General features: G+C 48.0%; 2 protein-coding genes and 1 pseudogene across 7 annotated transcripts; 2 read left to right on the plus strand and 1 right to left on the minus strand.

Moving 5' to 3' along the window:
- Nucleotides 1-13,054: 13,054 nt before the first annotated feature.
- On the minus strand, nt 13,055-39,189 carry SETD4 (SET domain containing 4). Of its 5 annotated transcripts, none has more exons than XM_055416096.2 (11): nt 38,735-39,189; nt 35,390-35,559; nt 33,148-33,243; nt 27,859-27,896; nt 25,093-25,181; nt 23,136-23,565; nt 22,134-22,308; nt 18,255-18,336; nt 17,312-17,455; nt 14,214-14,337; nt 13,055-13,313 (listed from the first exon to the last, which is right to left on the minus strand). In XM_055416096.2, exons 2-11 carry the CDS (start codon nt 35,460-35,462, stop codon nt 13,194-13,196), a joined length of 1,371 nt encoding a protein of 456 aa, XP_055272071.2. In that variant the 5' UTR covers nt 35,463-35,559; nt 38,735-39,189; the 3' UTR covers nt 13,055-13,193. The 5 variants fall into 5 exon arrangements, with proteins under 5 accessions (XP_055272071.2, XP_055272045.2, XP_055272078.2 ...); XM_055416070.2 differs by having other exon boundaries at nt 13,055-13,328; nt 38,735-39,187; XM_055416103.2 differs by having other exon boundaries at nt 13,055-13,328; nt 17,312-17,392; nt 38,735-39,186.
- Nucleotides 39,190-48,721: 9,532 nt separating this feature from the next.
- On the plus strand, nt 48,722-53,552 carry LOC129549057 (carbonyl reductase [NADPH] 1). The gene is made up of 3 exons (XM_055416119.2): nt 48,722-49,126; nt 49,661-49,768; nt 52,887-53,552. The coding sequence occupies exons 1-3, from the start codon at nt 48,838-48,840 to the stop codon at nt 53,321-53,323; spliced, it is 834 nt and encodes a 277-aa protein (XP_055272094.2). The 5' UTR covers nt 48,722-48,837; the 3' UTR covers nt 53,324-53,552.
- A 903-nt stretch (nt 53,553-54,455) lies between these two features.
- On the plus strand, nt 54,456-60,625 carry LOC129552383 (carbonyl reductase [NADPH] 1-like; annotated as a pseudogene). Its single transcript, XR_016035984.1, has 3 exons — nt 54,456-54,831; nt 55,365-55,472; nt 59,993-60,625. The product of XR_016035984.1 is annotated as a carbonyl reductase [NADPH] 1-like (transcript).
- The last annotated feature ends 323 nt before the right edge of the window (nt 60,626-60,948 follow it).

Raw genomic sequence — 60,948 nt, forward strand, 5'->3', positions numbered from 1 at the left:
CCATGACGATCGGAGCTCCCCTGGTCTGCAAGCTGGATTCGTCTTGATGGAAGGACAGGTCACGGGTGCCCTGGGAAAGTCCAGCAAACCAAAGAGCTCATTTCAAATGAGACATCCCCTCCCCCGCCGCACTCCACCCCCACCGCGCAGTCACTGGGCGACGCTGTGGTGGGTCACGTCCCCGTGCCTGGCCTTGCGGGGTCTGGAACCTGTCGGCCACCTGCAGACTCAGCGGTTCAAGGGCACCCTGGTGTTGTTTTCATTCCACTTTGAGCCTCTGTCCTCAGATCAAACGTGGGCCTGTAACAGCAGACGGGCAGCCCTCCCCTGCTCTGGGAGAAATGGCTCCTTTCCAGCTCTCCACCGAAGGGACCGCTTTCTAATTCGAGAAGCATCTGGCAGAAGAGGAGACACAGGAGTCACCCCCCCTTCCTTTGTGTGGGTGGTCAGTTCAAACTCCTTCAAAGGACCCTTGCTCTGATTGCCTGCATGTCAGGACCTGTCTACCAGCCACCAATGATGATGGAAATTAAAACCTGTGACCTGGTGCATGAAAGATTCTTTCCTTCTCAAAACAAGTCCCAAATATCGACCTCTGTTTATAGCTTGTCTGTTGGCAGAGACCAGGCAGTTCCTGCCTCTGATCACAGGCCCCGCCTCTCACCCCCGCCTCGGAGGGCACCACACCTGGCCAGGTCCCTTCTCTACCAGCCCTCACCTTGAACTAAAGTTTATCTGCCTGTGTTTCTCACCCAAGGAGATCCATGGGCCCACAAGAGAACATGAAGTCTGACTTTATCCCAGTAGCAGCGCACAGGGCATTTTTTTGCCTTGTCTGGATCCTGCTAACATCTGAGAAAAAAAACACACAAAAACAAACCCTGTTGCCTGATTTCCTTGGTAGCCTCCGTGACCTGAGTCAGCATTCTCAGTTGGGTGGGCCTCGTGTGCCATCTAGTGTTCAAAAGTAGAAGTGTCTCAAGGTCATCTCAAAGTCCCCTAGAATCAGAGATCCGGTTCATATTTTTCAGCCACCAACCACAACACTTGGGACCCACAGCTTGTTTTTAAAGGAGACGCGTGAAAAGAACTAAAGTGTACTGAGCACCTGTTCTGATCTGACCACCCTATTTAACCCTACTGACTGAACTGCACACTAAAACGTTTGGCTTTGGATCCATCTGTGCTCCACGTAGACTGGTCCTATATTTAAAAAATACTTAGGCAGCATAAACTTGTACAGCAATTGGCGCTCTCTGTCCTGCCTTCCCAGACTACTGCAATTATAGGTTTGAAAATCCAGAATGTTTCAGCTGGGAGAAGTTAAAAGAGTTTGGTCCTGTAGCCAGGAGACTCCGAGAAGGAAGTTTGCTGAATGTCAAAGTCACCTGGGAGCTGTAGGACCCCGAGGATCTCGGCACACTCCAGGCCAATTCAGTCAGACCCTCTGGAGTGGGACCCCAGCCTCCGCAGTACTGAAAGCTCAACACGTGAGAAGGCGGTGACATCAGCAAGAGGGAGGGCTGGGAGGCCCCAGTGTTTATCTCCTCGGGAAAACAATAAACAACTGCAAACCGACTAGCTCAGGAAAGCTCTGGAGTCCAATGACAAAGCAGCCAAAAGCCTGCAGGGCTCAAAAACTGAGGACAGTCACATGGACAAGAACAGGAAGTGTTTCATCTGTGTCACCCCATGCTCAAGTCAAGAGCTCGAGTGCTCACCACACACGGGACAGGAGCCACGGCGGCCCGGAGCCTGCTCTCAGCCTCGGCACAGCCTTGTGTCACCACGTGCAGGTCAGCCTCTGGGTCCCAGGTCACATCTGACCATTCCCAGCCCCACCCTGGGCCCCACGCCAGGGGCCCCAGTCGCTACTCTGAGCCATCACTGCCGAAACACACTGTCCAGACTCCCAGCCCTGCCCCTGGGGCCCAGGTCAAAGCTCTGAACTGTCCTTGCCAGAGGCCAACTGTCATCGCCCTGAGCTCTGCTCCCCGGATCCTGCCACAAGGTTTTAACAGGCCACCACCAGGTAGGTGGCCCTACAAAGCATGGTTTAGCAGAGACATTACTTTGCCAACAAAGGTCCATCTAGTCAAGGCTATGGTTTTTCCAGTAGTCACGTATGGATGTGAGAGTTGAACTGTAAAGAAAGCTGAGTGCAGAAGAATTGATGCTTTTGAACTGTGATGTTGGAGAAGATTCTTGAGAGTCCCTTGGACTGCAAGGAGGTCCAACCAGTCTATCCTAAAGGAGATCAGGCCTGGGTGTTCATTGGAAGGACTGATGTTGAAGCTGAAACTTCAATACTTTGGCCACCTCATGCGAAGAGCTGACTCATTTGAAAAGACCCTGATGCTGGGAAAGATTGAGGGTGAGAGGAGAAGGGGACGACAGAGGATGAGATGGTTGGATGGCATCATGGACATGAGTTTGGGTAAACTCCGGGAGTTGGTGATGGAGTGGGAGGCCTGGTGTGCTGAAGTCCACAGAGTCACAAAGAGTCAGACATGAGTCAGACACGACTGAGCAACTAAACTGAACTGAACTGAACCAGGTAGGTGCTATCACCATCCTATGACTGCCCCCCAACTGGAGCCAAAGTCGGGCTCATCATCTGGAGGCTGGGTGGCGACTGCACCCTGCACCCTGACGACTGTTGCACCTTGTCACTTAGGACCTGAGCCTTTTCTGCACCACCATTACCACCACCCCCCGCTAGAGTCACTGTGGTGAGACCCCAGAGACCCGGACTTGGGTCCACAGGTGGTCTGCACACACGCCCACACCTTAGACACCAGCGCCTCTGCCTCAGCAAAGGGCCCCATGGCTCCAGGTCCACTCCAGGTCTGCCAGCACACCAGATCACAGCCAAGAGGGACCCTATTGGCTAGAAGTTCCTCCCAAGGGGAAAACAGAAGTCCCCAGCAACCTTCACCTCTAAGGTACCCAAAAGCCTTCGTTGCCAATGCTACCCGGAGGAGGACTTTTGCACAGAGGACTCCAGCCATCTGCACCTCTCTGACCTCGGCTGACAGATGCACAGGGACTACACTGCTGGGCCTTCCAAAAGGACAGACGCTGCGGCCACCAGGCTGGCGCCCTTGAAGCCACCTCTCAGTGAAAGTCTCCTCCCACTCAAGGCAGTCCAAAAGCTGATGCATGCGCGCTAAGTGACTTCCGTCGTGTCTGACTCTGTGCGACCCCATGGACTGTAGCCTGCCAGGCTCCTCTGAAGGGTGAACGCGCCCTCCACAGGCAGCAATGCAAAGCCATCAGAAACATGAAAAAGCGAGGAAACAAGGAACAAAGGGACATGGTTTCCCAGTAACCACTCCAGTGTTCTTGCCTGGAGAATCCCAGGGACGGAGGAGCCTGGTGGGCTGCCGTCTATGGGGTCGCAGAGAGTCGGACATTACTGAGGCGGCTTAGCAGCAGCAGCAGTCCCAAAGAAATAGAGATCTAAGAGCGACCTAAAAAAGAATTCAAAATAATTATGTTAGGGAGCTCAGCAAGATTTAGGAGAACATTATTTAATGAATTCAGGAAAACAATACATGAACAAAATAAAAGTTCACCAAACAGAGATCATTTTTAAAAAGAAGTGTGTGTTAGCTCAGTCGTGTCCGACTCTTTGCAACCCCATGGACTGTAGCCCACCAGGCTTCTCTGTCTGTGGAATTCTCCAGGCAAGAATACTGGAGTGGGTTGCCATTTCCTTTTCCAGGGTATCTTCCTGACCCAGGGATCGAACCCAAGTCACCTGCACTGCAGGCAGATTCTTTACCATCTGAGTCACCAGGGAAGCCTTTTTTAAAAAAGAACCAAACAGAAACTCTGGAGCCGAAGACCACAAGTGAAATGAAAAAATGTAACAGAGACCTTCAACAGGAGGCTCAATCAGGCAGAAGAAAAATATCCACGTAGACAGAGGAGAGAAAAATTCGATTGAAAAAGAGTGAAGAAAACTTATGTCAATCATGGGATGTTGTTTTGTTTAGTTGCTAAGTCACGTCCGACTCTTTGAGACCCCAAGGACTGTAGCCCACCAGGCTCCTCTGTCCATGGGATTTTCCAGCCCAGAATACTGGAGTGGGTTGCCGTTTCCTTCTCCAGGGGATTTTCCTGGACCAGGGATTGAACCCACATCTCCTGCATTGGCAGGCAGATTCTTTATCACCGAGCCACCCGGGAAACCCTCTACAAGGTGTAGGTATCTCAAGTCATCATGCTGTATACTTTAAATATATACAATTTATTTATTGATTATTCCTCAATAAAGTTTAAAACACACACACACACACACGGGATTCCCATGAATGATTGAGGCTTTGAACTGCTGGTCCCACCTTCACTGAGGCTGGGAGGTGGGTCACCCATGACACTGGGTCGCAGAGATGACCTGAGGATCAAAGGTGTGCTGCCCGCCTCCAACACACCCTGTACTTGACCTGCTTCCTCGGGGAATCCTGAATCCCCCTTTCCTCTTAATCAGTTTTGAGTCTCTGTTTGTGAAAATGGCAAAGTTAGAACTACAATTATTTACTGTCCTAATAACTGCTAAGTAGATGCTTTGCCTTCCTGGGTTTCGACCTACCTTCCGATTCAGCTAGTAAAGAATCCACCTGCAAAGCAGGAGACCTGGGTTCAATCCATGTGATGAGATCCCCTGGAGAAGGGAAAGGCTCCCCACTCAAGTACTCTGGCCTGGAGAATCTCACGGACTGTATAGTCCAAGAGGTCGCAAACAGTCGGACACAACTGAGCGACTTTCACTTTCCGACTCAGAAGGCTTCCGGGAGTTGGTGGCCAGAGCTGCAGAGCTGGACAAGGACCCTTAAGATCAACAGGGACACCCCCAGCTCCCCACCCCAGGACAAATTCCTCCAGGACGGGATAAGCCCGCCTGGCGGGACTCCCCTCCCCTCCTGCTCCTCTGATCACACCCACTGCCCTCTGTGGAAGGTGGTTTTCACAGTGCCTGGGAGGGGCTGAAAGACTGAAACTCCACCATAAAAAGTGAGACTGCGGGGAAAGGGCTTGGCCCGGAGAACCTTCCAGTCAGGCCTTCTCTCTCCTCAAAGCTCGGCGCTGCCTGTTTCCTCGTGGCCAGTGAAGTCACCCACTAGAACCCAAAAGCGAGACAAAACAGAACCAACTGCTCTGAGGTGGCCCATCCCCACCCTGTCCCCAGGCTGCCCATCTTTGGAGGTAGAAACGTGACACTGACAAGTGATGGCCTTGAACTCAGTCGCTCCTGGGGTCAAACCCCGACCAAGCCCCCTGGCCCCGCTACACCAGTGTCTTCATGTCTCATCAAGACGCAATATGTGCGTCCAGGTGGTGCTAGTGGTGAGGACGAAACCTGCCCCTGCAGGAGACGTAGGAGATGCAGGTTCGATCCCCGAGTCGGGAAGGTCCCCTGGAGAGGGAAATGCCAGCCCACTCCAGTGCTCTGCCTGGAGCATCCCACGGACAGAGGAGCCTGGCAGGCTACAGTCCATGGGGTCCCAAAGAGTCAGACACGCCTGAACGGACTTAGCACATAAGCAAGTTCATCCAAGAGCAGAGGAGGGGCTGGGAGGACAGAGGCCTCGGAGAGTCCCCGGACCCTTCACAGCTGGCGCTGCCACTCCCCTTTCTCCTCCAATACCTGGCTCCCGCTTTCTGGCTCTTTCTAGAAGAATACAGTTCAGGGAGTCCCTCTGGGACTGTGTCTGATCTTATACCCTGGAGGGAGGAGGCAGGAAAGGGGAGAGCCCACTAGAAATAACAAGAAAATGTGACTGCTGATGCTAAGTCCACGGCCCAGAGCAAGCTCCTCACTGCTTGGGGGCTCCACCCACAAAATAAGGGATCAGAGTGGATCACTCCGAGGATGTCTCCCACCCCAATCCTCTGATGCAACACCTATTCAGAGGCTCAGTGTTGGAGACACCCAATTTAGGGTCAGGTCTGCCCAACACAGGGCTTCCATGGTGGCTCAGATGATAAAGAGTCTGCCTGCAATGTGGGAAACCAGGGTTCATTCCCTGGATCAGAAACATTCCCCTGGAGAAGGAAATGGCAATCCACTCCATACTCTTGCCTGGAAAATCCCATGGATGGAGGAGCCTGGTGGGCTGCAGTCCATGGGGTCGCAAAAAGTCAGACATGACTGAGCAACTTCACCGCCCAACACTTCACATCAAGAGTCCATAGAATGATAACTGCAGGAAGCCCTGGGAAGACCAGGGCTCAGGGTGAGGGCACAGGCCTCCTCTGGTGTCTCAAGGTTAGGACTTTGCAGCCAACACCCCCTGAAATTCCCCGGGGGCTCAGCAAATACACATTCCTGGAACCCCACCCCCTGGTCCCCTCGAGACTGACTCAGTGGTTTGAGCTGGGCTCCTGCCCCATGACTGTTCCTGACGTCAGAGGCAGGGGACCTGTCCTGACAAACATGAGTCTCATAAAGGCCCCACCTGCCTGTGGAGGAGGGCACATCACCCCACGCTAACCTGTCCTTTGTCATGATCCTACTCTCCGCAGAGCCTGTTCCCTTTTCCATAGCCGAAGCCGTGCCATGTTCAGTCGTGTCCAACTCTTTGCTATTCCCATGGACCATAACCTGCCAGGCTCTTCTGTCCATGGAATTCTCCAGAATTCTGGAGTGGGGTTGCCATTTCCTCCTCCTCCAGGGGATCTTCCTGACCCAGGGATCAAACCTGCATCTCCTCCGTTTCCTGCATTGGCAGGCAGATTCTTTTCCACTGAGCCACCTGGGAACCCCAGGTTTTCTAGAGAATGTGGCTCGTAACACACCCTCTTGGGGTCAGTGTGAAATCAGGGACTCTGGTCTGAGCTTTCTTGTATGGAGGGCTCTCTGTCAAGGGGAGGTGGTAGTCCAAGCCAGGAGGGAAGGTGCTCAACAGCAAAACCACAGAACCCAGCCCTCCCAGTGTTCATCCCAGGGAGACCATTCCAGCTGCACTTGGCTTGCAGGAGGCTCTGATCGGGCGAGGGGAGGTGCCCATGGAAGCTGGCCCGTGTCTCACAAACAGTTGTGTAGCAGGAACCTTAGGAGAGTCGGGGTGGAGGAACTCCTAGCTGTGTGACCCCAGCTGTGACCTCTCTGAACTTCCACTTCCAGATTTACAAAACCAGCAAGGTATTACCTCACAGATGGTTTTAAGTGAAGTGAAAGTTGCTCAGTCGTGTCCGACTCTTTGCAACCCCATAGACTATACAGTCCATGGAATTCTCCAGGGCCAGAATACTGGAGTGGGTAGCCTTTCCCTTCTCCAGGGGATCTTCCCAACCCAGGGATCGAACCCAGGTCTCCCGCATTGCAAGCGGACTCTTTACCAGCTTAGCCACCAGGGAAGCCCCCTTTTAAGGATTAAAGAGGGTGACAAATGTCACGCATGGGGCACAGGGCCTAACACTGCCAGGGGGTTACCATCATCCTCAGATTGACAGACTCTAGGCCTGGCTTCCCAGGTGGCTCTAGTGGTAAAGAACCCGCCTATCAATGCAGATGTGAGAGATGGGTCAGGAAGATCCCCTGGAGAAGGAAATGGCAACCCACTCCAGTATTCTTGCCTGGAAAATTCTATGGACAGAGGAGCCTGGCGGGCTACAGTCCATGGGGCCCCAGAGTCAGATACAACTGAAGCAACTTAGCACGCACTCAGTCCTGCCTGTGAAAAAGTGTTAGCTGGACGTGAAAAGACAGACAGACTTCCAGTAAGCACTAACCCTGTATCTTCTGACTCAACTTAGCACGCACTCAGTCCTGCCTGTGAAAAAGTGTTAGCTGGACGTGAAAAGACAGACAGACTTCCAGTAAGCACTAACCCTGTATCTTCTGACTCAACTTAGCACGCACTCAGTCCTGCCTGTGAAAAAGTGTTAGCTGGACGTGAAAAGACAGACAGACTTCCAGTAAGCACTAACCCTGTATCTTCTGACTCAACTTAGCACGCACTCAGTCCTGCCTGTGAAAAAGTGTTAACTGGACGTGAAAAGACGGACACAATTCCATAAGCACTAACCCTGTATCTTCTGACTGTGCGGGGTCTTCACTGCTGCCCTCGGGCTGCCCACGGCTCTAGGTGCGGGGTGTGGGCTTCTTGACTGCAGAGCGGGCCTCAGTCACTGTGGTGAGCGGGCTTAGTCGTCCCCTGGCATGTGGGATCTTCCCAGGCCAAGGATCCAGAGTGTGCCCCCTGCATTGGCAGGCGGATGCTTAACCAGTGGACCACCAGGGAAGTCCCTAACCCTGCATTTTAAAAAGCAGCTTTATTGAAATATGGCTTACATGCCATACAATTCACCCATTTAAAGCTCATAATTCAAGGGGTTTTAGTATATTTGGAGTTGTGCAACGATCAGCCCAATCAACTTTAGAATCTTTTCATCACCCCAAACAGGAAGCCCGCACTCCTGAGCTGCCACCCTCACATCCCTCCGCCTCTGCCCCGCCTTCAATCACTGGTCTACTTTCCACCTCCAGTGGTGGTTTAGTCACTAAGTTGTGTCGAACGCTTGTGACCCCGTGGACCGTAGCCCTCCAGGCTCCTCTGTCCTTGGATTCTCTGGGCAAGAACACTGGTGTGGGTTGCCATTCCCTTCTCCAGGGGATCTTCCCAACCCAGGGATCGAACCCGGGTCTTCTGCATGGAAGGCAGATTCTTTCCAGACTGAGCCACCAGGGAGCTGCCCTCCACCTCTGGAGATCTGAGTGGGTTCTGCTATTCAGCGTGCTGTTAAGGTCCGCCCACGCGGCAGGAGTGTCAGCACTTCACTCCTTCTATGGTGAGGAACATTCCACTTGACGGGTAGACCGCATTTGTTTCTCCATTCATCCACCGACAGACATCTGGGTTGGGGGCTGCTACGAATATTCGTGCTCGGGCTTTGACGTAGACATATATTTCCAATTCTCTTGGGTATGTACCTAAACGGGGAAGTGTTGGGTCATAAAATAACGTATATGCTTATTAGCTTTCTGAGCCACTGCCAAATTGCTCTCCAAAGCGGCTGCATCACTTTCCTTTCCGCCAGCAGCTCGCGAGGCCCTGGCTCCTCCACAGCCTCCACTCCTGTTGCTATCCACCCTTGAGATGGCTGTGCTCATGGGGGTGAAGGGGCACACTTACGCGTTTATTCAACCATACTCTATTTTGTGAGCAATTTTTAATTCAGTCATAGCCTAGTGTTAAAACTACAGGGAACAGAAAGAAATTAAACAAGAAACCAACTCCTCAAGGAAAGGTTACAACAGAAAGATAAAAGACGGAAACGTCCTCTGCAAGGTGGGAGGGAACAGTCCTGGTGAGAGCAGACGGCACTGCTGTACAGGGAACGCTGCGTTGTTGCCTGGGTACTACGACACTGGCGTGCGTGGCACACTGCATTGCTGTGCGTGGTATGCCATTGTTGTCTGTGGTACAATCACACTGGTGTGTGTGGTACACTGCACTGTTGTCTGTGATATGACATTGTGGTATGACACTGTGATACAATGACACTGGCGTGTGTGGTACACTGCACTGTTGTGCGTGGTATGCCACTGTTGTCTGTGGTACAATCACACTGGTGTGTGTGTGGTACACTGCACTGTTGTCTGTGATATGACATTGTGGTATGACACTGTGATACAATGACACTGGCGTGCGTGGCACACTGCTTTGCTGTGCGTGGTATGCCATTGTTGTCTGTGGTACAATCACACTGGTGTGTGTGTGCATGTGTGATACACTGATTGTTGTATGTGGAACGACACTATTGCAGGTGACACAGTGACACTGGTGTGTGACACACTGCTTTGCTGCCTGTGGGACAGTGTCACTGGTGTGCGTGGTACACTGCATTGTATGCAGTGTGACACTGTTGCCTGTGGTATGACGACACTGGTGTGCATGGCACACTGGCAGGGATGTAGAAAAGTTACGTCAGGCCTTCCTTGAACTCACACGTGACCTCCTGGATCTGCAAAACAAAGCTCTTTTCCAGTAAGCCCACACGGCGGCATTCCTGACAAAGCTCCACATTCACACGTCAGCTGATAAACCAGGATAGGTTTTGTTATACTTCCTCCTCGGGACAAAACTTACTGCCCCACACTAATCTATCACAGAATGTAGCTGCTGTTTACCAACTGAGGGGCTAAAATAAATCCCTCACTTCTGTGCCAACAGCCCCTTCGAGGGGGTGTCCAGGTGCTTCAGTGAAAGCCGTCTTCACGGAATCACAGCCCTGCTTTCCTGAAAGGTCATTCCCAGTCTCCACCTTCAGGCAGCAGCACTTAAAGGGCCCTAGTCTGAGGTGAGCCTCCTCTATGTCTAGCTTGAAAGATTCGAGGAATGCCTCGAACCATCCTTAACCTCTTGGGGTCTGTCCCCTCGGGCCAGTCAGCAGCCAGAGGTTTACCACCCACAAACTCTGGAACCAGACACCAACAAGGGCGGGCATGTCAGGAACCTCAGGCCGGCCCAAGGTCTGGGAAAGAGACAACAAAAAAGGGAGAAGGGGGAAAATGGCGACGGGAGAGGGGTGGTGAGTGAGCGAAGGGCGCAGGTGACACTGCTGGGAGGAGACAGTGCAGGCTGCCCCACGGGGGCAGACCCGCTGGGGCCCTCAGAGACCAGCACGGATGAGCCCAGGGAGGCGGTGCGTGGCCCGCCTGCGATCCACCCCGTGAGCCACACTGTCCACCAGGAGCCATGCGAGTCTTGGGAGGAGTCAGAATCCATTTACACAGCAAGCATCATCTGCAAACTGAGAGTCTCACATTGCTGGGGGGTTTTTCAATTAATTTTTATTAGAGTACAGTTTGCTTACAATGTCGTGCTGGTTCCTGCTGTACAGCAAAGCGAACCAGTGATACGCGTACATGCATACATATACACATTCTTTAGGATTCTTTTCCCATAATAGTCAGCACAGAGGATTGAGGAGAGGTCCCTGTGTCCCCCAGAGGTTCTTATTGGACTACTGTTTTCTTTTCGAGCAAGGGCAGGCCTGTTGCAGACGACGGAAGGGTTCTCATCTGCGAATGTCGGAGTGTTTGCTGCTTGTCACTCACTGTCCATTGTTTCTAATCGTGGACAACGAAAGCACAGTTACCACATGGGTCTATGAAGCTTTTCTGGTCAAGGGGAGGCTTCAGTTTTGAAACGTGTAAAACATCCACAAGCAGGAATTAACATGTGTGCGCTCACTCACTCAGTCGGGTCCCACTCTTTGCAACCCCAGGGACTGCAGTGCAGCAGGCTCTTCCGTCCACGGGGTTTGCCAGGCAAGAATACTGGCGTGGGTTGCCATTCCCGTCTCCGGGGGGATCTTCCCAACTCAGGGATCAAACCCACATCTCTTATGTCTCCTGCATTGGCAGGCAAGTTCTTTACCCACTCGGGAAGCCCAAGAATTAATATATTTAGGTCCTAAGTGTCCGCAAAGATAGAACAGGAAAATAAATGATGGTGCAGTGCAGGGTCAGTGCACCGTGGCCCATGGCCCGAGTGGTGATCAGTCTTCACTAGGACACACCATGCATTTACATCTGCACACCGTGTATGACTGCTGTGTCCTACTGCTGGGACAAATGCCCCGAAAGCTTAATTATTTACTATTTTACAGAAATATTTAGAACTTTACAGAAAAAGTTGGCAAATGCATGGCAGAGCGTATCCTGAAACACGCTGCAGCTATTAAAAAACAAACTCAACACCAACTACACCTATGAACAGGGAAAGGGGTTCACGAAACAGTGACGATGTTTTATTTCTAACTCGACTCCCGAGGTGCCCAGCACAGTGGTGGCAGGGGTGGGTAGCGTCCCTTCCCAACCTCAGGGCCCCAGCTTCTCTGCAAGGCCCCCTTCCTCTGACTTATCCAGGGCTCCCTGAGACCAAAGACTACCGAGGCCTGAGGAGGGGACACGTCCCCTTCCCACCCCAGTCCTAAAAAGGCTAAGAAATACTGTTTGGTAAGGATTAAGGTTAAAGCATGCCCATTTTGCCCTAGGTCAGTTTCCCTACACATAGTCCCAGAACAAAGCAGAGGGTCCCACTGAGGCTGGGCTGTGCTGGGTGGGGCTGGGACCCCCAGGGAGCGCTGGGAGATGATCCCAGGAGCAGAGCTAAAAGAGCTGTGAGGTGAGCCCTGAGCACAAAACTTCATCTCCAATTCCTCCCAATACCCCGTTAAAATGAAGAAAAGCAGCAGAAGAAAGGAGTCAAAACCCCACCACAAACAATGGGCTTCCCTGGTGGCTCAAATGGTAAAGAATCTGCCTGTGATGTAGGAGACCCGGGTTCAACCCCTGGGTCAGGAAGATCCCCTGGAGAAGGGAATGGCAACCCACTCCAGTATTCTTGCCTGGAGAATCCCACACAGAGGAGCCTGGTGGGCTGCAGTCCATGGGGTCGCACAGAGTCGGACACGACAGAGGAACTGACACACAAAGAATGGTAAAGGGAGGACACCAGCTAAGCAGAGATTCAAACACACTCTGGAAAAAAACAGTAAATAGAGGGAAGACTGGAGGCGGGGAGGGGGAGCACCCCATGCTGGCTCCTCCACCCCGCTGCTGGGTGGGAGCACAAGGAAACCCCCCTCCCCATCCCAGTCCAACAACCTCATTTTCAGATGTGCAATCAAGGGTGAAAAATTCAAAGTGAGTCACTCCAGCTCAGGGCAGCCGAGACCTGAGACGGTGGGGTCCCCCACAACCCCACTTCAAAAGCCGGAATGGTGAGGGGCTGGTGGGCGGCTCTGAGCATAAAGCAGCCTCTTATTACCTCTTACTACCACACATGGAGCCCCAGGCCGACCTTGGCTCCGCCCCAGCCTCCCCTCCCCATTCCAGGTCGCACTTTGCTCAGACGTCTTCCTCCAGGACTGACTGCGAGTTACCCCAAGGGTATCAGAAGGGCCACTGGGACGGATGGCATGTTCCCCTCACCAACCACTCCAGGGCCCCCCAGAACCACCCGACCCCTGCAGAGCACCTCCACGTCACCGAGCAGCCACCACTTCCCCCCACAGACAGACAGAAGCAGAGGGATGGGACTGAGCAGACAACTGTTTAATAGAAACTCTTCGTTGACTCTCAATGAGTCCATATAAAAGAAACCTGAGTTAAAAACTGTTTAAAGAAGTCACACCCACCAGAGGAGGTGGCCTTACGCACGTGGTGAAGTGAGTTATGTGAAAGCTGCTTGCAAGGTGGCCAGGGCCTTGGCAGAGGCCTGGAGAATCTTCAACTCTTCCGTCCGCAGCGTTTCTACCAAAGTCAACTGGTTCATCAAAGCCACTTCTTCATCCTTCATGCGAGAAACCTGGAAGTTATTTTTAAATGGTTTTTTAGTGTAGTAAAACACACCTAAGATTTAAAACTCTGACCAGTTTTAAATGTACGATTCCGTTGCACTAAGTACATTCACAGTGTTGTGAAACCACAGCCACCATCCATCGCCAGGAATTTTTCATCTTCCCAAACAGAAACCGCACCCATTAAACATTAACTCCCCACCCCCCCTTCCCCAAATCCCTGGGAACCTCTAGTCTGCTTTCTGTCTCCATAAATTCTGGAATACCAGACCTCTCATTTAATTTGAATGATACAGTATCTGTCTTTTCATGTCCTGGTTTATTTCACACAACACAATGTCTCCAAGGTTCAATAAAATCATTTATTAATCCCAGTAATGTTTTCACTCAAATGAGCTGGACCCTCATTTAATTAAATCATTCACTACACAAAGGGAAAAAGAGTACTTTAAAAATCTATGAAAAAGAAATTCATGCACTAATTTACATACTAAAAAGGGTGTGTGTGCTGTGTGCTAAGCTCCTCAGTCGTGTAGAACTCTGTGACCCCATGGACTGTAGCCCACCAGGCTCCTCTGTCCATGGGATTCTCCAGGAAAGAATACGGGAGTGGGTCGCCAGGCCCTCCTCCAGGGGATCTTCCCCACCCAAGGGTTGAACCCGTTTCTCTTACATCTCCTGCACTGATTGGCAGGTGGGTTCTTTACCACTAGCGCCACCTGGAAAGCCCACTAAACAGTATAAACACATGTTAATAGTCAAAAACAGATTACATCAGTGTTTATTTACTGAGGCATTAACAGCACCCCAATAAGGTGGACTATTCCTACCCAACAAGTACAAAACAGGTTCTCAATCAAAACACTTAAGAATGAGATAGTCTAGAATCATACCTTTTGAAGCACAGCATGAGTCTCCTCTATGAAATAACGGCATATTTTCTGGGCTACGTCCAAACTTGTCTTTTCATTTGTATCAGAAATTATTTCCCCAAGAAGTACTTTTTTCCAGCACGTACTAGAACCAAAAATGTTCAAGGTCATTTCAGCAGGTTCTCAAAAATAAAGGTTTTTCCACTTCAACACTTGTCCTATTTTTCCAAAAACATAATAAAATTCATTCCATCAGCGCAGTCCCTCAAACCTCCTGCCAACGTGCAGGTCCTGTGTTGAATCAGACACAGTAGACAAGAAAGAAGGAACCCTGAGGATCAGAAGCAAGGGGCTGAGTTTTACTAGCATCACAGTCCTTTGTCTGGTTCACAAGGAAACAGAGCCACGTCCACCAGCCACAGGGAGAGAACAGAGGACAGACGAGAAGGTGAGTCCACAGCCAGAGGGCCACAGACTAAGGAGCAAAGGCAGCGGTTTTTGTTTTCTTCAAATGACAGCATCTCCTTAAAAAAAAAAAAATGACAAACTCAAAACAGGATGTGTTTCAGAAAGTAAAGTGCTCTACAGGTAGAAAAGAGGAACCTACCATGATGAAGTGTTTTTCACCATGCAGGTCATGCCAATTTTATACAAGAAAGTCTGTAGGAAATGGGGCTCCGTGGGCTGGTGGGGACACAACTTTCTGCAGGCAGAACTGTGCTGCTGTGCCTGGGTAGGCAAGACGCGGAGCAGGAGGCGGCCAGGCCAAAATGGACACACCAGAAGAAGCACAATAGAAGGTACCCGGGGTGGGGGCAGGGGGACAGGGACGACAGGTTCTGGATGCGGAGAATGTGGATGTGGACGCGGGCGAGGAGGAAGAGACAGGCGAGGACTGCAACCTTCTGAGTGGAGGGCACAGAAGTCGCTGAGAAATTCCCCACAGGCCCCAAGTCTCAGGGTATAAAGTCTCAGACATCTTTAGCTTTAGAGACGATGGTGGCAACCTCAGGAGCAGACAGGTTCTTAGGAAAGGAGGAAGGGGAGGGAGAGAGAAGGGAGGGAGGAAGAAAGGACAGTGCTTTGCGCTGAGCGCGTTTCCTAGGCAACGGCTATCCGTTTTAACCCTCATGAATGCCCAGCAAAGCATTATTCTTCCCACCTTTTAGACACAAAGAAATTGAGAATCTGGAACAGTTAAGAACTGAGCCTAAGTGACAGAGCTAATGAGAGGCAGAAATAAGTGTGCAAACACCAGTCAGGCAGAATCCCAAAGGCACGCTTCCTCAGCCACACCACTCCAATCAGTCAGAAAGAACTCCAAGGGAGGGCTTCCCTTGTGGTCCAGGGGTTAAGAATCCGCCTGCCAATGCAGGGGACACAGTTCGATCCCAGGGCTGGGAAGACCCCACGTGCCTCAAGGCAGCTATGCCTGTGTACCACAACTACTGAGCCCACGCCCCAGCGCCCGAGTCGCAACTACTGAGGCCATGCACCGCAACTATAAATTCGAGAGCCCCAGAACCAGTGCTCTGCAACTAGAAGTCACCCCGATGAGAAGTCCATGCACCGCAACTAGAGAACAACCCCTGCTCTCAACTAGAGCAGGCCCTCCTGCAGCAACGAAGACCCAGAACAGCCAATAATTAAACAAATAAAAATTTTAGATTAAAAAAAAGAACTCCAAGGGAAGAAACAAGGCCTCAGCAGGACCTCTGGGGAACACCCAGCTGCTTTTTTTAATCCGAGGTTAACTTGTCTTGAAAAAGCACTGGTACCTTTTACCAATGAAGATGCAAAGAAACTTACGTGGTGGGTACATATGAGATAAAATGAAACGGAAGACGAACGGATGGGGAAAACAACACAAAGGAAAGACACGGGGAGGAAAGATGAGACGGCCAGTCAGGGATGAGTCCGTGATGACCCGCATGCCTTCAAATCCGGCACACTTGGGCGGACCACAGATTGAGTTGCCTGAGTTTTCTAGCAAGCAACAAGACTAAGGAAGCGTGTCGGATCCAGTTCAGCGTCTGCTAAGCAGAAACGCACGGTTTCTCGCGTGGAGACCCGGGAGGGAGTTTCTTTTCTCCCAGAGTCCCTACGGAAAGGTGCGCAACGTCGCGAACGGACCGCCGTGGGCGGGATGCAAGAGCTGGGGGCTACGTCTGGGTGCTCACGCCCCGAATCCTCCCCACAGCTCCAGGACGGGTTCCAACACCTCCAGGAAGTGCCCCCTCCGGTTTCTCTCAGTCGAGCCTCTGCTGAGTAGCGGGCAGTACTCCTCCCCGACTCGCTTGCAAGGGGCTCCGGGGCGCGCTTCCCACGCTAAGGGGAGGACCAGCAGCCTCTCGGGAGGACCCGACCCGGACGCGCATCTCCAGCGGGGGCTCCTCTACCCGCCTGCCCCGCGGAGGGACCCAGGCCTCCCCTCAGCGGGGATCGGGGTCTGCCCTCAAGACGGAACTGGCCGGGGCCCGTGCTCAGGGCCCCTGCTCAGGAGCCCTGTCTGCTTCTGGGGAATGACCTACCTACTCAGAGACGCTCCTGTAACCAGCGTCAGTGCGCACACTCTAAGTGTTCACCCTGAACAGCGAACTGCGGGTCACCCGGGTTGCGGGGGGAGAAATATCTGAGGAGAGGCCAGTTCTCAGGACCATGCACTCAGATTATGACTCTAAAACCGGACACTTCCAGAAACCGTAGAAAGCTTGACATTCCCCACGCGGAGCAAGTTACACGAAGAATGTGCGTGCTAAGTCGCTTCAGTCGTGTCTGACTCTTCGCGACCCCCTGGACTGGAGCCCAACAGGCTCCGCGGTCCATGGGATTCTCCAGGCAAGAACACTGGAGTGGTGGTCATGCCCTCCTCCAAGGCATCTTCCGGACCCAGGGATTGAATCCGCGTCTCTTACGATCTCCTGTATTAGCAGCCGGGCTCTTTACCACTAGTGCCACCTAGTGGCTCCTGGGAAGCCCACACGAAGAAAAAGCAGCCCCAGTATACAAGGGCATTTCTTTCTCCTCTCACATGGGGCGTTTGAGTGTCGGCCAAACCAAAAGCCACAGATATGTCCAAATTGTAGCGGCAGCTGGTGACCAACAGACAGGGGACTTACAATTCTTCAGCTTTCAGACATAACAACTTAAGAGCTGTGAGCAACCGCCAAGACGGTCCATCCCATCCAAACGTCAGATTCCTAAAGCAGAAAAAGGACAGGTGTATGTATGGATCACTGAATCTCGGTGTCCTGCACCTGAAACTAACACAACAGTGTAAATCAACTACACTCCATACAAAATAAAAATTTCAAAAAACAACAGATCTGTCACTGTGACACTTCATTGCACCCCAGTAAATGGCTCAAGGGCCACACACTTTTTTAAAGGGGCCGTTAAACATGGTGCAGCCTGCAGTCTTAGTCACAAAGACAAAAAGAAAAGTGGGTCTGCAAATACTTAAGTAGAAAGCTCTTTTGATCTGGTAAGAAGCTGAAGCTGGATGAGGAGACCATAGTGAGACGGATAAATAAAAGTCTGGGTTATCCTGAGGATCAAACCAACGGTGGCATCACAGCTAGCTGGCCCTCACTCTGCAGATGGATTATTAAGAATTCAGTTTTATCTAAAGAAGAAAATCCGCAAGGGGGAGAAAGGGGGGTCTCAAACTCAGTTTATCCCATTTGGTGTGGAATCACCTCAGCACCTCCCATCCCAAGAGCCTGCACCCAGTTGCTGGGTGACTGACAGCCAGGCTGGCTTGCAGGAGCGATGCCACGCTGCCTGACTGCATGTCAGCAACAAGCACACAGGGCCACCAGTCAGTACATATAATCATTTAAGATGTCAAGTTCCTATCTCAGGTCCCCAGAAAAGTCTCCTGACAAGTATCTTCCCCTCCTCATGTGCCCCAGAACACATCAAGCACAACATACTATATACAGTAAGAGCTCAATAAACTCGCCAGATCTGAGCCAGGAGGCCTCTCACACCTTTCAAAACCCGAACTCTCAATTTTTCATCAAAATTTCCTAAAGGAAAAATTTCGAAAGAAACACTTACTCTATAAAGTCATGATCCTCCAAAATGGAAATCTTTTTGTTCATCTGTTTATCAGTGGATGGAAGATATTTAACAAGTATATCTGCATTAAAAAAACAAAAAAATCAGGCTGAGACGTAGAGCATAAAATTCAGGCAAAAAGGGAGACCCTTAGCTTACCTTCCATCCCATCAGCAAGTAAGACACATGTAAACAATTTTACCTCTTTCACATCAAAAAAAAAAATCTAGTCTTTTGGTCCAAGTCAATGAGGTCACAACCTAGCCCTTGAAAAGCTACAAGAATTACCAGAGAGCAGACAAAACATCCACTACCCAAGCTCCTGCTCCCACGAAGCAAATCAACCCACAAAATTGAAGCAAATCAACCCACAAAATCAGGGAATGAAGACATGACAGGACCAGTGGGAAGCCATACTCACTGAAGTACAGGCTACAGACAATCATGAGGAAATATTTCCAGGCTTCAGGTCTTTAAAAGTCAGAATTCAAAACTATCTGGATATTAGTGATTATAATCACAAAACAACCGAAAATGATGATGCAAAGATTAACAAAGCTTTTTGGGGTAATAGGATAATGAAGGATTTTTCTATTTTTTATAAAACGTCTTTTTTTTTCCTTACATGCAAAAATAAGGTGTGAATTTTGTTCAAAATATTTAACAAACCAATACTGCATGGTCATCAATATTAAGTTATTCTGATAATACAATGCTAGTCTCAAAGCTAGCTTTCCAAGACCCAGCAAGACCCAGTTTTTGCTGTTCTATTTCATTTTGAAAAATGGCATTATTACTCTAGCTAGAGGATGGAGTGGTAGCACTTTGACCGAGTTTCTATTTCCCACTAGAACTTATATTAAAATTACTTCAAATTATACACTTGGTAAATCTCCAGCCATTTCTTTAACACCTAGAAAACTGATGCTTCAAGGAAAGGGAAAATAAATCAGCCTTCCATGTATTATTTTTAATACTATATCAGTTAAGTCACTCAGTCGTGTCTGACTCTTTGTGACCCCATGAATCACAGCACGCCAGGCCTCCCTGTCCATCACCAACTCCCGGAGTTCACGGAAACTCATGTCCATCAAGTCGGTGATGCCATCCAGCCATCTCATTCTCTGTCATCCCCTTCTCCTCCCGCCCCCAATCCATCCCAGCATCAGACTCTTTTCCAGTGAGTCAACTCGTCGCATGAGGTGGCCAAAGTATTGGAGTTTCAGCTTTAGCATCAGTCCTTCCAGTGAACACCCAGGATTGATCTCCTTTAGAATGGACTGGTTGGATCTCCTTGCAGGCCAAGGGACTCTCAAGAGTCTTCTCCAGCACCACAGTTCAAAAGCATCAATTCTTCGGCGATCAGCTTTCTTCACAGTCCAACTCTCACATCCATACATGACCACGGGAAAAACCATAGCCTTGACTAGACGGACCTTGGTTGGCAAAGTAATGTCTCTGCTTTTTAATATACTATCTAGGTTGGTCATAACTTTCCTTCCAAGGAGTAAGCGTCTTTTAATTTCATGGCTGCAATCAGCGTCTGCAGTGATTTTGGAGCCCCATAAAATAAAGTCTGACACTGTTTCCACTGTTTCCCCATCTATTTCCCATGAAGTGATGGGACCAGATGCCATGATCTTCGTTTTCTGCATGTTGAGCTTCAAGCCAACCTTTTCACTCTCCTCTTTCACTTTCATCAAGAGGCTTTTTAGTTCCTCTTCACTTTCTGCCATAAGGGTGATGTCATCTGCATATCTGAGGTTACTGCTATTTCTCCCAGCAATCTTGATTCCAGCTCGTGCTTCTTCCAGCCCAGCGTTCCTCATGATGTCCTCTGCATATAAGTTAAATAAGCAAGGTGACAATATACAGCCTTGACATACTCCTTTTCCTATTTGGAACCAGTCTGTTGTTCCATGTCCAGTTCTAACTTTTGCTTCCTGACCTGCATACAGGTTTCTCAGGAGGCAGGTCAGGTGGTCTGGTATTCCCATCTCTTTCAGAATTTTCCAGTTTATTGTGATCCACACAGTCAAAGGCCTTGGCACAGTCAATGAAGCAGAAATAGATGTTTTTCTGGAATTCTCTTGCTTTCTCCATGATCCAGTGGATGTTGGCAATTTGATCTCTGGTGCCTCTGCCTTTTCTAAAACCAGCTTGAACATCTGGGAGTTCACGGTTTACATATTGCTGAAGCCTGGCTTGGAGAATTTTGAGCATGACTTTACCAGCGTGTGAGATGAGTGCAATTGTGCGGTAGTTTGAGTATTCTTTGACATTGCCTTTCTTTGGGATTGGAATGAAGACTGACCTCTTCCAGTCCTGTGGCCACTGCTGAGTTTTCCAAATGTGCTGGCATATTGAGTGCAGCACTTTCACAGCATCATCTTTCAAGATTTGAAATAGCTCAACTGGAATTCTATCACCTCCACTAGCTTTGTTCTTAGTGATGCTTTTTAAAGCCCATTTGACTTCACATTCCAAGATGTCTGACTCTAGGTCAGTGATCACGTTATCGTGACTACCTTGGTCGTGAAGATCTTTTTTGTACAGTTCTTCTGTGTATTCTTGCCACCTCTTCTTAATATCTTCTGCTTCTGTTAGGTCCATACCATTTCTGTCCTTTATCGAGCCCATCTTTGCATGAAAAGTTCCCCTGGAATCTCTAATTTTCCTGAAGAGATCTCTTGTTTTTCCTATTCTGTAGCTTTCCTCTATTTCTTTGCATTGATCACTGAGGAAGGCTTTCTTAACTCTCCTTGCTATTCTTTGGAATTCTGCATTCAGATGCTTATATCTTTCCTTTTCTCCTTTGCTTTTCGCCTCTCTTCTTTGCACAGCTATTTGTAAGGCCTCCTCAGACAGCCATTTTGCTTTTTTGCATTTCTTTTCCACGGCCCTGTCTCCTGTACAATGTCACAAACCTCCGTCCAGAGTTCATCAAGCACTCTATCAGATCTAGTCCCTTAAATCTATTTCTCACTTCCACTGTAAAATCATAAGGGATTTGATTTTAGGTCATATCTGAATGGTCTAGTGGAATACTGTATCTGGAATTTTTAAAATTTTAATATGTGTTTTTAAAATATGATGACAATGATGCTAAGTAACAAAAGAACACAAATGAAATCCATTTTTTATCATGGCTTCAGTTCAGTTCAGTTTAGTCGCTCAGTCGTGTCCGACTCTCCGTGACCCCATGAATCACAGCACGCCAGCTGTGTATAACAGATTACCCTGTGACTGGTGCAGTGTGATTACACACAATGGGTGTTTCTTAAGTTCTTTTTACTTGGAACTCTCTAATCCTTCACTTTACTTTTTATAGTGCTCCTATTCTTTCTTCAACATTCAGTGAGCTGCACCAGGTCTTGGCTGCGGCCCACAGCATCTTCGTTGTGTCACGTGGGGTCTTTAGGTGTGGTGCGTAGGATTAGTTGCCCTACAGCAGATGGAATCTTAGTTCCCCAGTCAGGGATCAAACCTGTGTTTCCCCGGCATCACAAGGCAAATTCTTAGCCACTGGACCGCCAGGGCAGTCAAGTTCCCCCACTGCTCTATCTTTAGTGACAACGTCTCAGTACAAAATTTCCATTTCTTGTCATCTATATTTCCCTAGGAGTTTTCCTTTGCTTTCATTCTACTGTCCAACCTAACGCAATAAAACTTTTCTTAGTTCTTACCTCAATATGGATCAAGGCTATGTTGCTTTTACTTCAACACTGAAATGACGTGGTCAATAAGTTAGGATAGCCCTACCTAGGAGAAAGTAACTGATACACATTTTAAGGTTTTGTCAATTTGATAAAAAAAAGAACCAGATTGGTGGCAGGGAATCCAATTATCTTAGTGATGAGAACCAAAGTCAGTTCCAACCTTTCGAGACATAAACACAAGCATGAGGATTGCGGACGGAGACGAATCCGTAGTCTAGGAGCAGGCGGTGATTATCGTGGGGGCCGTAGCAGATGAAAACCTCCTTGTGTTTGCCACAGTGTGTAGCCGTTCTAATTTCATAACAGCGCGTTTCCTCATTAAATGCTGCTTTTACCTAGGAAAAAAACAAATTGTAAAACACGTCTCTTAAAGCAAAGCAGAAAACCAAAAGATTAACTGATCATATTCATTTAAGCAAGATGCAGCTTTCAAGTCCTCAGCACAGAATGTATCCACATAGAGAAAAAAATGCCACATCTGAACTTCAGCCTCTTTGGTTTGTCTCGATCTCATTCCACTAGGGATATAGTCATCTCTTTTAGGACAGGGCAGAAGCCTGGGGAAGAAGATGTCTCTAGCTGACTCCCAAAGTGGGATCCCGTCACGATTTCCCACAAACATCCATCCAGTCAGAAACTGCTGGCTGAACACCTCCTATGTGCCAGGCCCTGTGCTGAGCACTGTGGTTACACCAAGCGCAAGGTAAAAGCCCTGTCCTCACACCAAGCGCAAGGTAAAAGCCCTGTCCTCTAAGGCTGCAGAGCTCCCACGGAAAGGAGCGAGACCCTCAGTGATCACAGCTAAACCCTGAGAGCAATGCCACCAAGCGTGGAAGGCAAAGAGACAGGAAAGCAGGTGAGGCTTTGGTCCCAGGTCTGAAAGGATGAAGCATGCTGCCCCCAGGGAGCTGCTGGTCCAGACCCTCCAGGGGACACGGCACCAGGCTCTGTGGGTCTGGAGAGCAGAGTCGGAAATGGGGCAAAGGAAAAGGATGCCAGGATCGGGGGGGCAGGGTCAGGAGGAAAGACAGGAGCCTACCAGACCTGAAGGCAGGGAGGCTGACCAGCTGCACTGTTCCCTGGGGCTCTGCTCACTACTCCGATCGCAGGTTCTACATGGCCCTACTGAAACCGAACCCAGGTCCCCCAGTGGATGTCTCACCTGGACGTCAGGGCTGTGGTTCAGCAGATCCAGGTAGGGGGCGAGTGCACAGGTGTCTGGCTCTGGGGAAAGGCACGGCTGCGGCGGGCGCTTCATGTACACAGCCCTGGTGCTGATGGTGCACCAGGCCCACCGCAGGGCATGGTCGCTAAAGATGCTCTCAATGGCCTCAGGAAACAGAGGCTGCAGTGAGGAGAAAAAGCCTCGAGAAGAAGAAAAGAACTCCTGCACATGGCTTCTCTGCTCCCGGGCCTTTGTTTTCAAAGGGTTGGGAAGAAGATTCACCACTTCCGGCTCCAAACAAACCGGGCAGGTGTAGGCCTTTGGTAAAACCTCCAGGTAAGGCTTCCAGGGAGACCGATCCCCAGCATGCTTTTCTGACACTAAAAAGGTGCACAGAGCCAGCAGAGGAGATGGAGGAGGCTGCCACCTTTTAAAACAAAAATCCAGATTGAAGGAGTTACTTTCATTCAAAATATGGAATAAGCAAGAGATGCAGACATCTGAGGGCTTAGGTCTGCTTCCAGAGGGGCTGTGGCCAAGTGGTCAGTACACTCCATGGTCACCAACAGCATCCAAGAGAGCGTCTTCCTTCCTCAAGGGCCTCCTCCTGGGACCACACCCCAGTACAAAGGCCATGGACAAGCCACACTGACACAAGAACTGGCTCACTAACCTGAGTTCCAGCATTGTTTGCAAGAGATTACTTTCTGCAAAAACCTCTTTGCTTCCAACTCTTCCAGTTTTAAAGCTGTTGCTGGAATTTCATTTGTTCCACTTTAGTAAGGATACAAAATTGGGGGAGATGGGGAGCAATTGATAGAAAGAACTTAGACGTGCCCCATTCTACACAGTACCCATTGGGCACCAGTAGTTATTCCAATTCTTGCTTTTAGTTAAATAATATTGAAAATTCAATTCCCCAGTCATAGGAGTCACATTCTAAGTGCTTGTCGGCCATATGTGGCTACCATACAGGAGAACTCAATGTGAAATATTTCTATCACTGCAGAAAGTTCTACTGCGCAATAATAACCCAGGCAGAAAAATGAATAAGCTCATTATATACCTGTTACAGTTCTGAAGTTTTTGGTCTTAAACTCACCCATTCTATTGCAAATTATATACTGCAGTATTTTTGTTTATTACCAATAAAAAGAGCTCATGTGGCATGGGTGTACTTAGAAAACTTTTCATTAATCCTTCAAAGTTCAGGTTCCTATATAACCATGTATTCTACTCAAAACTCCAAAAGGATACAGAAAACGTTAATACCAAGAGCATCTTTGCCTCTACGCAGGCTCATGAAAATATATCAGCCTTCTTACAAAAGTAAGCCAGAGGGGCTTACCGTGGGTTGAGAAACAATACAATTTTTCTTCCTTTATCATTTAGAAACCTCTTATGTGGAGGACCTTCCTCAATCTGTCCTCGAAAACCCATCCAAACGAGAGACCCCCCCCATAACATAAGCCAGAAAATAGTTTTCAACTCCTATGTTGGCCTCCTCTCTTCTGTGCCAAATCTAACCAGCTCCTTCATATTGTCAACAGCTCTTCGTGGCTGAAGGAGAATTCAAGCAAGTACAGTAAGGGTGAACATAAAAGCGCAAACAACGTTTATCAAGACCTCCAGGAGGAAAGAGCGGAGCACTGAGTCAAGGCGCTTAGTTATGATGTGTATGTCCATGCTCCCATTTAATCCTCATTGTTTGGTAAGGTCAGCTCGGGGTTCAAATCCACTTCCCAAGCAGCCTATTAAAAACCTTAAAAACGCAGTTTACTGCGAATTAAGAGCCAACTTCATAGAATCAACTTTTCACATCACTTCTGACATATACTAGCCATACAAAGGGACTGGGTCCTAAGGGACTATGTCTTAGCTGACATACTTGCTGACGATATAAACTTGAAAGGAGAAACACTCGCGCCAGATGAGCCAGTGAGCGGTCACTTACTTAGCAATGTACGCCCCTAAGTAGCTTCTGATCACTGTGTCCGTGGTGAGCAGGCAGCTCTCAGGCAACGAGATAATCATCTGGCCCTCCTTACCAGAAAGAAAGTAAAGTTTAGAACACCCGTGCTTGGGGGAGGACCTGAGTGAATCTTCTGAAGTCCCTGATTCCACAATCAGCTACTAAGAACCCAGCAGAGCCCAACCATAACCAAAGAGCTTCCAGCGGACGGGCTCCCCGGGCCGTCAGCAGACACAGGCAGGACTGCTCCCACGCCGGGCACGACAACCCCAGCAAGAGTCAGGGGCTAACGGTGTGACTCACACCCACCACCAGTCAACCTTCCATCAGAAAGGAATGTGGAAATACTCCAGCGACTCAGGTTGTGGTGTTCCTTCATGTTCTTACACCAGGAAATAGTGCCACCTACAGGCAACAGACAGAAACCACGCCAAAAATTTCTTCCAGTGAAATGCACGTGCCTGACCTATTCGCCATATAACCTGTGACAAGTAGCTGAAGAAAGGGCAAGGGTGGCCCCCCAGCACAAGAATCTCACTTGATCACCTGCAAAAGTAGAGTTTTCAGTTTGTCCCACTGAGACAGAAACACAGGAAGAAAAATTAAGATACCAAGGAACAGACCAGTAGAAATAAAGCACTAAGAAGCCAGATAAAAGATCCTGCTTTCGTCATAACTGACACCTAAGTTGGGGTTAAACATCTTGGCCAGAAGTCTCCTCGTTTCAGTTTCTGGTCTCCTCATCTGTCAATCAAGACTGAGCTGGGACTTTCTCGGTGGTCCAGTGGTTAAGAATCTGCCTGCCAGTGCAGGAGACGTGGGTTCAGTCCCTGGTCTGGGAGGATCCCCCATGCCACGGAGCAACTAAGCTCGTGCACCACAATGGCTGAAGCCCACACGCCTAGAACTCATGCTCCACAATGACAGACGCCACTACACCACACAAGGAGTGGTCCCTGCTCGCTGCATCTAGAGAAAGCCCATGCGCAGCAACGAAGACTCAAAAATTTAAAAAGAAAAGACCAAAACTTCAACAACAACAAAAATTTTTAAAGAACAATTATCTTCACACAAAAAAAGACTGAGTTGGTATGGTCACTAAAATCCCTTCTTGCTCTGACATCCCATGTCAACAACAACAAAAAAAAAACAATAAAAAAAAAAGCCGTTTGAATACAATGTTCTATATCTTGAATGAGAGAATGTCTTCATCATCAAAACTCTTATCAAACTGGACACTTAAAATGTGTTTATTTCACTATGTGTAAAATATGTCTCAATTTTCAAAGTTTTTGTGAAAAAGCCACATTTGAAAGTGCGTGTAAAGTAACTGTCAATATCATTTCCTCATCCAAATAAAAACTACCCAGAGTCACCACTCTGTTCATGAGGCACATTTCTCCCCCTCAAAGTCTGCTGCAGAATAGTCACATACCGCCCTCAAGAAGAAAAATACCATACAACAATGCGAATGGTCAATGTACTGAAGACCACTCAACTGCACACTCAAAAACGGTTATGATGGTAAATTTCATGTTATGTGTATTTTACCACAATTAAAAATGAAAAAAAAATTATGATAGCATAATGGAATTACAATATTAAAAGCTACTATTCTTTAGGTTAAAGATACAAACACAGCTGGGTTTTATCTAAATTAAGGAGTAAACATAAGTGATTAACAATTTTTAAACAGAAAATTTAAATAATTACAAATAATGAATTCATGTCTAGCTCTACAGAAAACTGTGCATTGGATGTCCTTTAAACAGCACAGAAGAACCAAAACAGACCTTGCAGAGCAGCTATGTCATTTATTTGCTCACTGTCCAGCTTTGGAGACCAAAGCCAAGAGGGTCAGGGGCCTCGCTTGGCAAAAGGGGACCCCTGGATAGGCCGAGAGGTCCCCTCCCCTGCCTGCTGGGCTGCTGGGTTCTACTTACTACAGAGGCTCAGATTTGAGTGGTTCCCCTCCAGCCCCAGCCCACCCTCAAAAAAAAAGATCCAAAGTGAAGTCACTCAGTCGTGTCCGGCTCTTTGCGACCCCATGTGACTGTAACCTACCAGGCTCCTCCGACCATGGGATTCTCCTGGCAGTAATACTGGAGTGGGTTGCCATTTCCTTCTCCAGGGGATCTTCCCAACGCAGGGATCGAACCCAGGTCTCCTGCATTGGAGGCAGATGCTTTAACCTCTGAGCCACCAGGGAAGCCTCCAGCCCCAGCCCACCCTCAGCAAATTTAAAACACTATCAGACTTAGAAAACCTGCTGCAGCGTAGACGGCTAGTCGTGCACCCCAGCGCGCTTCCCCTTCCCGCCCTCCTGGGGACAGCACCACCTAAAGGGCATCAGGCTGGGGCCGCGCATGCGCGCTGGCAGGGGAAATGCGGCTGGAACTTCGTGGCTGAGCGGAAGCCCGCCCCTTCTCACCCTCGCTACAGCCAAGAGCTACGCCCTGGTACTACACCCTGGAGCTGAGCTGATGGAGCCCAGATGCCACACCGGCTCAGGAGCACCTACCCAGGCTTGCTGACCTGACGGCCAGAGAAGCGTGCGCTCCGTGACCTTGGCTTTGCCTCTTACACACAGCAAACAGTTCTAACTGACAGAACTGTATTCAAACCCACCCAACAAGTTTAAAAATATATATATTGTATGTCTAAAATATTTTTAATTCACTTGACTTGAACCCCAAAACCAAGCAGAAAAATCCACTTTGGGTTTCAAGGTGAGAGAGAAATTCTCACCCGCAGGGACATCTTGCTCATCAGTCCTCTTCCTGTACCTACAAATGCAAAGAGAGAAAAAAAAGGATAAATCCCATGACAGCTTCAAGGTCTCAGAGATACTATTCTGCATAAGAGATGTGGGTGAACTTCAAAATGACACAAAGCTGAAGCAGAGTGCCTCATATCCTTTGACTCCCCAGGGAAACTGAGGATCAAGAGGCTATTCTGGATGTTGTCTCGACCTCCTTTTGGGTTTATGATCCTTGAAGAGCAAAGTCTGCCTTAGATGCGACACCTAAAGATGATCACCTTCAGGCTGGGGCCGCTTAGGTGCTGGGTTCTCAGACGGGCCACCTGAAGCTGGACTCTCTCCCCTGGGGTCTCCTGGTCAAGGTGGGGGACCAACTCCCCATGATGCCCACCCAACTTCCGAGGCTGGACCTGTAGGTTACTTCTACCGATTAGCAGACCCAGCGTTCTGCAGGAATGTTCTCCAGTCTTTGGCTGAATGACCACTAAAGCCCACTGAGGTGCCACAAAGCCTGGGGCTGGGCCCTCCCCTCCCAGACAGACAAGCCACAAGCCATGCTCTCCTTGATAGGAGAAGCCATGAGCCACGCTCTCCTTGACCAGACAAGCCATGAGCCGCGCTCTCCTTGATAGGAGAAGCCACGAGCCACCCTCCCCAGACAGGCAAGCCACGAGCCACTCTCTCCTTGACAGGAGGAGCCACGAGCCGTGCTCACCTTGACAGGAGGAGCCACGAGCCGTGCTCACCTTGACAGGAGGAGCCACGAGCCGTGCTCTCCTTGACAGGCCAAGCTTGGTGAGGTAGATCCAGTACCCACTGCTCCCACAAGCCAAGGCCTTAGCCAGAGCACACTCATGACACTAGCTTCCCCGTGGCTTTGGCAACACCACCAACATCCGTAAGTTTACCCCTCTGTGCCCAGGGCTTCCCTCCAGCCAGAGTCAGCTGCCAGCTTTTGTGAAGAGATGGGCACGATCTGACCTGTGATTATTACATGAACTCTCTCCAGTCATCTCCGCAAAACCACAGTTTCTGACATTTTTCTCAGCTAGTTGCTGTGGTTGTCAGTCACAGCCGACTCTTTGTGACCCCGCGGATGGCAGCACGCCAGGCTTCCTGTCCTTCACCATCTCCCGGAGTTTGCTCAAACTCTCAGGTAGGAGGGAAAATAATACAGCTTAAATCAATGCCCGTGAGCCTAATGGGAGCTCCTGACTCATGGAAAGAATTCTTGCCTCAAGTCCGGAATCAGGTGTCTGGCAAGTTTAATTTGATGAGTAGTTCTTCCTACCTAGAAGCATACTGTCTGCTCGAACACATGGTTCTGGTTTTAAGAACTTAATTTCTTCTGTGTGTCCCACAGTGAAGTTAATCATTCCTGTGGGCCAGAACCTCTAAGAGCCCTTAAATGGTAGGAATTTTTTCCTGTGGAGTCCCTGCTTCAGCTGGCAAAGAATCCACCTGCAATGCGGGAGAGCTGGGTTAGATCCCTGGGCTGGGAAGATCCCCTGGAGAATGGAATGACTACTCACTCCAGTATTCTGGCCTGGAGAATTCTCTGGACTGCACAGTCCATGGGGTCGCAAAGAGTCAGACAAGACTGAGCAACTTTCACTTTCATCCTTTAAAAAAATTCATGTGCTAATTTAAGTGGAAATCCCTCTCTAAACATATATGAACAGAACTCGGCAGATAGAATAAATCCAGAAGGTACTTTACCTATATGTCCACAACATAGTGGTCAACAGACCAGAAAACAGATCACAGTAACCTGTACTTACTAAGGCAATGTAGGAAGTGGTCATTAGAATGTTATTAGACTACTCACTGCCTTATAATTTCTGCTACTATCTATCCAAGAGGCCCAGATTTGGACAGTGCTTTTAGTGTTAAAAGGAAATACTGGGAAAAAATAAAATAAAAATAAAAGGAAATACCAGGGTCCGCTCCCAAATCATAAATCAGATCAAAGTCTAAAGACTGAATCCTGCTTATAACTTGGGAATCCTGCATTGACGCTCCACAAACTAATTCCCCAGAATTTCATACATTTTGACAGAATCCCATGAACATTCTCTGCTATCCTACACTGATTAAAAGCTAAAGATACAGAAAACACTTAGGGAAGGCGTTGTGGACTGAATGCTTGTGTCCCCTTAAATTCTTATGTTGATTTCTTAAGCCCCAATGCAATGGGTTTGGAAGTAGGGCTTCTGGTAAGTGACTAGGTCGTTAAGGGTGGAGCCCTCATAAATGGAATTTGTGCCCTTATAAGAGAGAAGAGAGCTCCTCACCTGAGGACATAAGATGACAATTCACAAAGCAGGAATCAGTCCTTACTAGATACTGAATCTGCCCAAACCACAGTTTTAGACTTCTCAACCTCTAGAACTGTCTGAAATAAGTTGCTATTTAAGCCACCGGGCCTATGGTAATTGGTTACAGCAGCCCACACTGATGAAGGTTCCTTGCCCCAGAATTGTAAGTGCTGGGTTCTGCTGACTACCAAACCACTTTGCTTTAGCTCCTCCATCACCATGAATCTGGACATGGACCCAGAGGAAGTTGTTGCCACTTTTAAAACTGCTAACTCTTCATTGCTCTAAATCATAAACAGATTACTCATTTTCAGGCATTCAATTGAAACCATGTGCCATTCCAGCCTGATCATTTTAAATCTATCCTTCTTAAGGCAAAGTGACATTCAAGGAGTAGCCAGGCCTTAGGCACAGTAAGTCCACTCTGGACACTGTTTTTCTCTTGATCATCTCAAAGAATTCCATCCAGGACTTCCCTGGTGGCCAGTGGTTTAAAGCTCCACCTGCCAATGTAGGGAACACAGGTTCAATCCTTGATCCGCAAAGGTCCACGTGCCCTGAAGCAACTGAGCCCACGCACCACCACTACTGAGCCAGAGCACAGAACGCCCGTGCTCCGCAACGAGAAGCCTGTGCCCGCAGCCACAGAGTAGCCCCCAGCCCTGCTCGGTGCAACTAGAGAAAGCCCACATGCAGCAACGGAGACCCAGCACAGGCAAAAATAAATACATTTTTAAAATATATTAAGAAAAAAAAAACTCCATTTAGTAAAATCTAAGAGTATGTTTTTTTCCTAGGCATTCCCTGACACAAAGAAACAGAAAATAAAAGTGTTCAGTTCAGTTCAGTCGCTCAGTCATGTCCGACTCTTTGCGACCCCATGAATCACAGCACGCCAGGCCTCCCTGTCCATCACCAACTCCCGGAGTTCACTCAAACTCATGTCCACAGAGTCGGTGATACCATCCAGCCATCTCATTCTCTGTCGTCCCCATCTCCTCCCACCCCCAATCCCGCCCAGAATCAGAGTCTTTTCCAGTGAGTCAACTCATCGCATGAGGTGGCCAAAGTATTGCAGTTTCAGCTTTAGCATCAGTCCTTCCAAGGAACACCCAGGATTGATCTCCTTTAGAATGGACTGGTTGGATCTCCTTGCAGTCCAAGGGACTCTCAAGAGTCTTCTCCAGCACCACAGTTCAAAAGCATCAATTCTTCGGCGATCAGCCTTCTTCATAGTCCAATTCTTACATCCATACATGACCACTGGAAAAACCATAGCTTTGACTAGACAGACCTTGGTTGGCAAAGTAATGTCTCTGCTTTTCAATATACTATCTAGGTTGGTCATAACTTTCCTTCCAAGGAGTAAGCGTCTTTTAATTTCATGGCTGCAATCAGCATCCGCAGTGATTTTGGAGCCCAAAAAGGCTAATAAATGTGGTTCATCATCATAAAAAAGGAGCAAACCTAACAGAGAATGGTTCAAAATCAAGTATTTTAGCCCAGAGTCATCATGTATTACTGACACACAGGGAACAACTTCACACACATCACCTCATCAGACCAGCAGCACATGAGGTAAACATTTTATCTTGAGGGCGTATAAGGAAGTCAGTGTGCTCAAAGTTAAACTACCTAATGGTCTGAATGATCATTTTAATGGCCAAGGGGAACCTTCAGAGGCTTACGACTTAAGCATTCCGTAAGGTGAAGCATCTGCACCTGCCCTGTGATACTGGACTTCGAGGCCCTCTGCTCACAACTGTCTCTGTGCTACGGCAAACCCAAAACCCATCTGAGGTGCACGTCGGTCCTCTCGCTGGTGACTGCAAGCCCACTTGTGGATAGAGCTGGGTGGCCTTATCCACAGGCACATGCCCATAGCCGCCAGCTCCCCAACTTCTGTGAGAGAATGTTCCGGAAGAGCGTGCTGACCCAAACTTTGTGGCAAGTTCCTCAATTTTCAGTAAATGTTAATCCAACCTCCACAGGGAAACGCCTCAACTTTCAGAAAAGAATATTCACCCATCCCTGTTCAGGTGGCTGTGGACGCCAGGGCCACAGAGGGGGCTCCTCCTCAGTTAAGGCTTCCCTCAGGGCTCCTCTCCGCGAGCCACCCACCCAGGGAACAAGCACCCCCGCTGGTTCTCTGGAACCTGCTGGCCTGAGAAAACTCCTGGGACACACCTGAGCGAGGGGATGATCCCATCAGCTGCATGGGCTTGAAAATCTCAGGAAACCACCACAAGCAGGCTAATGGGGTCACCAGTCCCCACGTCACACAGCATCATCCCTGCAAAAACCCAGCGAAGATATTTCCCTCACGTCTACATTCCAGAAATACCCATAGCTCTGAAGAGTAAGCAATTCAGTTGTGCTTACAGCACACTAAGCAGATAACTGACCGTGTACACTGGCTGCTGGACACAGGACTCAGACTGGCAGTCCACCTGACAGGGGCTCAGCTCAGCCAGTTGCTCAGCCGTGTCTGACTCTGCAACCCCATGGACTGCAGCGCACCAGGCCTCCCTGTCCATCACCAACTCCCGGAGTTCACCCAGACTCGTGTCCATCGAGTTGGTGATACCATTCAGCCATCTCATCCACTGTCGTCCCCTTCTCCTCCCGCCTTCTATCGGGGGTACAAGATGTCATAATTATGGCTTTTAGGTATTATCCTTATCCCTGCCTTCATCTTAGTTTTCTCTTCTCATTTCCCTTTTCTAACTTTTAATTTTTATTTTACCATTTTGGAATTTCTGTCCACAAGCCCCTTAAAACTCATTTTCAGAATAAGGTAAAGTGTAAATAAATGTTGCACCTACAAGACAGGAAGCCTGCCACACAACAGAAAACGTGCTCCCAGAAGGTATACAGCCCGCCTGCGAGAATCACCCTGGTTCTCCCATCACCTGGGCCCCTGTGTGTCTCAGGAGACAGGGGAATGAATGATCTTACCTGGAAAACAAGCAGGTATCAAGGTTGTATCTTCAAACCTCCTATCTTTCAGCCACTTCTTAAGCTCTATAAATTCAGGCTTGTAGCTCTCATTCACTAATCAAGAGAGGAAAGAAAACCTGGTGACTAAAATCAGTATATAACTGGACCACTCCAAACTGACAAGACGACTTTAAAATCATGTGGAAATATGAAAGACCTGAAATAGCCAAAAACACTTTGAAATACTGATCTCAAAACTTTTTATCACTAAAAATAACAGTAACTAAGATTGTGTGATACCGTCATCAAGACAGACAGAGAAATCAATGGACAGAAAAGAAAGCCCAAAACAGACCTACACATATGCTGACAACTGTTTGTTTTTTTAAATGCAAAGGCAATTCCACGGAGAAAAGACAGTTTGTTTTTTTAATAAATACTGCTAGAACATTTGGAATAAACAAATCATGGACTATAACTCATGTTAAAACAAAGACCTATTGATACACGTATTGACACAGAATCATCTCAAAATAATTATGCTGAGTAAAAGAAGACACATTTTTAAAAATGCACACTATATAATTAAATAAAACCATAAAACACAGATCAATAGTGAAAGCAGATCGGTGGTTGTCCCAAGACAGAGGAAAGGAGGGTTCAAAGAGGTGCCAGATGAAAGGATTACCAGGAGAAATGAGAAACTTCTTAGGGTGATAAATAACGTTCATATCTTGATTTTGGTAATGGCCTCCTGTGTGTATACATATGTCAAATTCTATCAAATATGTGACATTCATTGTGGGTCAGTTATACCTCAATGAAAGTGTTTTCTTAAGAAACATATGATCCAAAACATAAGTCTCCTAAAATAGGTTATCACAACCTAAAGAGTTCACAGGAAGAGCATTCAATAAGCAACTACTACACTCCCAGCACTGCTAACCACTGTGGAGGACATCCAACATGCTCTTCACCCTTAAGAAGTTAATGTTCTGGTAGGGAAACAAGACTTCCACAAAAACTAACTGGAAAACCAGAAGGTCCTAAAGAGTAATACCCAAGAAGCATGGAAACCCTGTGACATTAGTGAGAACTGGAAATGGCATTACCAAAAACATACGACCTCAACACAGTCTCAAAGTTTAGAGAGAAACGCGACAAGCTGGGAGAAGGGAAGAAAGCTGGTTTGGCTGGAGAAAGGCAAGGTGTGAGGAATGGCTGGTGTGGGGGAGGTTGGTAGAGAACATACTTTCAGCACAGGGAGTGGCAGGGGGGCACTTAGAAAGGGAGCGGATGGCCAACAGCATACAAGAGACAATGAGGCGGGACTTCCCTGTGGTCCCGTGGCTAAGACTTCACAGCTTCCACTGCAGGGGGCATGGGTTCCATCCCGAGTGTGGGAACTAAGGTCCTACATGCTGCGCAGTGTGACCAAAAAAAAAGAAGAAAGACAGAGGGTAATGGGTCTTTAAAATAAAGACAATGAAGATCCTGGAGGCTTCTAAACCAAAAAGGCCACAGTCCCTTAGGAAAGTCAGACTGACAGTGGCAACTGGAACGACCAGCAGGAAAGAACTACAGCGACGTGATGAAGAGCCGGCCAAGGCCACCTCTGGGTACAACAGAGGGAAAGCTAACCTAAGAAAGACCGGGTGAGAGTGGGCGGGACACAGCCAACAGGCCAGAGAGGGCTACGCGGTCAAAGACAACCTCCAATGGTGCTGACGGGCTGCAGGTCAGCAGGGAGACATTTTGCTAACTTTCATCAAAAATAACATGTGTACTTATGTAGTCCTCTCCAGTGGGCCAAGTACCTTCACATACAATGTCTCGCTCAGACTGAGTTATACTGGACTTGAAGTGATAAACTTCTATCCAAACACTAGTAACCCATAGGTAGTGAGAGGCCAGGCCTAGAAACAGAACCCTGGGAGTCATCCCCAGAGAAGACAGAGTTGGAGCGATATATTTGTAATCCAATAAGGGTTGAAAAGAATAAAATGGCACTATTACAAAACAGGATTCTCTAAGAGGGCTTCCCTGGAGGCTCAAATGGTTAACAATCTCCTGCCTACAGGGCAGGAGACCCAGGCTGGGAAGATCCCCTGGAGAAGGGAACGGCTACCCACTCCAGTATTCAAAGTATTCTCTATGAACACCGCTCATGTGCCTTCAAGAAAAGCTCTGTGTATCTGTTAAAACCAACTAGCAAAGGGTTCCTTTTTTCATCACTGGCACCTAAAGAATCAAAACTTACCTCCTCTTGATTCAGGACGTCTGAAGAGTCTTCGTCTTCTGATCCGGCTTGTTCTTCCTCCTCTGTTCTTCATACTAAAAATGCAGTTTCTGTTTAATTGTCCAAACTAAAACAAAAAGCATTTTCTTTGCTTTTATTCCCAGTTGTATGACAATCACTGTTCTTTGCACCTGTAAGGATATAAACATATAAACCATTTCTCTAAAATGTTTTTGTATACAAATTGTTTATGCTATGAGCTAAATCATGATCCCTGTGCAGTAATAGAATTACTATTATATTGGTCCCTCTACAACAATTTTATCTCAACTCCCTACTAAATGCTGATTAATCATGGAAATTCTCATTATCCAGTTCATAATTGTGAGAACATCTCAATGCTAATCAACATTTACTAAGCAACAACCTAACTGTACTCCAAATAAACAGTAGCCAAGCACATGAAAAGCTGCTCAACACTGCTAATTATTAGGGAAATGCAAATCAAAATTACAATGAAGTACCATCTCACATCAGTCAGAATGGCCATCATTAAAAACTCTATAAATAACAAATGCTGGAGAGGGTGTGGAGAAGATGGAGCCCTCCTACACTGTTGGTGGGAATGTAAGTTGGTACAGCCACTACAGAAAACAGTATGGGAGGTTCCTCCAGAAACTAAAAGCAGAGTTGCTAGAGGATCCAGCAATCCCACTCCTGTGCATATATCTGAACAAAATTATAATTCAAAAAGATACATGCACCCCTATGTTCAAAGCAGCGTTATACACAATAGCCAAAACATGGAAACAACCTAAATGTCCATCTACAGATATGGTACATATATACAATGGAACACTATCCACCCATCTAAAAAAAAGAACGAAATAATGCCATTTGCAGTAACATGGACGGAACCAGAGGTTATCCAAGTGAAGTGAGCCAGAAAGGGAAAGACAAATACCATACAATGCCACTTATATGTTGATCTAAAATATGACATAAATGAACCTACCTATGAAACAGAAACAGAGTCACAGACAGAACAGAGTCATGGTTGCCCGGAGGAGGGAGGTGAGGAGGGATGGATTGCACTGAGATGCAAACTACTACACACAGAATGAATAAACAAGGCTTACTGTATACCACAGGGAACTATATTCAATATCCTGGATAAACTATAATGGAAAGGAATACAAAAAATAATATATGTATGTTTATACATACAGATATATATATAGAACCACTTTGCCAGTACAGTAGAAATTAACACAACACTGTAAATCAACTATACTTAAAAAAAAACAAAAAACAGTAGCCATGAAGCCCCCATCTGCCAGGAAGTTGTACAGGAAAAAAAAAAAAAAAGGATTCTCTTTCAGTGTGAAGTAATAATTTGCTCTTAAAACAAAGATCCTGAAGTAAACATAAACTAAGTAGGTGGTTGCCAGAGATTAGGGAGAAAATGAGAACCAGGAGAGCAGACAAAGCAAAGAGACGATCATAAAATCTACAAAGACCACTACAGTTTCTACATGTTATTTCCTCAGAAATATAAAAATGAAATCCATGAATCACACTGGCATGATACAGGTATTATCAGTATTATACAGTATTATCAAGCCATTAACTGAAAGTACCTACGAAGATAGAAAAATATACAAGATATATTAAGTGAAAAAACAAAGTAGCAGAACAAATTCAAAGATCCCTTATTGGTCTCTGTTGGGCACATTTTATGTTTAAAAAACAAGAGGATTTAGGAAAATACTCAAAAAACGTACAAGGGGCGGGGACTTTTACTATTCCTTAACTTCCCTTTCTGACATATATATATGTACATAAGTGACATAATCCTTATTACTTATGTGCATATTATGTGCACTTTAAGACTTCCCTGCAGCTCAGACGGTAAAGAATCCACCTGCAACGCAAGAAACCCAGGTTCAATCCCTGGGTGGGAAGATCCCCTGGAGAAGGAAACAGCAACCCAATCCAGTACCCTTGCCTGGAGAATCCATGGACAGAGGAGTCTGGTGGGCTACAGTCCATGGGGTCGCAGAGTCGGACACGACTGAGCGACCAACGCTACTAGTACTATGTGCACTTCAACCAAACCGCTGTTTTTCTTCAGTTCAGTTCAGTTCAGTTCAGTCACTCAGTCGTGTCCGACTCTCCGCGACCCCATGAATCACAGCACGCCAGGCCTCCCTGTCCATCACCAACTCCCGGAGTTCACTCAAACCTATGTCCACAGAGTCGGTGATGCCATCCAGCCATCTCATTCTCGGTCGTCCCCTTCGCCTCCCGCCCCAAACCTTTCCCAGCATCAGTCTTTTCCAGTGAGTCAACTGGTCGCATGAGGTGGCCAAAGTAGTGGAGTTTCAGCTTTAGCATCAGTCCTTCCAATGAACACCCAGGATCGATCTCCCTTAGAATGGACTGGTTGGATCTCCTTGCGGTACAAGGGACTCTCAGGAGTCTTCTCCAACAACACAGTTCAAAAGCATCAATTCTTCGGCGATCAGCTTTCTTCCCAGTCCAACTCTCACATCCATACATGATCACTGGAAAAACCATAGCCTTGACTAGTCGGACCTTTGTTGGCAAAGTAATGTCTCTGCTTTTTAATATACTATCAAGGTTGGTCATAACTTTCCTTCCAAGAAGTAAGCGTCTTTTAATTTCATGGCTGCAATCAGCATCTGCAGTGATTTTGGAGCCCAAAATTGCCAGGCAGCCCATAAATAACGAGACATGAACCCCTCCCCAGCGATGGCAGGGTCAGTGTGCGACCGACCCGAAGGTGGAGTCGGGCCCCAGGGCCCACCCCGGCTCGGCCCCTCGGCGTCCCCAGCACCACTGCAGCGCACGGGCCAGGCCGCCTACGCGGGGACCCGCAGAGCCGAGGTCCGGGGAGCGAGGTGTGCACGTGGCGCCGGGGTGCCCGCACGGCTCGCGGCACCGTCCTCGCCCCGCGTTCTCACACGCCAGACTCGAGGCCGCCCCTCCGCTGTCACACATTCCGTACCTACCCCGCCCCGCCCCAACAGCTCTGCAGCCGCTGGAGGACACAGGGCTGAGGCCCCGGCCGCTTACAAACGCCCTGACTTACGGCCCTTCGCGCCGAGGATTCTTGGGCCGACTTTCGCTAAAAGAACGAGTCCCAAATACCGCGGGGCGTTAAGTGTAAAGCGCAGCGGCATGGCAGGGGGTGGACGATCTGAATTCAGCTCTCTTTTTTAAATAAAAATAGAAGGGGAGCCCAGGAGAAAGCAGAGTCCCGTTACCCCGGCAACCGGGAGCCCCGCCCCGGAAGTGCTGACCGGAAACAGGAGGCCCCGCCCCGGAAGCTCGCCAACGCACCTTCCATACAGCTCCAAGATGGCGGTGGGGGGGCCCGAAGCGCGTGAACACCCGGAACAGCACGCCAGTTGCTCGCGAGTTACAGAAGCGGGCCGCAGCAGCAGGGGAAACAGCCGAGCGCCGCCAGGCCCGCCTCTAGGCCTCACTGACAGAAGTCCTCGGTCGCCAGGCTGAGCTCTCGGCGCCGCGGCCTCCGCCTACCGGCTTGCACATGCGCATTCTCCCGGGGGGGAGGGGTGGAAGGGGACGGCACGGCTGACAGAGCTACCTAGGGTCGTCTGTGGCTGGACTGCAGGTCCAGGGATAAGAAAACCCTGTGGCCCGTGGACCAGGAGTGTACGCTCTGAAAGCCGACCTGCAGCGTCTTTCCTACCGTAGTTCCAAGGGAGGAGGAGCCAAGCGTGCGTGTGCCAGGGCGACCGCCCAGCCCTCCCTGTGGCCCGCGCACTTCCGCTTGGCGGGGCGGGGCGGGGCGGGGCGGGGCGGGGCGGGGGCCTTGCAAGGCCAGGCCACCCCCATTTCCGGACTGACTTTGCTTCGAGTCTCCGCGCGTCCGTGGGCCAGAGTGCGCTGTCGCTTTCCTCTTCAGCCCAAGGGCACTTCAGGTCATCTGGCCCAGTTGGCCGTCCCAGGAACAGTGTAACTTCTCCCTACAGAAGACGGAGTTCAATTGCTGCCCTACCCACTATTCAATTCAGTCGCTCAGTCGCGTGCGACTTTTTGCAACCCCATGCCAGGCCTCCCTGTCCAACACCAACTCCCAGAACTTGCTCAAACTCATGTCCATGGAGTCCATGATGCCATCCAAACATCTCATCCTCTGCAGGCCTCTTCTTCCGCCTTCAATCTTTCCCAGCATAAGCGTCTTTTCCAATGAGTCAGTTATTTGCATCAGGTGGCCAAAGTATTGGAGTTTCAGCATCGGTCCTTCCAATAAATATTCAGGACTGATTTCCTTTAGGATGGACTGGTTGGCTCTCCTTGCAGTACAAGGGACTCTCAACAGCCTTCTCCAACACCACAGTTCAAGCACATCAATTCGGTGCTCAGCTTTCCTTGTGGTCTGTCACAGCCATACATGACTACGGGAAAAACCCTAGCTATTGGTTTGTACGGACTATAGGGACTTTTGTCTGCAGAGTAATGTCTGCTTCTTATTATGCTGTCTAGGTTGGTCATAGCTTTTCTTCCAAGGAGCACGCATCTTTTAATTTCATGGCTGCAGTCACCATCTGCAGTGATTTTTGGGGCCCAAGAAAATAAATTCTGTCACTGTTTCCATTGTTTCCCCATCTATTTGCCATGACGTTATGGGGCTGAATGCCATGCTCTTAGTTTTTTGAATGTTCAGTTTTAAGCCAGCTTCTTCACTCTCGTCTTTCATCAAGAGGCTCTTCAGTTCTTTGCTTTCTGCCATATGGGTGGTGTCATCTGCATATCTGAGATTATTGATCTTTCTCCCGGCAATCTTGATTCCAGCTTGTGCTTCATCCAGCCCGACATTTCCATGATGTACTCTGCATATAAGTTAAATACACAGGGTGACAGTATACAGCCTCGACTACTCCTTTCTCAATTTGGAACCAGTCTGTTCCATGTCAGGTTCTAACTGTTGCTTCTTGACCTGCATACAGGTTTCTTAAGAGGCAGGTAAGGTGGTCCAGTATTCCCATCTCTTGAAGAATTTTCCAGTTTGTTGTGATCCACATAGTCAAAGGTTTTGGCATAGTCAATAAAGCAGAAGTAGATGTTTTTCTGGAATTCTCTTGCTTTTTCTATGATCCAACAGATGTTGGCAATTTGATCTCTGGTTCCTCTGCCTTTTCTAAATCCACCTTGAACTTCTGGAAGTTCTTGGTTCACGTACTGTTGAAACCTAGCTTGGAGAATTTTGAGCATTACTTTGCTAGCATGTGAGATGAGTGCAGTTGTGCAGTAGTTTGAATATTCTTAGGTATTGCCCTTCTTTGAGATTGAAATGAAAACTGACCTTTTCCAGTCCTGTGGTCACTGCTGAGTTTTCCACATTTGCTGGCATATTGAGTGCAGAACTTAAATAACATCATCTTTTAGAATTTGAAATAGCTCAACGGGAATTCCATTACCTCACTAATTTTGTTCATAGTGATGCCTCCTAAGGCTCACTTGACTTCACATTCCAGGATGTCTGGCTTTAGATGAGTGATGTCATGGTTATCTGGGTCATGAAAATCTTTTTTGCATAGTTCTGTGTTTTCTTGCCACCTCTTCTTAATATCTTTTGCTTCTGTTAGGTCCATACCATTTCTGTCCTTTATCAAGCTCATCTTTGCATGAAATGTTGCCTTGGTATCTCTAATTTTCTTGAAGAGATCTCTAGTCTTTCCCATTCTATTGTTTTCCTCTATTTCTTTGCGTTGATCACTGAGGAAGGCTTTCTTATCTCTCCTTGTTATTCTTTGGAACTCTACATTCAATGGGTATATCTTTTCTTTTCTCCTTTGCCTTCAGCTTCTCTTCTTTTCTCAGCTATTTGTAAGGCCTCCTCAGACAACCATTTTGCCTTTTTGCATTTCTTTTTCTTGGGGATGGTCTTGATCCCTGCCTCCTGTACAGTGGCATGAACCTTCGTCCATAGTTCATCAGGTACTCTATCAAATCTAGTCCCTTAAATCTATTTCTCACTTCCACTGTATAATCGTAAGGGATTTGATTTAGGTCATACCTGAATGGTCTAGTGGTTTTCCCTACTTTCTTCAGTTAAGTCTGAATTTGGTGATGAGTTCATGATCTGAGCCCCACCCACCCCACTTTCTTTATCAGCTAGCCTCCAAAAGAGCCCAGCATGGAAAAGAGGGGAAGGTAGCATTAACTTTATAGTGGAGAAACTTGGCCAACGCTTCATTGACTGAGTAATACGGAATAATAGCAGTGATAAGTCATGTTGATTGCAGGTTTCCCATCTATAGGAAGGGTACTTGACCTCTGTGATATTACCCTGCAAAACCCGTAACCTTAGTTCAGTAACAGAAGAACAACCTGGTTCTATGTTGGGTGTGTTCCTTTAAGGCTGTTTGTATTGTTGCCTGTGCTTAGTCATGCTGGCTCTGCACTTTTGTGTTGTTGAACAGAGAAAGAACTTTGCCGATAGCCTGCTGCTGCTGTGTCACTTCAGTCGTGTCCGACTCTGTGTGACCCCATAGACAGAAGCCCACCAGGGTCCCCCGTCCCTGGGATTCTCCAGGCAAGAACACTGGAGTGGGTTGCCATTTCCTTCTCCAGCCCATAGCCTGAAATATACCTAATAGCCCTTTCCCAAGGCCCTGTCTCCCAGGCTTGAATTTTAAAGGCATAACACTTTTCCTTTATGTAGAGATAAAATTGCAGAATTTGTTAAAGGTTATGCACAACTGCAAAAACAAAGGATTATCTCCCCCCTCCAAGTCTGGCAAGTACCAAGAGATCTGCAACAACCAGATACATCCCCTCCCCTTTTTAGTATAAAAGCCTGAATTCTAACTTGGGTAAGATGGTTCCCTAGGACACTAGGCCTCCATCTTCTCCGTCTGCTGACTTTCCGAATAGTCAGTATTCATTGCCCCAAAACCTCATTTCTCAATTTATTGATTTGTAGTGTCCCCAGCAGTATGAACTTGGACTCAGTTCTTCCCTGATAATAACATCAGACCCCCCCAAAAAAAAACTGTCTGACCAATACAGCCAGTGCTCCATATCCATGGGTTTCATATCTGTGGATTCAACCAACTGTGGATCCAAAATATTAGAGGGAAAAAAAGCAGAAAATTTCATAAAGCAAAACTTGAACTTGTTATACACTTGTAACACTTACATAGCATTTACATTGTATTAAATATTCTAATTAATCTAGAGATAATTTAAAGTATATGGGAGAATGTGCCTAGGTAAATACTAGACCATTTTATATGACAGACTTGAACATCCTAGGATGTCGGCCTCCAAAGCGGTGTCTTGGATACCAAGGGGTCACTATACTCCTAAAAGCTGAAAAAGGTCATGAAAAACAAGTAAGCTCTCTAAGAATCAGTCACAAACCAGAGGACGCTAAGGAGACATGACAGTTAAATGTACTGTGGCATTCTGAAGAGAATCTTGGAATAGAAAGGGGATATCAGAGGGAAAAAACTAGCGAAATGCACAAAAACACAGAACTTAGTTAATACTGCTGTTCCAGTGTTATTTCTTATTGCTGTTCTTCAGTCACTAGGTAAGGTCCTGCTGTGACCCCTTGGACTTACCCGTCCTTCACCATCTCCCAGAGTTTGCTCAGACTCATTTCCATTGCATCTATGACACCATCCAACCATCTCATCCTCTGTTGCCCGCTTCTCCTTCTGCCTTCAATCTTTCCCAGCATCAGGGCCTTTTCGTGAGTCAGCTCTTCACATCCAGTGGCCAAAGTATTGGAGCTTTAGCCTCGGCATCAGTCCTTCCAATGAATATTCAGGGTTGATTTCCTTTAGGATTGACTGGTTTGATCTCCTTGCTGTCCAAGGGACTCTCCAGAGTCTTCTCCAGCACCACAATTTGAAAGCCTCAATTCTTCAGCACTCAGCCTTCTTTCAGTACAACTCTTACATCCATACGTGACTATTGGAAAAACCATAGCTTTGACTATGTGAAAATCTCTTGCCATATTAATAAATAAGAAATGTCACAGTCATCAGTGACTTCCGGCCTCCAAATGTGAATGAGGGCTCCCAAAACTGGGATCCAGCAGTTGCTGCCACCCGCCACGGTGATTGCTGAGGAGCTGGGGAAGTGCAAGAAGCAAGGTGAACTAGGAAACAAGATTGGCCCCGGATAACTGAGGTGCATACGAAAGGAATAAATTCAGTGAACCCAGAGGCTTGCATCTTTCCATACACAGAATGCTAAATTCCCTGATACCTGATCTTTGATGTTCCAACTGCCTGCTCCCTTTGTTGCAAACTCATATATGGCCTGACTTCCCCTCCTGCCTCCTTGGAACAGTTTTCTCAGAGCTACTGAGATGCTGTCTCCCACACTCAGAGTCCTAAACATTCCCACCAAATAACTACTTTCCCGTGGTCATGTATGGATGTGAGAGTTGGACTGTGAAGAAGGCTGACCGCCGAAGAATCGATGCTTTTGAACTGTGGTGTTGGAGAAGACTCTTGAGAGTCCCTTATACTGCAAGGAGATCCAACCAGTCCATTCTGGAGGAGATCAATCCTGGATGTTCATTGGAGGGACTGATGCTAAAGCTGAAACTGCAATACTTTGGCCACCTCATGCGACGAGTTGACTCACTGGAAAAGACTCTGATGCTGGGAAAGGTTGGGGGCGGGAGGAGAAGGGGACGACGGAGAATGAGATGGCTGGATGGCATCACGGACTCTGTGGACATGAGTTTGAGTGAACTCCGGGAGTTGGTGATGGACAGGGAGGCCTGGCGTGCTGTGATTCATGGGGTCGCGGAGAGTCGGACACGACTGAGCGACTGAACTGAACTGAACTGAACTGAACTACTTTCAGGTTGTGACCATATTTTTTAGTCAACAACTATATAGACCTTTGTCAGCAAAGTGATTATCTCTGCTTAGTTACAATAAATGTATGGTCACAGCATTACCAAACTGAACTTCGTTCCACACACACGCAGCAAAGTCAATTTGCTGACACTGAGTTGTGGTGAAAGAAAGTACAGCATGTATTATTGCAAGGGCCAGCAAGTAGCACGGGTGGCTTATGCACAAAGGACTTGAGCTCCTCAGTGGTTCTCGGGGGAGGGTTTTTCAAGGCAACACTTGAGGGTGAGAGCTGCAGCGTTCATGGCTTGCTTCTGACTGGTGGGTGGTGAGGTAACATGGTGGTGTTCATCTGCTTTGTGGTTCCAGCCAGTCTCGGCCCCTATGCTTGCGCTCAGTGTGTCGTCGCAGTCCTCCACCCGAGGGGTAGGTTCGGAGTCTTAGTTCTCAAAGAACTCAATGGTATCTGTCAAGCTGTTGAGTATATCCCTTGGGGAGGACTAGGACTCTTCTATCACTGAACTGTTGGAATTGGTATGTAACCACTTTCCCTTTGCTTCTTCATTCCCTCACTTCCCTAATTAGTAACTGCATGCCCCTGCTCTTTGGAATTCAGGGAAGACCTAGGAGACTAAAGCCTTTTTCTGCAAACAAGAAACAGGCGACATGGAGCAGGTTTTGCGAGTGCCTCACAGGACCCTGCTCAGTTTCAGTAGTGAGATTTTAATAATGGGAAATTTGATGTGGCGTATACGGGAATTCTTTACTACATTTGCAACTTTTCAGTAAATGTATTTTAAAATTTAAAGTTTATTGAAAAAGGGGAGCCTGGAAATAGATGGTTCTAGATTTGGACCCACGAGTCAATGATGTCATTAAAAACCAAAGCTCTTCCTAATTTTCCACAGTACCATCCTAAGGGAGTTGGGTATTTACCTCTTAGTTTGTTTCCTCATATCTCAAGACAGTTGCTGAAGCTCCAGGCATCACATTCTCTCATATAAATGCATTCAAGACAGAAGAAAAGGGGAAGATGAAACAGGTATTTTCCTTTCATGAGGGAGAAAAATAACGTGTACTCCCATCTTCTAGATGGGAGTTGGTAGATTCTCTTCTTGACCGAACTCCAGGAGGCAGACTACACTCAGCCCTCTTCTCAGTCATGCCTCAGCCTGGGCCTATGAAATTTACTGGCTCAGCACTAACGATTTCATCCACTCCCCTCTCCCTGCATGAAAAGACTTGAACATAGTTTCTAATAGCTCAAGGCTGCATGGATGACCTTAGCCTCACCCTCCCTTAATGAGCTCCAGGCTACCAAAAGGATTTACTATTTGTTCTAGCCAACACCTAACAAATAGGTCCCTTACTACCCTTTCTTACAGCAGTTACTAAAAGAGGACTTAAAATTTGTGAATTCTTTCTCTGTCCATTTGAGATATATATGTATCTCCTGTAACTCAGGATTGAGTCTTTCTCAAGGACCGTAAAACCATTCCTTTGAAATGTAATCAGCAGAAAGGATAGGACCTCTGTCTCCCGGTCTCTTTGTAGCCCTGATGGGCATTTACACTAACCAGCCCTTTGTAATTTTTCCCTAACTCTACAAAGGGCCTCCCATTGCCCCTGCCTACTCCCTCAACTTCTCTTTAAAACATTCAGTCACCTCTGCACAAATCCAAGTTGAGTTCAGTTCAAGTCCATAGGGTCGCAAAGAGTCGGACTCAACTGAAGCAACTTAGCCTGCATGCATGCAATAATACAACATTGATTAAAATCTGTTCCTACCACTTTAGGGAATGCAAGTTTGTGCAGCCACTATGGAAAACATGGAAAAAGTACCACATTTCACAAATTTATGCAGAGTTAAAGTTAATTTAACTATCATGTTTAAGGTCAATGACCTACATTCAGTACTTCTGGGTTACCTTGGTGGATTTCTTCACTCCAAAGCTCTAATTGGAAGGCCCTTAGGAAATTGAAAGAGGTTAGAGTTCTCTTTGGGCCACAGCTGATATTGCTAGAGGGGACTCCATCACTTGGTCAGTTAATAATACCTGCTCTGACCCTGGCCATAAATATAATTTTTTCTTTTAAAGTCATGCAATTCAATCAGAACAACCAACTGAATCTCACTCAAAAATCATAACCTTCCGCAGTTATGGGATGGACTTATGTGGTTAACACCAAGCTATGGTCACTGAAGTTTAAAGGCTCCTTTATGTTGTGATTGTGACATTGTACTATAGTTTTGTAAACACATTACCATTTAGTAAACTGGGTGAAGTATAAGGAATTTCTGTATTATTTCTTACTGCTGTTCGTGAATCTACAATCATCTCAATAAAGTTTTGTCAAAAAGCAGAAGTCTCTCCCTGATTATTAGTTTTGTTTTTTGCAAAAGATTGGAAAAATTCCTTGAAGTTGTAATATAATTGGAAACTATCTAAAGCATAGCTGTTCAAAGGAAGTTTCTGCTGTGATGGAAAGCGATATCTGCACTGTCCAGTAGAGCAATCACTAACACATGTGACTCCTCAGCCCTTGAAATGTGGTTAGTGGAACTAACAGACTGAATTTTAATGGTATTATTTTGGTTAAAATTACATTTAAGTAGCCACTAGCTTCTGGCTACCATAAGAGTGTGGACAAAGAATGTCACCTACCATTTCAGTAAACAGAGGATATTGAGGCCATCAAGTCATTAGCCACTGCAGCCCACCCCAGCGGTGCACCCAGAAAGGAGTTCACAGCACAGATAAACAGGATACTGGCCCTAGATAGAGTTCAAGTGCACATCAAAGGAATAATTTCAGTAAGCCCAAACACTTATCATACACTGAAAATTGCTAAATTCATTAATTTGAGCTGTTTGTTTTCTTTAATTAGCAGTTATTGATGTTCCAGGACCTGGGTTTTGGGGGTTATTTTTGCAAAAACTCCTGTATATCCTGGCTTCTCCCTTACCTCTCCAGAACAATCCCTCAGAGGTATCTGAAGGGGCTATATCCCAGGCTTAAATCCTCAGGAAGCCAGCCAAATAAAATGTAATTCTCAACTTTTGCGCTTAGTTGCCTAGTTGTGTCCGAATCTTTGTGAGCCCATAGCCCGCCAGGCTCCTCTGTCCATGGGATTCTCCAGGAAAGAATACTGGAGTGGGTTGCCATGCCCTCCGCCAGGGGATCTTGCCAACCCAGGGATGGAAGCCAGGTCTCCCACATTGCAAGTGGATTCTTTCCCATCTGAGCCACCAGGCAAGCCCAATATAACAATATTTGACATATTAAACCTGGGGACAATGAAAAATTATGCTTAAAGACTCTTAACATGCCTATATTACTTAGATCAACAAGCAAACGTTAACACCAGGTATTTAATACTGAATATTTCCCAGTTCATGTGAACCTGAAATTCATTTAGGTTAATTTCTTTTGCATTTAGAATTATTTGCTTTGTAAGCATTTATTTTTCTGTAGGCCAATTAGATTAGAACTCATTTACAAACCAATCATAACAATATTATCCAAAAATATCTCAACTTTTCGTTTGTGCTTTTTCTGCCAGTGGACAGGACACAGCACAGAAATGAAAATGATATTATAGCCCCCTAATTCCTCTGTTTTAAGCACTAACTGGTAAGGAAGAAAATTAATTTCCCACCACTGAACTAATTTATGAACTTTCTCAGTCTCCATTTCCTCACTTTAAAAATGTAAATAAAAAGATGAATCCTGAGGCATTATTTGAGTGGGAGAAAGGGCTGCAACAACCCCTTTGCACCTGTACACTTCAGGAACTGCAAACAAGTAACCTGACAACCCTGCAAATAAATAGTGATTTAGTAAACACTCCTCACCGGGAGGTGAAAATCAGCCAAGGCTAAGCCAGTAGCTTTGCTTTTATATTTAGGGGAGAAACCAACACACACTTGATCGCTACCGTTTTCTTTCAACTTATTCCACAACTCGAGGTTCCCAAGACTTCAGTTACAGCGATATTTTTCAAACACCAGGAAAAACAAAGTTAGTACATATGATCCATTTCTGCAAGCGCAACCGTGAAAACTTGGGTGAACAGGAGGAAATCTGAGAATCACTTCAGCTCAGTTCAGTCCCTCAGTCGTGTCTGACTGTGACCCCATGGACTGCAGCACGCCAGGCCTCCCTGTCCATCACCAACTCCCGGAGATTGCTCAAACGCATGTCCATTGAGTCGGTAATGCCATCCAACCACGAGGATGGGGCTCAGCTTTAACTGAGCGTTTAACGTTCTCTACGTTTAACGTAGAGATCACAACCAACAAGAATGATTCTCTGCTTCCTGGCCGCAAGTCGCCAGCAGCAACTTTTCAGCAGGACTGTTCTGAAAACGCCGCAGAAGACCGCTCTCTTCAGACCCTGCACCGCTGGGGGTCCGGACGGAGCCCAGCCCCGAGGGGCGGAGCCTGAGCCTGAGCCTGAGCCTGCGCCTGCGCGCTCAGCCCAGGCGCCCGGGCTGGGTCCTCCCGGGGATCGTTCTGCGCGCTTCATCTGGCGCAGACGCTGAGAGGCGCAGCTCCCTACTGAAGGCACCCCAACGCCCTGCACAGCGGCCATGTCGTCCTCCACCCGCGTGGCGCTGGTCACCGGGGCCAACAAAGGCATCGGCTTCGCCATCGTGCGTGAACTGTGCCGGCAGTTCCAGGGGGACGTGGTGCTCACGGCGCGGGACGAGGCGCGGGGTCGGGCGGCCGTGCAGCAGCTGCAGGCCGAGGGCCTGAGCCCCCGTTTCCACCAGCTGGACATCGACGACCTGCAGAGCATCCGCGCCCTGCGAGACTTCCTGCGCAAGGAATACGGGGGCCTGGACGTGCTGGTCAACAACGCCGGCATCGCCTTCAAGAGTAAGAACCGGCTGGGTGCGCCAGGAGAGGCGGACACCCCCTCTGAGCATCTCGGTCCAGGAGGGACCAGATCTGTCGGGGAATCGCTGTAGAGGGGCTTCTCCCGCCTGTGGGGTCCAGAATGACTCCCTAGAGAAGGAGAAGGGAAGGGGTAAGGGTTGCGGCTAGAGGAATTGCGGAGAACTGGATGCTCTCTAGCCGGAGAGAACTTTGTTTCTCTGGCTCAGAATCCTGGGCACTTTTCCAGGTTGTTCCACAGCCCCTCAGATACACATTCTGTGTATCAGAATGATAAACAGAGGTCCCGTGCGTGCACCCTTTGTACAGCACCCTGCCAGTGGTGCGAATGACAAAACTATACTTCATTATCAAAGTGGGAAATTCACAGTGGTACAATACTGGTTGTATTGTGCACAAAATTCAACCGATTTTTACCATCACTAGTTTTACACAAAATTCAAGAGATTTATCTTCTCATGGAATGTTACTGCATGAGAACTGTTTATTGACTCCACTTTCCTTTTCTCCTGAAAGCTGCTGATACCACACCATTTCACATTCAAGCAGAGGTGACTATGAAAACAAACTTCTTTGGCACCAGAGATGTGTGCACAGAGCTCCTGCCTCTAATGAAGCCCCGAGGTGAGTCTGATTGGAGCCCAGACTGCAGTGCTTCTGGCAAGATCTGGGCCCCCCGGCTCTGGTCTCATCTACAGGCCGCCTACCACTCCTGCTCGGCCTCACTGGCCTCCACCCTTGTCTCCACCCAGCCGGGTGTCCTGCACCCGGAGGTCCCTGCACACAATGCCCAGCTCCTTGGTGCTGTCTGTCCACCTGCTTTGTGCATGTCTGCCTCTTTCTTCTCTTTCCCACCTTAGCTCAGAGGTTTCCTCCTCCAAGAGGCCCTTGACTTGCCCTGTGCCCATCACAGGGGGCGTTCCCTCAGGAGCCCTTCCCAGACCTTCTCTCCCCTGTCCCCCTCTTACTCAGGATACTGGAGCCTGCACCACCTCCAGTTCAATAGTCCTGTCCCCACCACCCTCACCAAAGACTCGTCCTTTCCCCAAATCATCTTGGTCACCAGTCCCATCATCCACCCACCAGGAACCTGGAGGTCACCCTGCCCGCTTATTGCCATTACCAGGTCCTAATCATCCAACTGAGTTTCTCCCCACACGTTTGCCCCATCCCAACTCTACAAACAGGCCCTCAGCTGTTGTTTCTAAACACTTGTAAACCCTCCTAAGGGAGCCCCTGCCCTTCTTGACTCCTTTCTTTCTCAGCAGGCTCACTGCCCCTCCCCAAAATCCTGCAAGTGTGAAGTTCAAGCCCGTAGTGTGGCTATACGATATCTAATCTGATATCTGCCCTTCAATGTGCTCAGTATTCTGGACAAAACACACTCATTCCTCTGGGTTAAACTACTGTAATGTTTACCCTGAAGTAAGGGGCCAAGAGGGGAACAACCACCCATTAAACACACAAAGTAAGACAAGCAGATGCTTTAAGAAGGATTCAGAGTGTGCCTAGAGATTAAGGACACGTGTTTACAATTTACACTCAGCTTCTAGCCTGTTTCCCTGTCCACTCCTTCTGGAAGGTGCTACTCCTTCAGAGACTTGCTTCACTAGGACCTCAGAAGTCACCTCCTAAGTGTCCCCTGATTCTCGGAAGTGATATCTTTGCTTTTTAACACACGTGTACATTTGTCAGAGGTTTCCTGCCAAGAAGCAATCATCTTCTGATTTCATGGCTGCCTTCACCATCCACAGTGATTTGAGAGCCCAAGAAGAGGAAATCTCTCACTGCTTCCTCCTTTTCTCCTTCTGTTTGCCATGAATTAATGGGACCAGATGCCATGATCTTAGATTTTAAATATTGAGTGTTAAGCCGGTTTTTTCACTCTCCTCCTTCATCCTCATCAAGGGGCTCTTTCGTTCCTCTTTGCGTTCTACCATTAGAGACCCTCTGCATATCTGAGGCTGTGAATATTTCTCCCACAGTCTTGGTTTCCAGCTTGCTAACTCGTCCAGCCTGGTGTTTCACATGATGTGCTCTGCGTAAAAGGTAAACATGGTGACCATAAAGAGCCTTCTCGAACTCCTTTCTCAACCCATCAGTTGTTCCATACAGGATTCTACCTGTTGCTTCTCCTTCCTTTCTCAACCCTGAACCAACCAGTTGTTCCACACAGGGTTCTAACTGTTGCTTCTTGACCCGCATACAGGTTTCTCAGGAGACAGGTAAGAAGGTCTGGTATTCCTGTCTCTTTTAGAGCTTTCCACAGTTTGTTAAGACCCACACAGTCACAGGCTTTAGTGTAGTCAGTGAAGCAGAGGTGGATATTCTTCCGGAATGCCCTGGCTTTCTCTTCGGCTTCTATTAGTCTTTACCACGTCTGTCCTTTGTTGTACCCATCCTTGGATGAAATGTTCCCTTGACATTTCTGATCTCTTGATGAGACCTCTAGTCTCCCCGCTTCTGTTGTTCTCCTCTGTTTCTTTGCATTATTCACTGAAGAAGGCCTTCTTGTCTCTCCTCGCTGTCCTCAGAACTCTGCGTTCAGTTGGGTGAACCTTCCCTCTCCCCCTTGCTTTTCGCTTCTCTTCTTTCCTCAGCCTCCTCCGACCACCACTTTGCCTTCTTGCGTTTCTTTTTCTTTGGGATGGTTTCGTTCACTGCCTCCAGGATACTATTTGGGATTTCTGTCCATAGTTCTTCAGGCACCCTGTTTACTAGATCTCATCGCTTGATTAATTCATTAGCTGCACTGTATATTCCTAGGGAACTGGATTTAAGTTGTGGCTGACCGGCCTAATGGTTTTCCCCACTTTCTTTAGTCAAAGCCTGAATTTGGCTATGAAGAGCTGATGGTCTGAGCCCCAGAGAGCTCCAGGTCTTGTTTCTGCTGACTGTATACAGCTTCTCCGTCTTTGGCTACAAAGAATGGAATCAATCTGATTTTGGTATTGACCAGTCATTTGGTGATGTCCATGTGTAGAGTCGTCTCTTGTGAAATTAAAAAAGCGTATTTGCTATGACCAGTGATAGTCTCAGGGTATTCTCCGGATGTCCAGCCCAAGGTTAGAGCCTTGGTCCCATGAGTGAGGACTGGGTTGGAGAAGGAAGTCCTAACCCCCTGGTACACTTGCCAGGAACTGAACCTCTGCAGCAGGTGGCTGAGGAACAGGATGAGAAACGCTGCTGTGGTCCCCAGCATGGGAAGATACCACAGCCCCTTGGCAGGGAGGGAGCCCTGTGTCTCAGATGCACCATCGCAGAGTGAAGTTTCCATGGTTACGGTCAGAAAGGAGGCAAGAGAGGAGCAGCCATGGTTGAACTAGATCCTCTCTGTTCTCACCTGAGTTATTGGAGATATCTGGAAAAAAAGGTTCATTTCCTGTCCGCTGATGGGACCGTTTCCAGAGACTTATATAGTTGAGTTTTGAAAATAATTTTCATAAGTCATTCTTTGTAGTAGATTCACAGACTTCTTCTTTGGTCATGACTGATCTATTGACTTTGAGTGAAATATTTCAGTCCTGTAATTTCTAAAATAATTAGATGTAGTGTAACTTTTGAAAACATCAGAATAATACCTATATTACTTATATATCTGTTACTTATAATAATAAAACAAATAAAACCCAATGATACATTCTCTTCCTTCCCTGATGTCCTCTTTGCAGAGGTCAGTCCTGTCCCCAGTTGGGTATTCATCCTTCTCGTGCTCTATGTACTGATCTGTGGTGTATTTTAGGCAGGGTGGTGAATGTATCCAGCTTCGTCAGTGTCAACTCTCTAAAGAAATGCAGCCCTGAACTGCAGCAGAAGTTTCAAAGTGAGACCATCACGGAGGAGGAGCTGGTGGGGCTCATGAACAAGTTTGTGGAAGACACGAAGAACGGGGTGCACAGGAAGGAGGGCTGGCCCGATACCGCATATGGAGTGACGAAAATCGGTGTCACGGTTCTGTCCAGAATCCACGCCAGGAAACTGAGTGAGCAGAGAGGAGGGGACAAGATCCTTCTGAATGCCTGCTGCCCAGGGTGGGTGAGAACCGACATGGCAGGACCCAAAGCCCCAAAAAGCCCAGAGGAAGGAGCACAGACCCCCGTGTACTTGGCCCTTCTGCCCTCGGATGCCGAGGGGCCTCATGGAGCATTCGTTTCCGAGAAAAAAGTTGTGCAATGGTGAGCTCACTCAGAGCTCCACCCATGGGTCCGTTTGTATTACTATCCCAGATTCACCAATCAGACACTGACAGAATTATCCCTATGCATAAAAAAGAATCAAAATATCCAGATCAAGTTCTCACTGGGAGAGGGCTGCTAATATTGTAAAGAGTTTGTGATTTCTTCTGTGATCCCAGGGGAGGGAAAGTGGGATGGATGACAAATAATAAAAATAATTCATTATAAATGTCCATTTGTGCAAAGTCTTAAATGGTAAAGCTGCGCCATTATTTGTAATAGTTGAACCTAGGTTGGTGGACATGTGGGTGTCTAGTGTTACTTCTACATTTCTATTTAAAATTTTTCAGGACAAACATCAGGAACCTGAGATTCCTAGCTCTGCCCCCTTCCTGCTAGTATCTAATACAGGGAAACCAGCTCAGTGTTACGTGGCAGCCTGGGAGGGAGGGGAGACTGGGGAGAACCGATACATGTATATGTGTGGCTGAGTCCCTGTGCTGTCCACCTGAGACTGTTGTGACAATTCACCACGTTGTCAATCAGCTTGAAAGTGTGAGTCGCCCAGTCCTGTCTAGCTTTTTGGGATTCCATGGACTGGCCCACCGGGCTCCTCTATCCATGCGGTTTCCCAGGCAAGAATACTGGAGTCAGTTGCCATTTATTTCACTAGGGGATCCTCCTGACGCAGGGATCAAACCAGGGTCTGCAGCACTGCAGGCAGATTCTATACTGTCCCAGACACCACGGATGCCCTGTCCTCCAATATAAAATCAAAAGTTTAAAGAAAAAGAGGGCTGTGTCTTCTTTTTTGGCTCAAGATACAGTACCAGGAAGGAGGTGGAGCAAGCAGTGGTGTTTATTAACCTTATGGAACATTTGATCCCTCCTTCCGGGGCTGGGGGAGAAGAAGGCAGGGCCTCCTTCTCAACTAGTCACTGCACTGGGTCCGAGGACACAGGTCTTTGCCTCTGGGACTGACGGGTCTTCACATCCCCCGCTGCACCACCCCGTTGGTCTCCAGGGTCTCCACATCCCACGCCACGCCACCCCGTCCGTCTCCAGGGTCTCCACGTCCCACGCCGCGCCACCCCGTCGGTCTCCAGGGTCTCCACGTCCCACGCCACGACGCCCCGTTGGTCTCCAGGGCCTCCACGTCCCACGCCGCGCCACCCCGTCCGTCTCCAGGCTTGTCAGCTCTACTCCAAAGGGCCCTGCACACCGGCCATGTCCTCCACCCGCGTGGCGCTGGTCACCGGAGCCAACAAGGGCCTCGGCTTTGCCATCGTGCGCGACCTGTGCCAGCAGTTCCAGGGGGATGTGCTGCTAACGGCACGGGACGAGGCACGGGTCGGGCGGCCGTGCAACAACTGCAGGCCGAGGGCCTGAAGCCCGGTTTCCACCAGCTGGACGTCACTGACCTGCAGAGCATCCGCGCCCTGCGTGACTTCCTGAGCAAGGAGTACGGGGGCCTGGACATGCTGGTCAACAACGCCGGCATCGGCTTCAAGAGTAAGTGGGTGGGAGCTGGGGGTGGTTACAGCTCTGTGAGGGGAGCCATATGGGTGGGGTGGGGCTATCGCCTGAACCTTTTCTGTGGGATCTAGAACCCCCTCCCTAGGGATGGAGCACAGGCCAGAGGTCACAGGGAGAGCAGGTCCTCCGCGATCACAAGCTGTTCCAGCAAGAAGGCCTTCCAATAGCTTTGACCAGGCTAAAGGACAAAGCCCAGATTTCCGCAGTATTGGTTTCACTGAACTTTGGATGAGTTGGGTGAATTTTTAACTTCTGAAACCAATTTAAAATTGCACAGTGGTACACAAGTGGTCATATGGGCTTCTTTCACTCAGCCTCCCCGGATGATGCCATCTTACTTAACTATATAGCATTATCAAACCACAAAATACCCATCGGTGCAATACTGTTCACTAACTCCAAACACCGCTAGCCGGAAACAGATTTCACAGAAAAAAGTACTGTATCAAGTGAGCGTTTTTACCATATGGCTTGTGTTTATTAGTGCTATTCTTGTTCTACCCTAAAAGCTGGTGATCCCACACCGATTGCAATTCAGGCAGAAGTAACCATGAAAACAAACTTCCTTGGTACCCGAGATGTGTGCACGGAGCTCCTGCCTCTGATAAAAAGCCGAGGTGAGTATGATGAGCCCAAACTGCAGGGTTTCTGGCCAGATCTGAGCCCACCTGCATCCGGTCTCATCTCCGGACTCCCTACGTCTCCTTCTCAGCTGCACTGACTCCCACCTGTGTGTTCCCTGGGCAGGATGCCCTGTGGCCTCTGGTCCCTCTACGCACTGCCCGAGTCCTTGGTGCTCTCTGTCCATCTGCACTTTGCACATTTGGCTCTTTCTTCTTTTTCCCATCTTAGTTCAAAGGTCTCCTCCAAGAGGCCCTTCACGAGCTCCATGCCCATCCCAGGGGGTGCCCTCTCAGGAGTCTGCCCCAGACCTTCTCTCCCCCGGGCCTCTCTCCGAGTGACCTGATTTGGGTTTGTGGCGCTCATACTACCACATTTATTAGACCCCTGAAGCTTTTTCTGCTTCCGGTCACCAGGGTGTTTCTTCCCAGAGTACTGACATGGTGTATTACCAGTACTGGTTTCCAGATGCTAAACCAAGTATACATACTTCGGTCTTTAAGGTTCTGGAAGTCCCCAGACCATCCTCAAGTTCAATAATTCACTGTAAGGACCAGGAACTCGGCAAAAGCCATTGTATTCAAAAGGACATGGTTTCAGAAAAGTGGACAGTTCCTCAGTTCGGCAGTGGTAAAGGTCTCATGGCATGGAGCTGTGACTTGACGTCTCCCTGCAGATCCTGGGGCAGCACATATTTCTCCCCCAAACAGCCTGTGTCAGACACAAGGGCTATTACCAACTAGCGGGCTCGCCCCAGCCTTGATGTCCAGGGTTCGTGGTGACGGGTGGTCACACAGGCATGGCCCACAGCCCTCATGGCTGGCCCTGCTCTCCAGCCCCTCCAGAGGTCCAGCTGATACTAGGTAGGCCGAGGCCCCCACCATACTCACGTGTGAACATGGATTAGGTAACCTGCCTCTCGAACAAGTAATTGAGGACAGTCTTCTCAGGCAGGACATTCAGGCTTCACTATTACCTCCCAGATGTCCTGGAGTAGGGCTGAAGCTTCCTCTGGCCAACCTTAGCCCTTTACTTATAGAGAACACCCTCTGGACTCTCACTAAGGCTCCCTTACATCAAAAGGATCATTGAGCATCTAAAATCAGCATAGAATTTATTTCACAGATACAGAAAGAGTACAGAAATACATCTCCCATCAGGAGCAGCCAGAGTGGGGCTGGAGTAGTTTAGAGGAACAGATATTCCAGCTTCTAAAGCCACTACTTCCATTTTCATGTGTTTCTACTGATACTAATTTGTTTTTACTTTTTATCGGAAGATAGTTGCTTTGCAATATTGTGCTGGTTTCTGCCATACATCCACATGAATCAGCCACAGGTATACATATGCCCTCTCCCTCCTGAACCCTCTGCCCCCTCCCACCCCATCCACCCCTCTAGGTTGTCACAGAGCACTGGGTTGATCTCCCTGAGGCACACAGCAAATTCCCCCTGGCTACCTGTTTTACATATGGCAGTATGTGTGTTTCCGTGATACTCTCTCAATTCTGCCCACCCTCTGCTTCCCCCACTGGCTTCACAAGTGTGTTCTCTACGTCTGTGTCTCCACTGCTACCCTGAAAATAGGTTCATCAGCACCATCTTTCCACTTTCCATACACCTGCATAATAGGCAGTATTGATCTTTCTCTTTCTGACTTGCTTCACTCTGTATACTAGGCTGTAGGTTCATCCACCTTATTGATACCACCTTGATTCCCACCTTGATCAACTGCTACTGTCCCTTCAGTTCACTTCAGTGGCTCAGTCGTGTCTGACTCTTTGTGACCCCATGGACCGCAGCATGCCAGGCCTCCCTATCCATCACCATCTCCCAGAGTTTCCCCAAACCCATGTCCGTTGAGTCGGTGATGCCATCCAACCATCTCATCCTCTGTCGTCCCTTTCTCCTCCTGCCTTCAATCTTTCCCAGCATCAGGGTCTTTTCAAATGAATCAGCTCTTCCCATCAGGTGGCCAAAGTATTGGAGTCTCAGCTTCAACATCAGTCCTTCCAATGAACACTCAGGACTGATCTCCATTAGGATGGACTGGATGGATCTCCTTGCAGTCCAAGGGACTCTCAAGAGTCTTCTCCAATACCACAGTTCTAAAGCATCAATTCTTCGGCACTCAGCTTTCTTTATAGTCCAACTATTACAGCCATGCTTGACTTTGGCAGGTCCCAAAGCAGGAGTGACCTTGACTGTAGGTGGCTTCACTCTATCAGGCATCTGGGATAAGTGAGCTAAGAGAGGATATCGCCTCCTGATCTCAGCATAATATTGATTTCTCTTATTGCATAACCCTTTTAAACACCCTCATTTCCATTCCCCCTACTCCCCATTTTTCATCGACTTTTACCCGTACTTTCTCATCTTTCAAAGGGATGTTCAGTTCAGTCACTGCTCATGCTGACTGCCCTCAGCAATACTAGCCTAACAAGTGCCTCCCGTTAGTCCACTCCCATCACACAGGTAGGGTTACACAGGCCGAGACTGGTGGACTCTCTCAGCCACTGACTAGACAATACAACTGCAGTTGCTGTTCCTCCAAATTGGCCAGATAGGTGAAGACTCAGTCCATTTCATCGGGCCCTTTGGAATTCTGACAAAAAAACTAAATTGATAGTTAACTTTCTTGCTTGCCAATTATCCCCTGACTTCTATATCATAATTGCAGCCTGGTCCCAGAACTACAGTATGGCCAGAAAGACGAAGGTTGGAATGAAGTAGGGAAAGGATTGCAGAGTCACCCTGGCATCTTCCACATCCCTTCTTCCCCAGAGGAGAGAGGAGTCTATCCGGGGTCTTCTTCCAAGGCTCCCATCATGCTGATTGTGGGCATAATAAGCTCATGAATGTCTGTTAGCCAACGTTTGAGACAACCAGAGTTTCATTTGCTGTTCCCAATTCTGTATCAAACCTCTACTCTGAGCATGAAAGTGTGTTCCCTGGCCTGAGGACTGTACCTCATCAGTCCAAATCATGCAGTATCTTCTGCTTCAGTACCATAATACAGCTTGGGCCCAAGGATCTACTGCCGGGTACACAGAGCTGTGCCCTGAGACAGCATCTCACCTCGTCAGGACATTTTCTAACTTCCCCCGGCTACTACCTGCAACTCACCAGCTCTGTGCCGATCCTTTGGCTCAAAGAATATGACTCATACCATGCAAAGACTTTTTCTCTCATGCTGTCAGATACAGCAGGCGTAGGAGAGGCATGGATGAACGACGATCCCATCTCTGCATTCCTGCAGCATCCCATTTGCACTCATCTCACGGGGCCAGACCCCGGTTCGATTCCTGGGCTGGGAAGATCTGCTAGAGAAGGGATAGGCTACCCAGTATTCTTGGGCTTCCCTTGTGACTTAGCTGGTTAAGAATCCACCTGAAATGTAAGAGACCTGGGTTCGATCCCTAGGTTGGGAAGATCCCCTGGAAAAGGGGAAGGCCCCCTGGAGAAGGGGAAGGCTCTCCACTCCAGTATTCCGGCCTGGAGAATCCCAGGGACTGTATAGTCCATGAGGTTGCAAAGAGTCGGGCACGACTGAGCAACTTTCGCTTTCATGGGGCCAGGTAGCACTTCAAATAAGCACACCTGAAAACGCTCAGTGCTTCCATTTGCCTCCCAAGTTTGGAAGTGGTTCTTGTGATGAGCCTGAAGTAGTTGTACTTTAATTCCTCCTGACTTCCCATTTGACTCCCAGAGTGTCATGCTCATGTGACTGTCCTTAAACAGTCCATTTTCCGCTGCCCACCTCTGTCATCATACAGCCAGGACGTGAGTCACCACTCCCGAGCTGATATAAACCTGAACCCAAAGAAACAAGCATCAGTTCAGCTCTCTGAACTGAGTTGAGTTCACCGTCCTTCAACCTGATGCTCTCTGGTCAACTTGGATATGCCATCCTCAAACCCATCAGCCCTTTATGGTCGACACAGACTTCTCATAGAGCCCTGCCCAAGTGACCTAAGGTCCTCAGCTGGTTCCAGAGGAGACCTTTGAGAAAAAGATGCTGTCTGCTCCTGAAGGCGGTAAGGACTCCTCCAGCCTTCGGAGCTCTTTCCTCAATATACCGTTTTCATTTTCCTATGGGAACCTGGTCTCTGCCCTCCCCATTATACCATGTCTTTCTCTTTAGTTACCCTAGGATCAGGGTTAGGGCAGGTTACAAGACTGTCTAATACCCTTCACTCATAGTGAAGTGAAGTGGAAGTCGCTCAACTGTGTCTGCTCTTGCAACCCCATGGACTATACAGTCCATGGACTTCTCCAGACCAGAATACTGGAGTGGGTGGCTGTTCCCTTCTCCAGGGGATCTTCCCAACCTAGGGATCGAACTCAGGTCTCCCGCATTGCAGGCGGATACTTCACTCACAGGTACAGGTTTAGCTCATCTCGCAGGAAACTGGTAACTGGCTCTCCAGGGGGAATTGAGTCCAACACCTCAGCAAATTGGGTATTCATTTTTCTCATACATACCTTCCCAGGTAATGGTTTGTGTTGCATTTTAGGCAGAGTGGTGAACGTGTCTAGCGGAATGGGGTTCAAAGCTCTTGAAAGCTGCAGCCCTGAACTGCAGCAGAAACTGAGGAGTGAGACCATCACGGAGGAGGAGCTGGTGGGGCTCATGAACAAGTTTGTGGAAGACACGAAGAACGGGGTGCACAGGAAGGAGGGCTGGCCGGATTATACATATGGAGTGACGAAAATTGGTGTCACGGTTCTGTCCAGAATCCAAGCCAGGAAACTGAGTGAGCAGAGAGGAGGGGACAAGATCCTCCTGAATGCCTGCTGCCCAGGGTGGGTGAGAACCGACATGACAGGACCCAAAGCCCACAAAAGCCCCAAAGAAGGAGCAGAGACCCCCGTGTACTTGGCCCTTCTGCCCTCGGATGCCGAGGGGCCTCATGGACAGTATGTCCATGAGAAAAAAGTTGCAAAATGGCAGTTCATGCCGCAGTTCTACCCATAGGCCCTACTATGTTACCTGTCCTGATTAGACTAAAAAAACACAGCGTTCAAAATATCTCCCCATGAATAAAATCAAACAAGCCTACCTCTGTGTAAATTTCAAAGCCACTTTGAAGTGGCTACTATTCTGTGAGATCTTTTGTGATTTCTTATGTGACCCCAGGGAATAAAAGAAGAATGGATGACAAATAAGGAATAAGCATCAGTAGATGAATACGTGGTTCTTTATAAATGTCCATTTATTCCACTGATTATATGTCAAACAAGTTCAGAAGTCTGATAGACCAAAATATAGGTCAAGGAAAGGGAGAGTAGTACTTGGGGTAAGAATTGTCATCAACAGGGCCAGATGGGAAATACTTTTAGTTTTCAGGTTCAAGTGGCCTCTGTGAGAACTGTTTACCTCCTCTCTTTCACCATGAAAGTAGCCAGAGACAATACAGAAGCCGACGAGCATGGCCACATTGGGTCTGCCAGCTTAAGCTGACCGGCCTCC

Source organism: Moschus berezovskii, chromosome 1 (genome assembly GCF_049115385.1).
Source record: "Moschus berezovskii isolate FMDL1 chromosome 1, NW_MosBer_1.0, whole genome shotgun sequence".
Classification (NCBI taxonomy): Eukaryota; Metazoa; Chordata; class Mammalia; order Artiodactyla; family Moschidae; genus Moschus; species Moschus berezovskii.

Excerpts from the sequence above, each read along its gene's own strand:
- SETD4 (XM_055416070.2), bottom strand. The coding sequence starts at position 35,462 with ATGAAGAACAGAGGAGGAAGAACAAGCCGGATCAGAAGACGAAGACTC. Across the intron at positions 33,244-35,389 it reads ACGTCCTGAATCAAGAGGAG|TGAATGAGAGCTACAAGCCT; the intron begins GTAAGTTTTGAT and ends TCTCTTGATTAG. Across the intron at positions 27,897-33,147 it reads GATACCTGCTTGTTTTCCAG|GTACAGGAAGAGGACTGATG; the intron begins GTAAGATCATTC and ends TTGCATTTGTAG.
- LOC129549057 (XM_055416119.2), top strand. The coding sequence starts at position 48,838 with ATGTCGTCCTCCACCCGCGTGGCGCTGGTCACCGGGGCCAACAAAGGC. Across the intron at positions 49,127-49,660 it reads CGCCGGCATCGCCTTCAAGA|CTGCTGATACCACACCATTT; the intron begins GTAAGAACCGGC and ends TTCTCCTGAAAG. Across the intron at positions 49,769-52,886 it reads GCCTCTAATGAAGCCCCGAG|GCAGGGTGGTGAATGTATCC; the intron begins GTGAGTCTGATT and ends GGTGTATTTTAG.